The sequence below is a fragment of the Tachysurus vachellii genome, chromosome 12 (genome assembly GCF_030014155.1).
Source record: "Tachysurus vachellii isolate PV-2020 chromosome 12, HZAU_Pvac_v1, whole genome shotgun sequence".
Taxonomy (NCBI): domain Eukaryota; kingdom Metazoa; phylum Chordata; class Actinopteri; order Siluriformes; family Bagridae; genus Tachysurus; species Tachysurus vachellii.
In genome coordinates this window covers 10069159-10126149 of record NC_083471.1, presented here as the reverse complement: position 1 = coordinate 10126149, position 56991 = coordinate 10069159, and the positions used below count along the sequence as shown (strand labels likewise).

The following is a 56991-nucleotide window of genomic DNA, read 5'->3' as shown; positions in this document are numbered from 1 at the left end:
TAAATTAACCAGTAGCTGGATGCAGACCAGCTGTTTCTCTGGACAATGACCATGTAATTATCGTGAAATTATAGATTATTAAAACTCTGAGATCTTAAAACTCATGAACCTTGTGTGGATTTTGTTGAGTAAATTGTGTATATTTTGTGTTTATTACTTAATAATTAATGACAAACAGAAATTCAGTCAGTTCACAGTGTTTACAGCTTTTACTGATGATAATTAAAGTGATATGTTACTAATAAATCTTAATGAAAGTTGGAGCACAACACTGAGGTTGTGGATGAGTTTGTGCAGTAAAATGGAGGTGTCGTGTTGATGGAGACAGAAACAGGAGTCAGTCTGAAGCGTCTCCACTCAGCAGAATCATTTTCAGCTTCTTATCTGAACCTCCAGCCTTCACACACACACACACACACACACACACACACACACACACACACACGGTAACACAAACAAAATTATGTTATTGTGTTTATCTTTATATTTTTACAGTAGATCTATTCATAAAACCTAGGACAATGTAAACAAACTAAATTATTTTTAATAATCATAATAATAGTTATGTATATTGGATGAAAATAATATTTTTTTTTATTTTAAAAAGATTCAAATATAAAAAGTGATCAACTCTTTCCTTCATCTCCTGCTTTTACTTTCAGAATAATCCTGCACTCTTCACATCTCCTCAGAAATTGCTGACGCGACTGAGTCCTGAATTCTGATTGGTCCCGACTCTGAGTTCTGATTGGTCAATGTGGTGGTATAAAAAATTCTCCCCCTGACAGAAGAAACATTCCCTCAATAACAAGAGCAGCAGCGGGATCAGTGAACAGAGTTAAACAATTAAACGGAGTTAAACGGAGTTAAAGTGGTGTTAAAATTTTAAATCCACTCAGTAAATAATAGATTTAGTGTTTTAGTGATCAGACAGTGAGAGATGTCGCTCTGCAGCACAGTGATGAAGACTCTGATCTTCTTCACATTTTCTCTTCATCTTTCATCAGCAGGTGAGTTCTGTAATGTTTACTGTCTTTACTACATTTATTTACTCTCTAATAATAAAGTTTAACGATAAAGCTGTGATAAGGGCAAATCTGACAAAGTTACACATAAATAATACAGTTAATAAATAAATAAATCTCACCAAGTAAAACAGAAATATACACTTTATTATTATTATTATTATTATTATTATTATTATTATTATTATTTCTGTTTCATCTTTACAGTATGTCCAGTGTGTGTTGAGTTAGTGATGTAATGTTAATGTGTGTTTTTACACTTTTACAGTCACACACTCCATGCAGTATTTCTACACTGCAGTTACACCTGGAATAAATTTCCCAGAATTCACCATTGTTGGTCTGGTGGATGGAGGACAGTTTGTGTATTACGACAGTAAGATCGGGAAAATGATCCCAAAGACGGAGTGGATACAGAAGAATGAGGGAGAAGATTACTGGAACAGTCAGACACAGAATCTGCAGGGTCATCAGGAGACCTTCAAAGTCAATGTGGCTACAGCAATGCAGCGCTTTAATCAGACTACAGGTAAACACACACACACACACAGGACAGATGGATAATGTTTTACTGTGTAATTAAAGAACAGTAGAATCTGCTTCTTATAAGTGTGTGTGCAGGACAACTAGTTAAGAATTTGCTAAATTATTTTACTGTGTAATTAAACTAGTAGTTAATTGTACTAAGCAGTTAAACTAGTAGTTAATTGTACTAACCAGTTAAACTAGTAGTTAATTGTATTAAACAGCTAGTTTATTGTGAACTATTGTAGAGCTACAGGACATGTGATGAATAAAAGTCAGTAATAAAAAGAGGAGGCAGTAAATAAGATTGTAATTCAGTAGACGGTTGTGTCTGGTGCTGCTCTGTGCTTCATCACGTCACTGAGACTGAAAACACACTGAAGTGAAGGTGGAGCTGCTTACAGCACAGAGCGCCGCTCTACAGGACGCTTTACTCCATTACACTACACCGTGGACTCGTCACATCACCCGTGTGTTCATGGGAATGATGTTTGGATCGAAATCTTTAGTCTGTGCTCAGGGGGAAAAGTTTCTGCTTCATCCTGCGCTGTTGTTGTTGATCTGCTTCTCCTGCTGTGCTGCACACTGATTGGTCAGATTTACGTATCTCTCCTGTCCAATCAGATGAGCTCGTCTCTGTCGGTCAGAAAGTCAGTAGCTGTACGACGTCTTGTCGGATCTCAGAGGAACGTTTCGTCTGCATGATGGACGTTTCCTCCTTTCAGACCCTGCAGTGTTGAGCAGTGTGCAGTAAAGCTCTCAGAATTCAGCACTGACCAAAGCCACATCTTCAGTGTACACAATAAATATTTGCGTCCATCTTGTGGGTCAGAAAGTCAGAACGTCTCCGTCCCGCTTCAGCGTGGATCCAAAAACAGCTGATTGATGAATCTTCACTCCAGTACAGAAAGCTCCAGTCCAGTCCAAAGCCTGATGGAGTCGATGCCACACGCCGAACATCAGTCGCTTTACGTGTCAGAAAACTGAAGTGAACATCAGACGCTTTATTTATCTGTCTTTATGTTTCATTTGTCTGATCAGAATGAAACACATCAGGGTTTGAAATGTAGATCAGATGCATGAGTGCAGAGAAAAACCTGCAGAACTGCTGGAGAAAATATCTTCTGCTGTGGATCTTCTTCTTCTTCATGGTGTTGTTGTGTGATGTTAGTCATCATGAGCACTTGAGCACGCTGTCATGCTGCGACTGAACATCAGATTAATGTCAGAAATCTGACGCTGCAGTTACTGAGCCCATGTTTCATTAGTTCAGAGTCTGTCACGCTGCAGAGAGAGAGGTTTATACACCACTACTTTTCACATTCATCCATTTTATACATCATCCAACTGATCAGTTAACTAAAAAATGATTGTTAGAAGGATCGATGATCAAAAGAATTGTTGCCGTGAACGATTGTGTAAAACCAAACGGTCCGAATTTGTGAGCATGCGACTGAAACACTGATGGAACTGATGGATGGTGTAAATAAACCCAGCAGCCGAGTCTGTCGCCTGATTGATGAAAATCATCCTGATGATGTCATATGGTGAATTTTTAGGATTGTCTGATGACATGAAGCTCCGCCCCCTCGCTACCACACACACACACACACACACACACATCAGTGACTCTGAGAGACACCGTGTCGGCGTCTGTAATCCTGATGAAGAGGAGGATGGAGTTTCTCTGCAGGATTCTAATGAAGATGAGGTTGATGAAGGTCTCGCTGATGAACTTCACACTTCCACGTGCTGTTGGAGAAACAGCACTCTCCTGATTAGCGTGTGTGAGTGACGTGACGTGACGTCGTCGTACTGAAATAAATGAATCACACAACCGAACACGTTGATCAGTGTTTCAGAACTGAGAAAGTCACAGCGTTTAGATGCAGTGTGTAACTTTAATCAGCGCTACACATGACATTACTGCAGCTACACGTCGTGTTCAGGGTTAAACACTGGATTTATTACTCACTGTAACTTCACATCACTTTACTAACTAGACTTTCTGTCTTTAAAGAGAAACAACAACTAACTGTGTGTGTGTTTGTGTGTGTGTGTTTGTGTGTGTGTGTGTGTATACACTAATGAACTACACTAGTGTGGATACACTAATGAAGCGCTTTAATCAGACTACAGGTAAACACACACACACACACAGTAGAGTCTGCTTCTTATACGTGTGTGTGTGCAGGACAGTTAGTTACGGATTTGCTTAATTATTTTACTGTGTAATTAAACTAGTAGTTAATTGTACTAAGCAGTTAAACTAGTAGTTAATTGTATTAAACAGCTAGTTTATTGTGAACTATTGTAGAGCTACAGGACATGTGATGAATAAAAGTCAGTAATAAAAAGAGGAGGCAGTAAATAAGATTGTAATTCAGTAGACGGTTGTGTCTGGTGCTGCTCTGTGCTTCATCACGTCACTGAGACTGAAAACACACTGAAGTGAAGGTGGAGCTGCTTACAGCACAGAGCGCCGCTCTACAGGACGCTTTACTCCATCACACTACACCGTGGACTCGTCACATCACCCGTGTGTTCATGGGAATGATGTTTGGATCGAAATCTTTAGTCTGTGCTCAGGGGGAAAAGTTTCTGCTTCATCCTGAGCTGTTGTTGTTGATCTGCTTCTCCTGCTGTGCTGCACACTGATTGGTCAGATTTACGTATCTCTCCTGTCCAATCAGATGAGCTCGTCTCTGTCGGTCAGAAAGTCAGTAGCTGTACGACGTCTTGTCGGATCTCAGAGGAACGTTTCGTCTGCATGATGGACGTTTCCTCCTTTCAGACCCTGCAGTGTTGAGCAGTGTGCAGTAAAGCTCTCAGAATTCAGCACTGACCAAAGCCACATCTTCAGTGTACACAATAAATATTTGTGTCCATCTTGTGGGTCAGAAAGTCAGAACGTCTCCGTCCCGCTTCAGCGTGGATCCAAAAACAGCTGATTGATGAATCTTCACTCCAGTACAGAAAGCTCCAGTCCAGTCCAAAGCCTGATGGAGTCGATGCCACACGCCGAACATCAGTCGCTTTACGTGTCAGAAAACTGAAGTGAACATCAGACGCTTTATTTATCTGTCTTTATGTTTCATTTGTCTGATCAGAATGAAACACATCAGGGTTTGAAATGTAGATCAGATGCATGAGTGCAGAGAAAAACCTGCAGAACTGCTGGAGAAAATATCTTCTGCTGTGGATCTTCTTCTTCTTCTTCGTGTTGTTGTGTGAAGTTAGTCATCATGAGCACTTGAGCACGCTGTCATGCTGCGACTGAACATCAGATTAATGTCAGAAATCTGACGCTGCAGTTACTGAGCCCATGTTTTATTAGTTCAGAGTCTGTCACGCTGCAGAGAGAGAGGTTTATACACCACTACTTTTCACATTCATCCATTTTATACATCATCCAACTGATCAGTTAACTAAAAAATGATTGTTAGAAGGATCGATGATCAAAAGAATTGTTGCCGTGAACGATTGTGTAAAACCAAACGGTCCGAATTTGTGAGCATGCGACTGAAACACTGATGGAACTGATGGATGGTGTAAATAAACCCAGCAGCCGAGTCTGTCGCCTGATTGATGAAAATCATCCTGATGATGTCATATGGTGAATTTTTGGGATTGTCTGATGACATGAAGCTCCGCCCCCTCACTACCACACACACACACACACACACACACACACATCAGTGACTCTGAGAGACACCGTGTCGGCGTCTGTAATCCTGATGAAGAGGAGGATGGAGTTTCTCTGCAGGATTCTAATGAAGATGAGGTTGATGAAGGTCTCGCTGATGAACTTCACTCTTCCACGTGCTGTTGGAGAAACTCTGCTCACGTTCACATCAGTAACGAAGCTAGCAGGCGTCAGTTAGCCAGCGTGTCTGTGCTAATCTCTCTCTGAAGGTCAGGACGTGTCCCAGCCAGATGTTGTGAGAGCTTTGAGGAGGTTCTGTGGATTCCTCTGTTCCTCAGCAGTAGTGAAACTCACACTTCAGTCTTCAGCTGATCTTCACAGGAAGCTGCAGGAGAAACAGGAAACCAGGTGGATTCTCCTTCCTGAAGACCGTAGTGTCTTCTACTGTGTGCTGTGTTAGCGTCACTGCGCTCTCCTGATTAGCGTGTGTGAGTGACGTGACGTGACGTCGTCGTACTGAAATAAATGAATCACACAACCGAACACGTTGATCAGTGTTTCAGAACTGAGAAAGTCACAGCGTTTAGATGCAGTGTGTAACTTTAATCAGCGCTACACATGACATTACTGCAGCTACACGTCGTGTTCAGGGTTAAACACTGGATTTATTCCTCACTGTAATACTTTAACTTCACATCACTTCACTAACTACACTTTCTGCCTTTAAAGAGAAACACAACAACTAACTGTGTGTGTGTGTGTGTGTGTGTGTGTGTGCAGGAGTTCACACAGTGCAGATGATGTACGGCTGTGAGCTGGATGATGATGGGACTGTTAGAGGATACACACAGTACAGTTATGATGGAGAAGATTTCATCAGTTTTGATCTGAAAACTCTCACATGGACTGCAGCTAAACCACAAGCTGTGATCACCAAGAACAAGTGGGATAATGATCCTGGTGCCACTGTGGGTGAGAAGAACTACCTGGAGAACATCTGTATCGAGTGGTTAAAGAAGTATGTGTCTTATGGCAGAGAGACTCTGGAGAGGAAAGGTAAAGTGTGTGATCTGTTACTGTAACACACACACACACACACACACACACACACACACACTCTACTGTGGTGTGATTATTTTAAAATCTCTAAATGAAGAATGAGTTTAATCTTTAAAAGCCATACATTAAATGTGTAAATTTTTCTGTCCAACTCTAAACTCTTTCACATCTTTGTAGCCAGAAAATCTTGATCACATGACCAATAACTCTGAACTTCACTGAGGGGGAAAATGAGGTGACGTTCTTCAGATAGTTCAGTGTGTAAAGTGAAAAGACCAAAATCTTTCAGCAGAACAGCGACGTTTTATTTCAGTTAAACAGAGAAAGATTTTTCAGACCAAAGAGAAAAAAGAAGAAGAAAAAGTAACTGAAACTTTAAGGATGTTTTCATTCTAACAGTTTACAAACACTTTAAAGAGTGATGATGATTAGAAAGTGATGAAGATGCTGTTTCTTGTCTCCTGTGCTGCTCACAGCAGATGCTCTTTAACAGTGTGGTGAAGCTTCAACGTTTCTGCTGTAAACTTTCCTCCTTTCCTGCAGAAACCATTCCAGTGTCTCATCTTCACTAAAACACATCAACTGGTGGAAACTTGATGAAAAACGTCCTCAGCAGGAACACAGATTATTCCTCATCAGGGTTCACATGAGGAGTTTAGACATGAAGAACAGAAGAGACTTTTAATATTTCTGTCTCTGTGTCTCTGCAGTTCGTCCTGAGACGTCACTGTTCCAGAAAGAAGCCTCTTCTCCAGAGGTGGTGTGTCACGCTACAGGTTTCTTCCCCAAAGCAGTGATGATCTCCTGGAGGAAGGACGGAGAGGACGTGCATGAGGACGTGGAGCTCAGAGAGACGTTACCCAACCAGGATGGAAGCTTCCAGAAGAGAAGCATTCTGAAAGTCCCAGCTGAGGAGCTGCAGAAACACACCTACACCTGTGTGATTCAGCACAGCAGCTTGGAGAAGGAGTTAGTGCTGAATGTGAGCGAGCGACAGATCCTGAAAGGTCAGAAACACTTTCCTCTAAAACTACAGATTTACAGTGAAATCTGATTTCCTGCTGCAGCAGATAATAAAGACTCTGTGCTGATTTAACAGGTGGAGGATCGATGGCTATCATCATTGGTGTAGTCGTGGCTCTCATTGTTCTCGTTGTTGCTGTTGTTGCTGGAATTATGGTCTGGAAGAAGAAGAACTCTGGTGAGAGGAGGAAGGAGGCAGATGTGAAGTTTTCAGAGAACAGATTTATACTTTCTAATTCTTGAAGGAGATTTGATGAAGATTTTACTTGTTTTTAATCTGAACTGATAAACTGATAAATAAATGTCTGTCCATCATCTGTGTTTCAGGCTTCAAACGTGCTCCAGCCTCTGAAGAGTCTTCCTCCACCAACTCTTAAAGCGTGACTGTGTGTCTTCCTGCTGAAGTGAGAGAGTAAGACATGATGATGTTTACAGTGTCATATGGAAGAAAAATCTGTGTGTGGACTGAAACTCCAGCAGAAAAGACTGAGCTCACATTAAATCTCAGCTCAGAGCTGATCCTGTTTCTTTCTCTCTGTTTTTCTAGGAGACACCAGGAGATGGAGATGAGGACCACACACACACACACACACACATTATTCAGTGGGTATCGGGGTATGGTTTATTTTCTTGTAAATCTCTTGTTCTTGATGTAAAATGGGATTTTTCTGATTGTTATAGTTTTATTTTTATGCTCTGTGTAAATTCTCTGTGTAGTTTTCATTCTTCATCTGTGATTTTACACACACACACACACACACACACACACACACACACACACACTGATCTACTCAGGCTTCAGTCTTTAATAGTGTTTAAAACAGGAGTGTGTATCAGTTTGTGTATCAGTTTGTTTATTCTGTACGTTTCTCAGCTGATTTCCTGTAGAATCAGGTTCAGATCGTCAGCACACGAGAGCTTTGAGTTCCGTCTTTTCCCTCTGACTCCAGTGAGATTTTCCTCAGCAGCTGTTTGTGTAGCTGATGGATTTGTGCGTCTCAGACAGAAACTGGGTTCTTCAGATGTGATGAGTGTTGAACAGATTGGACTAAAGTGTAAAAGAACAGGAGTGAAGACAGCAGAAGCAGGAGGTCATGCTGGAGGATCAGAACTCTGAGATTTTATTTTCAACACAAGAACAAAACACAAAGTCACTAAACCTCACTGAGGACTTTATTTATTACTGAACTCCATTTAAAACTTAAACAATCCATTCAACACCTTTTCACATCTGAACGACCTGTTTAACAAATCTGTGTGTTTTATTAGCTTCAGTCCCATCAGTAATTATAACACATCATACTGTTTTAAACCCTGTTTTAAAGGGTTTAGTCTCTAATAAAGATTATTTTATTTACTAGTTTGTGTTTCTTCTCTGTTTACATGATAACGATAAGAGAATACAAACTGTTATAATAATGCTGAAATAAATAAATAACATTAAAGTTTGTGCTTGTGTGATTTTTTTTTTCTAATAAAGAAAATAGAATGAAGAATTTGATTAGAAAGTTTGAAACCAAACTCTATCAGCTAGTGATAATTTTCCTATCAGTATAGAAATCAGAGTAAAACTAGCACAAACAGTGATAGAACGAAAGAAGACATGAAAGTTTAAATCAGCCATCAGGGTCAAATATTAAGATATTATGTAAAATTGCTTAAATTAATGATAATATGGATGAAGTAGAAACTCTTAATGATAAGATGAGTGAAGCACTGAGGAACACAGCTGATGAAGTTACAGGTAAAAAAGAAGGCAGATAAAGAGACAGTGATGAAAAGAAATAAAGCATTTAAAGAATAAGAAGTTATTGTTATATATAAAAGAGCACAGGTCATGGTAAGGAGAGTAATATGTACAGCTAAGAGGAACTACTGAGAGAGATTTGTAATAATATTGGTGATAAGAAAAATGGAAGGGAACAAAGAAATAGTAACATTGCTGCTACGATGCTAAAGAACCATTAGCTAATGTGTACAGTAATGAAGACATATCAGAAGAAATGAAGAGGTACAGAGATCAGAAACTGAGAGAGAATCCTCAAATACTGGAGGGAAGAGGATCATCTTGTAACAGGTGTGAGGGCAAGTGAACGGCGAAGGAGGTCTGAAAAAGGTAAAACTGCTTGGACTTTATCTGGCATTAGAAGTGATTGAGGACTTGGAGTGTCTGAACAAGTCTGAAAAACAGACTGAAACTGCTGCAGGAATGAGAAGTGCAATGGTGTGTATCAAGTCCACTTTACAAGCCAAGAGAAATGAGGAAGGTTTTCAGGAGGTTTCTAATAAAGCAGCTGCAATGGTTGTCTCCCTTGGGATTGCGTCCATTCAGATTCCTCACCAAAGACAGCCACCAAGGCGATACACTGGTGGGACCAGCCAGCACACTGTCCTGTCACAGGTTCCGTCAACCAGATCTAGATGTTCTGCAGAAGTTAGAGGAAACTCTACTGGCTGGAGAAGTGAGTGACATTGTTGATCAGTATTACAGAACTGAACTAGGACAAAGTTTCGCTCCAAAAACACTTTTAGATCTAGTACTGAAGTGGCCTATGTCCTTAGAGGAATGCCAGTTGAATTGAGAGGCCTGTTTGATCAAGTTGAAACCCTTGTCAGGTTTTTTTAGTCATCACAGTGTCATCTGCTGAGGCTGAGAGAAGTTTTTGTGCTTTCAGAAGACTAAAATCATGGCTCAGTACAGATGACACAAGTGAGACTGAACAGTATTGCTGTTGTAACCCGGATAAAGTCATTGGTGTTTTTTTTTTCGGATTTATGCATAAACAAATTGTTTGAGTTCCATATAAATAGTTTTATAAATTAATGTTGTGAAATTTGAAATTCATTGCCAGCAATGAGTGATATAACGAGGTCATGTGATATCGGTATACGGAAACAGTCATTAAAACAAATTAATTGTTTGTTAAATGCTTTTTTGTATAAATACTATAAATATGCTGGTAAAAATATTTAAAAAGAATTTGTATTTTATTTATAAGTTTGTTTATGTGTCATCTGATGATGCATGCTGGGTGTGTGCATACATGGAGAGAGAAAAGAGGAAGAGTTAAACAACGGAGCGGCTGAAATTTAAATGGTCATTGTACAATCTGTGATTTGATGAGGGGACGCCAGCAGTGAGCAGTTAGCTAGAAGGAAAGTTGGACAGAGTGGAGGTGGAAGAGATTAAGGACTTCTCACCAGGACAAGTGCCTGGGTGGCGGGTTAGTAGCAGCTGTACCGTGGATGCAACTATCATGGGTGAAAGTACTGATGGTGATAGTGAAGGTATGCACTGGCAGGAGGTATCACGGAAGAGGAAAGACAGGAGTAATAGTTCTGGAAGCTCTACATTAGGCTTGGAGACTAGTGAAACAAACCAAAAAACTAAGACTGCAAAGACAAGCGTGAGAAAGGAGGATAAAGAAACGGCATGGAAATTAATGGCTATTGAAAAAGAAATGGGAAAAATGAAGTTTGCTAAGTATCTAAGCAACAGGAGGTTACTTATATTTACAAAAGACAAACAACAAAGAGATAAGTTCCTACATGCAGAAACATTAAACGAGGAAAGAATCAGTGCTCATATGCGAGGAAATGCAGCAAAGTGTAGAGGTGTTATTTATGATGTACCTTTGTCAGTGTCAATGGAAGGCATTGTGCAAGAAGTTAAAGGAGGCAAAGTGATGAAAGCGACTAGACTACACATGGTAAGGAATGGGCTTAAAAGGGATAGCTTAGCAGTTCTCCTTGAATTTGAAATGCTTATGATCAAGAAAATCAAAATGGGGTATTTGAGTTATGATGTTAGAGAGTATATACCAGCCCCAATGTGAGGAAAGATAAGATGTGCTAGATGTGGAGGGGAACATGAATATGGTAAATGTGACAAAGATGCAAAAATCAGATGTTGCAACTGTGGAGGTGAACATAGTGCTGCGTTTGGAGGATGCTCTGTACAAAAACAAGCTAGAGAGGTTCAGAAGTACAAAATAATAAATCAAGTGTCATATGCTGATTCAGTTAAAAAGGTCAAGGAAAATATGTTGCGACGGCAGTTCCAACGATGCTCATGTTGCAAATCATATAAATCAGCCAGCAAGAGGATGTAGAAAACTTGTGTAGAAAACCAGAGACACACAGAAATACACACATGCTGTAGAAAGAAGAATGAGGATGTATGGATTATGGATAAAATTAGCTTTGTAGTTTTCATATGCAAAATTGTGAATGTAGCAATGCAGCAAAAGAGGAAAAGTGATAAAATTAAGACAATTGTAGAGGCTGCAACAGAGGTATTGGGCAGTAAAGATATTAAGGCTGAAATAATTCATGAAATACTTAATCCCTATGATGGTCTGTCTCAGGGTGATTAATGTACTTATGGTGTTTCATGTCCTCCAAAGGAATGCCAGAAGTTTAATTGCAAATGGACAAGAGTTTAAGAAGATCATAACTGATATGGAAGTCACACATGATGTTGTGTTTATTCAAGAGACTTGGTTAAAACCTCATTTGGAATTTACTATGACAGGGTATAGTGATATCAGGTGTGACAGAATTGGATCGCAACGTGAAGGATATATAAAATTCATTAAAGATAACTTGGCATATAGAAGAATAAATGGCTCAAATGAACATGAATGTGTAGTTATAGAAATGTGTAGTGCAAGAGGTAATATTAAATTGGTAAATTTTTATAATCCATGTAAGAACTTAACAACACAAATATTTCAAGACATTTTACCAAATGTTGATAGAAGAGAAATATGGTGCGGAGATTTTAATGCTCATAATAGACTTTGGGGAAGTGATCATACAGATCAGAATGGAGAAGTTGTTGAAGAATTAATGGACCAGAGATTGCTTGTGTGTGTTAATGATGAAAGTGGTACTAGAGTAGATGTTAAAAAGAATTCAGTATTATGTCTAGACCTTACTTTTGTTACTGGAAATATGAGTAATATTTGTGAGATTTGTATCATATACTGTTGTGTACCAACATTAACACATCATTTTCCCAAAGTCACGTTTTATCGGAGATACAAGCTTTATGACTTGGGAGCAGTGAGATACGAGATTATGCTCTCATTGATAAGAACGGTACGGACACAGACGTCGCTGCTGCCAGCAGTGTTCAATAAAGTCTGCGGTCACGTTGAGCCTTTTGACAAGAGACAAGGCTTAAATAGTTAACCAAAGCTAATGACTGTAGTTACATACATCTTCCTAAACTCTATTTTAAAGGTTTAAGAGCTATAAGTGATGCAATACAAAACACGATAAGCTGATTAGGCTGTCTAATAGGTGGAGATTAGTCTAATCTGCTCGCAAACTTACCTTCGTGGCATTAAGAGATTTGCTCTCAAGCTATTTTCAAGACTTTAGATTGGTTAATAACTTGTAAAAATAACAGACCCACGTGGGGACTGACCAATAGCATCGATATGTGAAAAAATAAGAAATTGACAAAATTTGGACATAGGAGGTTTCAGCCCGACAGCGACGATATGCAGGAAGGGTGCAGAATAGAGAGGTGGTGCTTTCATAAAGCAGATTGGGAAAAGTTCAAAGAATGCTGCATGGAATCTATTAAAACTATAACGATGGAGGGAGATGTTGATAGATATACAGAAGCTGTGAAAGCAATTAGTATGAAAGAGGTCATGGCTATAGTGTACTATGATATAGAGAAAGCCTATGATTCAATGTGGAGAGAAGAATTAATGATCAAACTACATAATATGGGGGTTGGAGGAAGGATATATAATTGGATTTTAGACTTCTTGTCAAATCGGACATTTCGTGTTAAAGTTGAAGATGCTGTATCTGATGAGCTGGATATAATAAATTGCATTCCTCAAGGGAGTGTTGTTAGCCCAATTCTGTTCAGTATAATGATGAATGATATCTTTGAGAAGGTTGGCAATGATATTGGATATTCACTTTATGCAGACGATGGGGCCATTTGGAAAAAAAGAAAAAATACTAGACTAAGTGATTAATAAAATCCAGAATGCTATAATAAAAGTAGAAAAATGGACATATGATTGGGGATTTAAAATTTCAGTTAATAAATCATGCTACATGCTCTTTACAAGAAAGAGAAATTTAGGAAATTTACAGATTAAATTATATGGTCATAACATGGAAAGAGTAACAAAGTTTAAATATTTAGGATCATGGTTTGATGAGAAATGTTTATGGAGGTCGCATATTAAACAGTTTGAAACCAAATGTAATAAAGCATTAAATCTTATGAGACTTAAATCTTCTAGAGTTAAAGAGAGAATGGTCTGAAAGTAACACTAATAATATTGGAAAATTGACACTAGAATATGTTAAGAAAATTTTTTAACAGTATTTGTTAATATTTACTGATGGGTCTAAAGACTCAGATAACAATCATGTGGGAGTAGGAGTGTATATACCAGAGTTTGAAATAAATATATGTAAACAAATTACAGTTTTTCTCAATCGATTTGGTACATTTCTCCAAACTCAGGTAACAGCTCTCAAAACAGTTAACACAGCAAACTAAACACACTCTTATGCTGGCGAAACCGTTAAGTATTCACTGCACAATGAAACACAGCATTTTATTCTAGTAAGGCATTTATTAAAATTCAATATTAACATCAAAACTAAAAGTGTGTTCTCTGTTGATTTTATAACAAATTCAGCTGAAGATACACAAAGAAATAAATGAAAATACATGTTTTTCATTAAGTTCTTTAATGAGGAGTTCAGGTGTACAACAATAAGTTGTCACCCCACACACACAAATATATATACAGTCAGGTCCATAAATATTGGGACATCGACACAATTCTAACATTTTTGGCTCTATACACCACCACAATGGATTTGAAATGAAACGAACAAGTTGTGCTTTAACTGCAGACTGTCAGCTTTAATTTGAGGGGATTTACATCCAATCAGGTGAACGGTGTAGGAATTACAACAGTTTGCATATGTGCCTCCCACTTGTTAAGGGACCAAAAGTAATGGGACAGAATAATAATCATAAATCAAACTTTCACTTTTTTAATACTTGGTTGCAAATACTTTACAGTCAATTACAGCCTGAAGTCTGGAACACATAGACATCACCAGAGGTTGAGTTTCATCCCTGGTGATGCTCTGCCAGGCCTCTACTGCAACTGTCTTCAGTTCCTGCTTGTTCTTGGGGCATTTTCCCTTCAGTTTTGTCTTCAGTAAGTGAAATGCATGCTCAATCGGATTCAGGTCAGGTGATTGTCTTGGCCATTGCATAACATTCAACTTTTTTCCCTTAAAAAACTTGTTGGTTGCTTTTGCAGTATGCTTTGGGTCATTGTCCATCTGCACCGGGTTGGCACTCTGTCCAGGGTGTATCCTGCCTTGATGCCCGATGACGCCAAAGAGCACAGGCTCCCTGTGACCCGAGGTAGTTCGGATAAGCGGTAGAAAATGAATGAATAAATGTACTGCATTCATTGAATCAATTATTTTATTGATCATGCCTCTCAATTACATCTGGCCAGAGAATTTCATCAACATCACAGAAAATATTTTTCACGAGTCATGCATCGTGGGAAAAAACGCCTTGAATGCTGTATCCATCCTTGACATGCTTGCGCCCCAATATCTCCACAGGCCTCTTCCATCGCCTGAAGAAGACTTACTTGGTTGTAAGGGTTGCGATCATGTACTTTCCATCTCCAAGAGGAGAAGAATTCCTCAATTGGATTCAGGAAAGGAGAATATGGTTGAAGAAACACCATCCTGAATTGTGGGTGATTCTCAAACCTCTCTCGCACTAGTGCTGAATGGTGGAATTGGACATTGTCCCAAACAACTACAAAATTCTGCACCATTTGCTCCTGATCACCCTGCGGAAAGAGGATTTCATTGAGGAGGTTTTAAAAATATAGGAGCCTTGCTGTGTTGTATGGTCCCAAGACAGCATTGTGTGCCACAGCACCAGTTGTAGAAATTGCTGCACAGAGAATGATGTTGCCTCCTCGTTGTCCAGGGACATTGACTGTAGCACGATGGCCAATCACATTTCTCCCTCTTCTCCTTTTTTTTTGAAGATTGAAGCCTGCTTCATCAATATACAAGTACTCATAATGAGTTGCACTGCTATCCAACCTCAAGATTCTCTAGAGTAAAAAGAACAAGGTAAAATATAGTAAATTTGTGTTTTACAGTAATGGCATTGATTGCAGTCAATACTACTGTGAAATTGTTGCTGAAGATTGAGTTCACACTTTGAAGCAGCAGTATACATAGATATGCCTAAATCTTTTCACATATAGTAGCATGGAATAGTTTATGGACACATACTTAAAATTCAGGAAAAATATATCTTTGAGTTGACAGTAAAATTGCAGTAATTGGGTTGCACATACTTGAACAAACTGGAATCGCAACTCCTTCACTCTAATGGAGTTCCTCTCAAAGGGCACTTTGTATACTGTACTTGCTTCATTCGGATAGCATTTCTTCTTAGAACACGGTCAATTGTGGAGCGACTGCATTGGTGGATATTGTGGAACAGTTGATTGTCCTGTGTTATTCTTTGCTGAATTTCTTTGAGGCGGAGGGTGTTGTTCTGGACCACCATGTCAACAATGGCATGCTCTTGTTCAACTGAAAAAAGTCTTGTTCGTCCGCCTGAATGTTCTCTAACTTCAATTCTGAAAAAGGTTTGGACAAGCAGGAACATTTACTGTAGAGATCTAGACCTATGTCAAACAAGACTACATGGACTCTCATTGTAAAAGTAGAATGATATAGTTACTTACCGGTTTTCCCTCTGAAATGCACGGATAATTGAAGCCACTGTGGATCTGTTTATATTGGGCTGAACTCTCTGGCCAGCTTCTCTCTGTGAGAGACCATGATTTATGACATGGTCAATAAGTGTGGCTCTGATTTCATTTGAAACACGCGTGTACCCTACCCTCATTCTACCTCTCCTCCCTCTTTGCCCTCCTCTTCCTCCCTGTCCACCTCTTCTTATATTTTCTCTTTCCACTATACCATTACCCTCCAATCTATCCATCTCTTCAAACTCTTCTCCTCTTCCTACATGCTCAGCTCTTCTTGCTCTTCCTCCTACATCTTCATCTCCTCTTTCTCTATCTCCTCTTCCTCTTCTCCCTCTCCCTCTACCCTGGCCACCACCTCTCACTCTTAAACCTCTTCTGTTTCCACTGCTCATACTTCCTTTTCTTCTTTGTTCTTCTTCTCTTCCCCTTTTGTAGTTGTTGTAATTACATAAGACAGCTGTGTGAACAATTAGGAAATTGGCTTTTTCTGTGTTGAGTGGATTACTAACTCATCAGATAACAATTTGGCGTTAATTGAAGACACAAGCTGTGCAACTGACTATTTTACAATTCACAGAGTTTTGTTTGTTGTGTTTTGAAAATGGTACAAAAATGCTTGTGATCTTTGTGAGGAACAATGAAAAAGTTACAAATGTTTTTCCTGATATATTAAAGATTTGGTTGGCTGTATGAACTGCTGTGATAAAATTAGGGATTTTTGTGCACAGTGTTTTGAGAAAATTATGCTTTTGATTTGTGATTTGTATGAAATGAAGGAGAATTTACTATCTGTTTAGGACAATTACAAAGTGTACTGATCACTGTGTTAACTGTTTTGACAGCTGTTACCTGAGTTTGGAGAAATGTACCAAATCGATTGAGAAAAACTGTAATGATCTGTGTACACAGCTGAAGTTGTAGCTATAATTCTAGGTTTACAATGGTAGAAGAAGTAAAACCACAAAGAGTAATTATATGTTCTGACTCTATCGCAGCACTTTATAGCTTGGATTCAACTGAAACAGCAAGAGATGACCTATTAAATGAAATATTCACGATAATGTTAAGAATAGAAAGACTTGGAATTGATGTACAATTTTGTTGGATCCCGGCTCATGTTGGTGTAGATGGCAATGAGATAGCAGATCTGACTGCAAAAAACTGGGAAAAAATCATTTGGGAAAGGTGACGCCAAGTCGTTAATAAAAACAGCAATAGAGGAAACATGGCATAAAAAAATGTGATACAGATAATAAAGGGAGACACTACTATAATATACCAAATTCAATCAAGGTCAAGGCAATTAAAGGGAAATGTAAAAGAGAAAAAGTGTTTTTATCAAGATTAAAACTAGGACACACTGGATTAAAATCAACCATATTTTTAATGGAAAAATGCACATCATATAAATGTGATGCATGTAATGTTCCATGTGAAAATATGGAACATGCCATAATGATGTGTAAAAAATATAACTTAGAAAGGGAAATATTTAAAGGAAAGATATATGAGTTGAGAAAGTAATGGAGTTTGAAAGGAATATTAGGGTTGGGTGAAAAAATGTGGGAATGTAATAAAGAATTATTTATTTTTTTAAAAGAATCAAGAATATACCATAGAATATAGATTTTCATTTGTTGTGAGATGGTTAAAGATCACTCAGAGAAATCTATGAAGTTGATTCTGAGTCTCTTTAACAAGGTGTGGGAATCAGGTAAGCTGCCTGCTGGTTATTGTGCCAAGTGGAAAGTTAGGCAAGGATCACTCACAGCTTACTAACTACAGACCTATGATGGAGCTTATGGTCATGAACAGACTGGTACATGTTATAGAGAAAAGAAATTTTTTTTCTGCATTTCAAAGTGGTTTCTGTAAAAAGGTGAAACACTACAGATTCTGTTCTCTGCTTAAAGAATGAACTAAGAATGAAATATGATTCAGATGAACCAGGAAGTGTTAGTTGGAGCATTCTTTGACGTTTAAAAGGCTCACTATATGATGTGGAGGAAAGGACTCTTAATAAAATGGGACAGAATGGGAATAAAGAGAAGGATGTATAACTGGATCATGAATTTCTTGTTTCTTATGGGGTGAGATCACGCATTTGGCTAGCTACCAAGACATTATTTTAATTATTCGGTTCATTTCTATTCTCACTGAGTGAAATCTTTTTACTTGTTTATAGAGGTTATTGTGGCATGCTTTTGGATCAATATTTTTTAAAAGGATCTGACAGAAAGCCCAAATCTAAGAAGAATTCACAGAAAAGTTCCTCTGTTAGCGGTGTCGAGCAGGATGCTAATATGGATGACGCGAGCGTGGTGAGTCATGAGGAGCAGAGTTTCAACCTGAATTTTGCTCAAGCTTTGGACAAATGAATTGAAAACATTACAAAGGTAATAGATGAGCAAGTAAATATTGTCCTAGCCCTGATAAACCAAACAGTCCAGTTAAAGGCCTTGGTCGAGTGTGTAGGCCAGTCGGAGAAACGGATCGCCGGTGTGGAAAATTAAACAGAATCCCTGCGTACTTCAGTGGCTGACTTTCTAAAAAATGTGTACGAAATGTCAGAACCGATCAATGATTTGGAGAATCGCGGACGTAGACACAAGTTTCGTCTAGTCCGGTTGCCAGAAGGAACGGAAGGCAATGATACGATGAACTTTTTTGAAGGATGGCTGCCTGAAAGCAGGGCGGATAAAGTTTGATAATGCTCATTGCTCTTTGGTGCAATTGCCAGGACCTGCGCAACGGCCCAGACCTATCATAAAGTTCCATAACTTTACAGACGGATACCAAAAGGAGTGCTGACACAGGACCGAGGATTTCATTCTTCAGTGGTTATTCTGCAATGGTGATAAAGAAATGCAAAGCCTTCGACAATGCCAAAAAGCAACTGCAGAAGATGAAGACTGAATATGCCATGCTGTATCTGGCAACTCCGAGGCTGACTATCAACTGCACAATGAAGTGCTTTGCCTCACCAGGTGACGTGACAGCGTTCATTGACAACCTGGACTAGCGTGACAAACTTTAGCGGGCACTTATGTGGTACATAAACAAAATAAGTCACTGAGTGAAGGTGTATCAAGGTTCTGGGAGCATCATGGAATTTGTGTTACCCCATGTTAAAGGATATGAGTGTTTTGAGAGGCAGGCAGTTGCCTACAAAAGTAAGAATAATTAGAAGAGTAAGAATAATTCTTCCTGCATGGTTGGCAGGTTTGTTTCCTTGTATATTTTTTCCCTTGTTTTAATGGTATTTTATTTTATTTTTGATTAAAGCTCAGCTTTTCTGTGTACATTTATAGGAACATATTCTTTGATTATCTGCATTACATTTACACTGATTGTCTGTACCGTATTTAATGTCTACAGTGCTTAGTATCTGTACTTGGAATATTTGTGGTATCCATAATTCTATAAAATGTAGGAAGATACTTTTTTGAGAAAAGTAAATATCGAAATTGCTCTTTTACAAGAGACTCGGTTGAGTGATGTACTGTAGAACATCAAGAGGCAGAAGTGCTGTGCTTCTCATTAAACATAATTTCCCATTCAACTCTTCACCCTTCTGATAAGGAATAGACATTCTTTTCTACTTCCTATAATTACTAGGATGTTAATACAGGACCTGTTTTACAAATTAATGGGCCTGTTCCTAATGTTGTAGCCACTGTTTATCACCCACCCAGGAGCTATACTAGTTTTTTAAATGATTTTTCTGTATTCTCAACTTTACTGAGTTCTACATTGTAGCGGCTATCTTACGTTGTTAAAAGCCGCTGAGAGGCTGAAGCAGGAACTCAATGCATTTGCGACGCATATGAAGAATCCGTGAGGCAAACAGTTGTTAATAATCCCCTTTTATTGCACAGACAGATATTTCTTCTTTCAAAAGTTGTGTATGAGATATATATATGTGTATATGTATATGGTCAACAAAGAATACATCGTCCTGACTCACCCCCTCTCTCTCCCACACTAAGTGAACAGGTGACTAATATTCCTATTCCCAGGTAATCCCGTGACCCTCCACCATGATCACGTGACATTAATTTAATTTAACTCTTTCATGTCCCTTTCATACATAAAATGTTATTATATTGCACGATTTTACAGTTTTTTACAATGGCTATGACAGTTTTTTCAATACATTTAACAAGTTTCCTAAACTCTTAACGCACCAACACACCTAAAACACACAATTGGCAAAACGGTTAATTTCATGCTCAAAATCACACATTGTAAACTAAACCCCAAAACTAATTTTCAAAATACAATAATAAACTAACACAATACACTTTGTCTAACAAAACACTGCAAACATGTTTCAAAATCAAATAATTATTCAAAACACTAACACATGTTCTCTTCCAACAGGAACATTTAGTCAATCATAACACAATGACAAAAAAAACACTATCATCAGCTGAAATTACAGAAACTGCATTATTTTATGTGTCAGGTCTGCCCTTATACAATAGACAGTATATTGTATTGATCATCGGTTGTGTTTTGCACTGTAGTTTCTTTTGAAGCCTCTCTACATTTTTGTTTTGTTGGGTTTAGTAAATGCATGCATTTTGTTTCTTTTGCTGCAGAAATTCAATACAAAAAATGAATGACCATCTCAGAGTAGCTTTATAAAATGTACAGTTTATGTAAAAAAAATACAGACACAGAATTGCTGCAGTAAAGACTTTATTTGTAAAAGGACATTACTGCTGTTGTGAAAAAATCCTTTGTTGTGAAAAATCCTTGAACCTTAAGAGTATATATTAAAATATTAATATATTATTATAATATAATGATTATTATATTAATACCAAGGTAATATATAACTAGAGAATAAGATAACCACACTGGAGTCAGAGGGAATGTTTATATGTTTATTATAAATAAACTTAGTAAACGGGAGATCTGGATCTGGAGATCCAGGGCCATAATCAGAGGGAGCAGAAGGAATGTAATCTGGGGGTCCAGGGCCAGAATCAGAGGAAGGAGATGCCAAGACAGGAGTGAGAGGACGAATATAGGCATGAGGAGGCACTGAGGGACGAGGAGGAGAGACGGGAGTTCCGAGCTCAGGGTAGCAAAGGTCAACATGAGGACAGCCATCAGTTTGAGTTCTCTGGTCCACAAGGCTAGCCAGAGGGGTTTGAGAGGAGGAAGTGCTAGTAGGAGGCCCCCTCACAATATGGAACAGCAGATGAGGATGCTCAGGAAGGTCAGAAGAATAGAGCTGTTCCAGACACGTAATGAGCTCATGGGTGATATGAAGCAGCTGGAAGCGGCGATAGCTCGCCATGACGTCAGCAGGCACTGGCCTTGGGTAGGGAGAAGGACGAGGATGGTGAGGCAAGGACCTGATGGTGCGACCAGGATGAATTGGCTGACCTTGAGGCGAAGGATCTGAGGGGAGATAAGGGGAGATAAGGGGAGTTAGAGGAGATAGAGGAACTGAAGCTTGAGATATGCGTAAGCAAGCCCAGCCTGGGCAAAGACAGGCTGAGATCATAATAAATTCAAGCATTTAGCAGGTTAAAGGAGTCATCAAAGAACTCCATTTGTACACAAGCAACATTATAGCAGCAATAGCTTAGCAACAGTGACAACATTATAGCAGCAATAGCTTAGCAATAGTGACAATATAAGATGACAAATAGATAAGAGCTTTCTTTTAACATAACTTTTGACATAAATCAGACTCATAGAGTGACTTATAATCATTAAAAAATCATGTATAGAAGAAAATAGCAAAGGAGAAACTTACTCATTGTAGTTGAATGAAGGATTAATCCTCAGGACGTCTGTCATGAAAAAACTAAGAGGCAAATGTAACATTGACCAGGAAGTAAAGCTCTTTTGAGCATATTTTTAATAACAATAACAAAATTGTTGTTTAGAATGAAGACGGCCTTGGTTCCCAGACCATGACTCAGAATTGTTATGTAGAATGAAGAAGACCCAGGGTCGCAGACCTGGGCTCCCAGCCCTGGGCCCCGGGGAACTAAGGGGAGGAAAATCCATAAATGGGCATATGGGTAAAAGGTGATGGAAAACAAGGGGATTGTGGGGAACAGGACGTTACAAAACATATGAGGTTATTCCGGTAAATAAGGTGATATGATGAAAAACATATTGGGAACGGGCCTGTGAGGAGGGGAACCAAAGAGGAGGCGCCTAGAAGTGCCAGGGTATATATAGAGGAGAATTTTTGGGGCCAAAATGGTACAGTATGTGTAAAAAAAAAAACCGTTACTTTGCAGGACCGTCCTGAGAGTTTTTGTTTTTGTTTTTGCATGCCGATGCTCTTCATGAAGATGCTCTTTTTGGGTTTTTGGGATTTCTTTTGTTACTTTCAACTTGGCAATTTCTCTTAGAGAATTTTGGCTGATTGACCACAATAAAGAAGTTTGCTCATTCTCATCCAGGTCTGAGGAGTTTTCTCAGTGTTTTGCTTGTAGTAATTATAATTTATCATTTAAGTCTAATTAAAACAGTCTTTATTAATAAAAAGTCTAAGTGTGGAGGTCACCCTGCGATGTGTTGACTTGGAGACGGGCTCTAAGTTCCGACACTGCAAGATATACAAACAGAAAAAGCACCGGAATTATAATAAAAAACAAAGTAATCTTCTAATCTGCCCGTTTTTTTGCATTTGGCCACATGTTCTCATCCACATCACACCTGATATCTTCTCTGGCAAGGCATTGTGGGAAGAATCTTTTGGCATGCCTTATCCACCCCTGGCAGTGTTCAGCTGTGATGTCTTGACATGCAGCATCCATTGCATCCAGGAGGGACATTTGGTCCTCTTTTAGAACATATGATCATGCAATTGAAAAAAAACCTCAACACCTGAGTGTGGTTCCTACATGGGAATCAACTGTGATTTATATATTTGCATAACTGCAATAAGCTGTTTCTCATTAGCAATGGAATAAAATACAGGGAATATATTTGTGTTTCAATTCACAATATGAACAGCTGTTGACTTTGACTTTAGTCTATATAAGTTATGTTTAGAACATGATGTTATCTGTTCTGACATACAGTGTGAAAGCATTTGTAAATTTGACTGTAAAATTACATTGTTTTGGTCTTGGTTGAGCTTGTGTGTAAAAGAAGTTCAAGCATTTTAAATTTGTGTTAACTGTATGCATTTTGTATCAAAGCAACAAGAAATGTGTTAATTGTATAGCATACAAAGACGGATGTTGTGCTAACTGTGTTAAGAGTTTAGGAAACTTGTTAAATGTATTGAAAAAACTGTCATAGCGATTGTAAAAAACTGTAATACTATGAATGCATGGAGATCTGTTTGTAGATTTGGAGGTCTAAATTGACTTTTTTTTATCCCCATATTAAACAACCCTGACTTTATCCCAAGAATTTTGGATGGTGGTTTTAAATGATGTTGTAGACAATAGATTAGTCATTTATGGAGTTTTCTCAGAAGTACCAGTTATTCAAACATGATTTCTTTCATTTCCTTCAACTGAGACATTATATTACTGATGATAAAACACTTGTTAGAAACTGTGAGATTGAGAGGTTATAATTTTTATCATCAAGAAAAATATCTTTGAGTAGATTTTATGGTTGTATGCATTCAATAACAGCAGCATCAGCAGGATCAGTGACTCTGTACTATACAGTTAAAGGCACGGTGCACGATGTTTCAAAAATGCTTCAGAAAACTGAGTCAACTAACAAAACAAACGTGTGGCCAATTAGCAGAAAGTGGTGTGTCCTGTCAATACGTTCAGTGCGCATGTCTGACATTAGCCGAAAGTCTTCTGTTTCCAGGTGTTTATCCTCAGCAACACTAGGACCTTTGCCTCTAATGTTACCTCTGCCTCGGGTTCTAGGTGTTGAACGTCGTCTTCCACATGAAACGGAGCTAAACCTTTCACGGTACAACACACAGTACTACAAAAACACATTTGTATTACCATTAGTATTACTCATTGAGTTCATTTATTGATAAAAATATTCCCTCGGCCAGCTGCCCCAGTAGGTTCCGCCATAATAGTTGCCTGGGTTACGTAGGTATGTGTGGGTTTGGGTTAAAGGCGTGTTTGTTTTGGTGATTTTAATGTCAGCATTGGCTTTCAGAGATTGTGAGTCGCACCTTTAAACAGAAGTAAACAGGATTAAAGTGAGTGACAATGGAGTTAAACAGAATTACAAGTCAAGAGTCAAGAAGCTTTTATTGTCATTTCAACCATATATAGCTGTTACAGTACACAGTGAAATGAGACAACATTTCTCCAGGATCAAGGTGCTACATAAAACAAAGACAGGGCAAAGGACTTAGTAAGTTAGTCCTAGCCACATAAAGTGCAACTGTGCAACCTGGTGCAAATAGTGCAGGACAAGACAAACAAGACAGTGCAGAACAAAAGACAGTGCAGACAAAAAGTTACAAGACAATAAACAAAATACAAAAAAGACAATACACAAAAGACAGTAATCAGAAACAGCGCCGACCGACCAGTGTAAATACTGTATGTTCAGACAATATTGTGTACAGTAATACTGTGAGCACAGTTTCTTAGCAGCAGGTCCCTGAGATACTGTAATGTATAGTATTTTGCAAAAACAGCAAATGACTGAAATATTGTACAGTATGTGCAAAACGACTGAAATGTTAGACAGTGTGTGCAAACAACAAAAAAGTAAAAAAAAGTGTGCAAAACAGCATGTAAACAGTTTGATGAATGTAAGCAGCATGTAAACAAGTTGATGGATGTATATTGGAAGTGTGTGTATTTGGTGTAGGTCTTAAACAGTGGTGTTAAAGTTATAAATCCACTCAGTAAATAATAGATTTAGTGTTTTAGTGATCAGACAGTGAGAGATGTCGCTCTGCAGCACAGTGATGAAGACTCTGATCTTCTTCACATTTTCTCTTCATCTTTCATCAGCAGGTGAGTTCTGTAATGTTTACTGTCTTTACTACATTTATTTACTCTCTAATAATAAAGTTTAACGATAAAGCTGTGATAAGGGCAAATCTGACAAAGTTACACATAAATAATACAGTTAATAAATAAATAAATCTCTCACCAAGTAAAACAGAAATATACACATTATTATTATTATTATTATTATGATGTCCGCAGTTCTTCTGTATTTCTACACTGCAGTTACACCTGGAATAAATGTTCCAGAATTCACCACTGTTGGTCAGGTGGATGGAGGACAGATCGACTACTATGACAGTAACATTATGAAAGTGATCCCGAAGACGGAGTGGATACAGAAGGTGATTGCTGATGATCCTGATTACTGGAACAGAGGGACACAGATTTAGCAGGGTAATCAGGAGAGCTTCAAAGTCAGTGTGGAAACACTAAAGAAGCGCTTTAATCAGACTACACACACACACACACACTCACTGTCAGGATCCAGCCCGGACTTTGGCCACGTGCTTTTGTTTATGTTCTGTGTCACGTGTCTGCTCCGCCCTTCTCTCATCCTATTGCAGCGCTGAATCCTCGTTTTACGTAGTCTGATGTTGTCGTATGTCATCGTCCGTGTCCCAGTCCGTGTCCCTGTTTTGTGTTTTTAGTTATTAAACCTGTTTATTTTTCTGCGATCCTGCATTTAGGTCTGTTTAACAGACTCCAACCTCTCCACAATGGCCAAGACCAGAAAGATGTGTAAGGACATCAGGGATAAAATTGTAGCCCTGCACAAGACTGGGATGGGCTACAGGACAATAGGGGAAGGTTCATGAGGAAGGTGAGGGATCAGCCCAGAACTACACGGCAGGACCTGGTCAATAACCTAAAGAGAGCTGGGACCATAGACTCAAAGAAAACCATTAGTAACACACTACGCCGTCATGGATTAAAATCCTGCAGCACACGTAAGGTCCCCCTGCTCAACCCGTCTGAAGTTTGCCAATGAGCATCTGGATGATCCAGAGGAGGAACGGGAGAAGGTCATGTGGTCTGATGAGACAAAAATAGAGCTTTTTGGTCTAAACTCCACTTGTTGTGTTTGGAGGAAAAAGAAGGATGAGTACAACCCCAAGAACCATCCGAACCTTGAAGAATGGAGGTGGAAACATCATTCTTTGGGGATGCTTTTCTGCAAAGGGGACAGGACGACTACACTGTATTAGGGGAGGATGGATGGGGCCATGTATCGCGAGATCTTGGAAAACAACCTCCTTCCCTCAGTAAGAGCACTGAAGATGGGTCATGGCTGGGTCTTCCAGCATGACAACGACCCGAAACACACAGCCAGTGCAACTAAGAAGTGGCTCTGTAAGAAGCATCTCAAGGTCCTGGAGTGGCCGAGCCAGTCTCCAGACCTGAACCCAATAGAAAACCTTTGGAGGGAGCTGAAAGTCCGTATTGCCAGCGACAGCCCCAAAACCTGAAGGATCTGGAGAAGGTCTGTATGGAGGAGTGGGCCAAAGTCCCTGCTGCAGTGTGTGCAAACCTGGTCAAGAACTACAGGAATTGTATGATCTCTGTAATTGTAAACAAAGGTTTCTGTACCAAATATTAAGTTCTGCTTTTCGGATGTCATGCAACAAAATGCAAATTAATTATTTAAAAATCATACAATGTGATTTTCTGGATTTTTGTTTTAGATTCCGTCACTCACAGTTGAAGATTACCTATGATAAAAATTACAGACTTCTACATGCTTTGTAAGTGGGCAAACCTGCAAAATCAGCAGTGTATCAAATACTTGTTTTCCCCACTGTACATCATCATATAATTTGGGGTATAAATGTCAGCTCTCATGTGACAGATACTATGGTCACTATTTGACATGCAGTTGCTAAGGAGAACTATTAAGTGGACCTAAAGTGGTTACCTTGGTGACGAGGTTGGAGTGACGGATGATGGCTCTGACAAAGAAGCGGTAGTCAGTGACCTCAGTGCCCTCCTCGACACGGGCAGCACCCAGGTACAGGTGCATCTTGTGGTTAGCGCAGGGCACGGCCATCACGGCCTCATGCGGTTCAGCTCCAGCTGGAAGGCCAGCGCTGGCTCCAGGTTCCGGTAGATCCGATCCTCCTGGAACTAAAAACACACACAACTTAAAATTCACAGGAGACTCAATACAATATTGCATGTAAAATTTCATCAAGGCTTTTTTTTTTTTTACCTCATCTCTGGCTCGGAATGTGAAGAATTTAGGAAATTCCCTCTATTAAAAAAATAAAGAAATAAAAGTATAAAAACACAAAATACAGCAGGTAAAATAAATATTGAACACTTCACCATTTTTCTCAGTAAATTTATTTCTAAAGGTGCTATTGACATGAAATTGGTAACAATTTCACCAGATGTTGGTAACAACCCATTCAATCCACACATGCAAAGAAATCAAACCATAGCTGTCTGAAAATGAAGTTATGTTTAATAATGTTAAATGACACAGGGAAAAAGTATTGAACACATGAAGAAAGGGAGGTGCAAAAAGGCATGGAAAGCCAAGACAATCAGTAATTAGAAAGCAATCCTGCCCCTGGTCAGTGCAAAATAATATCAGCTGGTTCTGTCCAAACTGATGGCCTATAAAAAGGTCTCATTATGAAGGTATCACACAAGAAACATCTCATGATGGGTAAAAGCAAAGAATTCTCTCAAGACCTTCGCAACCTTATTGCTGCAAAACATTCTGATGGCATTGGTTACAGAAGGATTTCAAAACTTCTGAATGTTCCAGTGAGCACTGTTGGGGCAATAATCCATAAGTGGAAAGAACATCATTTCACCATAAACAGGCCACGACCAGGTGCTCCTCGCAAGATTTCTGACAGAGGAGTGAAAAGAATTATCAGAAGTGTTGTCCAAGAGCCAAGGATCACTTGTGGACAGCTTCAGAAAGACTAACAAGGAATCAGCAGGTACAGTTGTTTCAAAGAAAACAATAAGTAATGCACTCAACCGCCATGGCCTGTATGCACGCTCACCATGCAAGACTCCACTGCTGAAGAAAAGACATGCTGAAGCTCGTCTAAAGTTTGCTGCACAACATTTGGACAAGCCTGTGAAATACTGGGATAATATAGTCTGGTCAGATGAGACCAAAATTGAACTCTTTGGATGCCATAATACACACCATGTTTGGAGGAGAAATGGCACTGCACATCACCCTAAAAACAGCATACCAACAGTAAAGTTTGGAGGTGGGAACATCATGGTGTGGGGCTGTTTTACAGCATACGGTACTGGCAAACTTCATATAATTGAAAGAAGGATGAATGGGAAAATGTACAGAGACATTCTTGATAAAAATCTGCTGCCATCTACCAGGATGATGCCGATGAAACGAGGGTGGACATTTCAGCAAGACAATGATCCCAAACACAAAGCCAAGGAGACTCTCAATTGGTTTCAGAGAAAGAAACCAGCCAATCACCTGACCTGAATCCAATTAAAAATCTATGGAAAGAACTAAAGATCAGAGTTCATAGAAGAGGTCCACGGAACCTTCAAGATTTGAAGACTGTTTGTGTGGAAGAATGGGCCAAAATCACACCTCAGCAATGCATGCAACTCGTTTCTCCATACAGGAGGCGTCTTGAAGCTGTCATTACCAACAAAGGCTTTTGTACAAAGTATTAAATATGTTTCAGTAAGCGTGTTCAATACTTTTTCCCTGTGTCATTTAACATTATTAAACATAACTTAATTTTCGGACAGCTATGGTTTGATTTCTTTGCATGTGTGGATTGAATGGGTTGTTAGTCAAGTCAAGTCAAGTCAAGAAGCTTTTATTGTCATTTCAACCATATATAGCTGTTGCAGTACACAGTGAAATGAGACAACGTTTCTCCAGGATCAAGGTGCTACATAAAACAAAGACAGGGCTAAAGACTTGTAAGTAGTCTTAGCCACATAAAGTGCAACTGTGCAACCTGGTGCAAACAGTGCAGGACAAGACAAACAAGACAGACAAGACAGTGCAGGACAAAAGACAGTGCAGACACAAAGTTACAAGACAATACAAAAAGTACAAAAAAGACAATAAATAGTAAACAGTAACAGAAACAGCGCCGACCGACCAGTGTTAATACTGTATGTGAATACTGAATGTTCAAACAATATTTCGTGCAGTAACATTAGAATGAACACAGTTTCTTAGCAGCAGGTCCTTGGGATAATATATAGAATTGTGCAAAAAACAGCAAATGACTGAAATATTGTATAGTATGTGCGAAATGGCTGAGATTTTGTACAATATGTGCAAAAACAGCTGAAATGTTGGGACAGTTTGTGCAAAAACAGCAGAAAAAGTGTGCAAAACAGCATGTAAACAGTTTGCTGGATTGTAAGCAGCATGTAAACAGTATGATGTGTCAGTGTGTGTGTTTTGTGAGGGTCTATGCAGTCCATATAGATGATGTGTGTGTATGTTGTGCTCAGTACAGTACAGTTCCAGATGTTACCAACATCTGTTGAAAATTCCATGTCAATAGCACCTTTAGAAATAAATATATATATATATATATATATTTGTGTGTCAAACGTCTATATTCAGCAGCATGTAAATAATATATTAACAGTAAATTATTTTCCAAAGGAATCAGACAGGATCATTCGAACTGATTACTTTGTTAATTAATTATATTATTTTGTTTGTCTACATCTATTTTTGATTATATATTTAATTGTCTGTTTAACAAATCAAGCAACACAGATACTTTTTAAACTAAAGCTAAAGTTCGTATTTGAACAGAAACATCATTACTACACATACATGAGTGCGGTGTGAGAGTGTGTGTGTGTGTGTGTGTGTGTGTGTGTGTGTGTGTGTGTGCGCGTGTGTAGAGGTGGGAGGATGTTACCTGTTGGGGTGAGATGAAGGGAGCATGAACTGAAAGTGCACAGCACACGTGCCATCATTCAACTGGTGATGCTGCAGACTGTTTAGCTCATAGGCTATATAACCTCTCCTCACATACACCTACGTACACACACACACACACACTCCAAAGTAAATATAATGCAGCTAATCACATAACTTTATACAATCTGTTAGAAACATATAAACCTGCTATAAAATGATACACTACATGATCTCAGACAACCTTCTGTACAGATACATATGAATAACACACTGACTAGAAGAACAGAGAGAATGAAAATGTGTGTACCTCTAAAGCAGCCATACACACCACACGGTTAACGTGGTAGAAGAAACTGGGTAAAACATCAAAGATTGAAGTCTCAGACAGGATGAGTTTCTGTGGGTGGACACACAGACACACGCACACACGCGCGCACACACGAGCACACACATCAGCTTACACTCAGCGTTGTGTTGGAAATCAATTCTCATGAATTTAAAAGTCCAAAGTTCACCTTGAGGTTCTCGGGGCAGAACTGGTGGCCATACATGTCTATAGCAGACAAGAAGATGGACTCTACCTGGTTGTGTCTTACTTCATAGGAGGGCAAATGGGATGCGATTAAAGCCTGAAATGGAAAACACACTCCTTACACTACAACCACTGTACACACACAGGCAATGTAATATTAGGTCATCTTTCTATCCATCTACAGTGAGATGAAATTCAGTGTCACTAACATTATTGTATACACACAGTGTAGGACATAAATAAATAGACAAACACTGTACAGAATTACACGATGCACGACAAATCTTAATACTATACACTAGGTCTCACTTATCTAGGTAGTGACAGCACATAAATTAATACTGAGTGGTAAATAAGAACAGTTCTGTACTGGAGAACAGATCTAAGGTCAGAGTGTTAGTTTGATATCCGGTCCTTGTGGGGTCGCTAACGGGGTGGTGAGAGCCTCGTGTGGGGAGGTTGGTGATGTTTTTTTTTCCCCCTCGTGGAAAAGCAGTTTTGGTGTGTGTCCTGTGTTGCGGACAATAAAGTGGAAAAGTAAAAGGAACTATTTGTTTGTTGTCATTCGAGTTAACAAGAGGTCCTGACTGGTCTACTTACCTGTCTGGAACACAGGGAAACCTTTGAGTTCTCCATCTTACTGAGTTGTGTGAACTCATTCAGGATCACCACCACGTCATCTGTCAGCGCCGGGTCCCGGCTACAAAGCTGATCCTGCCAATCACAACACACCCAGTGACTCCGCCCTCAACAGCAAGGTCCGTTTTAACATTTTTATAAATTACAAATAAAATGTATTTCTTCAGCTTTAAATCTGATTTCTTTAAGAAGACTCAATCATTCGTCTGTGTAGAAAGTCAGAAAACTGTGTTCTTATTGACAGTAGAGTAAAACATAATGCATTATAACACAACGCAGATTTAATAACTCAGCATCCGGGGTTTAAAAGAGTGTAAATGAAAGACTTCAGTTTTATCTGAGAGGCTCGATGATGTGTGTCATCTTTAAATAAGGTAAAGTATTCTTGTATAAAGGGAATCAACTTGTCTTTAGTATTTGTCTTACTATGAGCATGGAGACCAGGATGTTCTTCTTGGAGACCTGAGCATGGGAGAAGATGTGTTCGAGCACAGGAGTCATATCAGGCTTGTACTGCTCTCGCAGGTTTATCACACACTTATCATACGTGCCTGAGACACAGAGAGGAGATTGTGGGAGAAATGAGTGTGAGTGATTTACATATAAAATACAGAGTAATTCAAGAGTCTTGTGTGTTTGTGTGGGTGTGTGTGTGTGTGTATGTGTGTGTGTGTATGTGTGGGTGTGTATTACCCTGTTGGAACTGCATCTCCACCTGCAGGTAACGGCGCAGCAGGTCCAAAACTACAGCCTTCATATAGCCTCGAATACCACTACGATACCTACACAAACACAAATAAAACAAAAAGGTTTTATTAGTGAACCTAAGAGATATTGCAAGTAGGGTTTTAGTCAATTCTAGGATAAATGAGTTAATTTTATTTCCCCACACTCAGTTCTGTATGGACTATTTCCTAATGTGTGCAATAAACTAGAAAATCTTGATATTTCAACTGCCTCACAATCACCGCATCTCTGATTAAGGGGTGAAATATTACACTGAATACCTCACTACACAGAACAAACCCTGTATTTCTACTGTAACTCTGTTATATAACCTGAAGCCCACAGTACAGAGAGAGAAAAAAGACAAGTCTCACCTCTGCACGAGCTGCACCATGCTCTGAGTGTTCATGAAGAAAACCTCACGGTCTGCCTTCTTCTGTAGCATGGCTGCATGACTGTCCAGGATATTCGCAATCTAAAGCAAAACAAACTTCCATCTAGGTACCAGATACTTTTAAATGATTAACTGGAACCTTCTTAATGTACTTCATATACAGAAGTTATAGACACTGTTTGCAGTAAATACACTGCATTTATTTATTTAAGGTCAGAGTGAACCCAAAGACTACATCCAGACTTCACCATGTGCAAGGGGACAATTCGAGTTCTCGGATAGTGGGAGGAAACTGGTGGAAACCAGTGTGATCAATACATCTGTACTCACCCTCTGGCTGGGGAACTGGCAGAGAACAGAGGTGATGTTGCTGGCGTACTGGGCCATAATCTTGCGGATGACTTTCTCCACTGTGACAGGGATACGACCCGAGATGCTGGTCATGATGTCCTGCAGCTCCAGTAGTGGAAGTGAAGGGTCACGTAGAGTCCGCATCAGAGAGTCCACCCACTTATTCAGCTGAACACATGCAAAGTGAGGAGATATATAATGTGTCAGATCACGATAACACACACAAATCAAGATGTGTACATTTACATGCCACTGTGACTAGATGAGCTAATAAACCTAGTTTATGAATAATTCATGGAGAAAAAAGAAAGGAACTGACTGGAGACGCATCCAAATATCAAAGCTTTTAGAGTCTTGCTGGTGCTATGCTAATATCAGTAAACTGTGTGTGTGTGTCTCACTCTGTTACTGAAATAGGGCTCAGAGAGGCAGTATCCATCCATGACGTTCATCAGGTTCTCCAGCACGCTATGGAAGACCTGGTGCAGTTTCTCCCCCACTATGGGCAGCGGCTCCTGTGCAGGTAACGGCTGAGTGTTCAGCTGCACCTACAGAAATACGTTATATGTAGAACAGATCAGTGCTTTAGAATACAGATATAAATAAATGAAAAAAAGGATCTGTGATTATAGTACAGGCTGAATGGTGCTCGGGTCGTCCAGGTCGATATGAGCCACTACACAGCCGGGCTCTAACACGGCTCCGGGTCTCTTTACAAAGTGAACACAGCCTGATTCCTGCACCGTCAGTGTCATCACCATCTTCATCACCTACACACATCATTATATAATATAAATATACAAATACAACACCATTTATTTATGAGAACATAAAGACAACAAACATAATACATGAGAATAAATGACCTCGATTTCAGCATACGGATATCCTGAGGTCACGTGTCCTCCATCCTCCACAAGGTACTGCAGCAGTTTACCAGCAGAAGGTGAACGCAGCACCGTGGGGTCGCGCTTCTTCTCAAACACACACGTCTTATTGCCCACCGTGATCCGGTATCTGCAGAGAAATTAAAAATATGAAACTCTTATAAATCCTAAACTAGGTTCACGTGTCCTGGGTGTTCGATTATTATACAGATTATCACAGTGAAACAGTGTACAGGAAATTAATGAAATTATTTACTTTAATTAAATTATGAGAAACAGGAAGTGTAAAACCTGTCAACTTCCTCCTTCATGTAGGTGGTGTAGCTGCTGCCACTGTAGGACAGGAGCAGGCCACCATCACTCAGCCTGTGGACATCAATCTCTATGTCTGAGTTGTTCATTATAATCACGTAGGTGGTGGGAGACTGACGGGCCACCTAGAACACACACATATACACATACAGACACACACATAGACAGAAAGATTATTAGAATTTTGATCTGAATGACATATAACACATGAAAGAAACCATTATTAGGTTTTATAATCGCTTACTGAGAGCTGTGGCCTAATCACAAAAAAAGACATGAGTTATTGATACAGCATTCATAGAACATGTTATTAAACAGTGACCTTTCTAATCTCATTACCTTCAGGCAGTATTTGATTCCCTCGTAGATCAGATCCACCTCCACAGTGTTCACCAGGCTAACAGCAGGTAACACCTGACCTCTAAAAACATACAAAATCATAAACATATCAAAAATCTTTAAATTTATTATGTGGAAAAATAAAATGTGTTTTTCTTCATTAAAAACCTGATCTGATGATGGATGTGTTCAGGTCATGAGTTACCAGCTCACCTCTCGAGAGAGTGTAGAAAGTCAGACATGCTTTTCCTGAAACTGGCATCAGCTACATGTAGAGCTCCACACACCACCCCCAGCATGGTGTCTGGCCTCTCTGCCTGTAAAGAACACACACACATGTGTATTTAAGTAGAAATCAGGTGTGTATGCAGGCTGTGTGTGAACCCATTAACCAGACCTCATGCCTGCAGTTACTGGTCCAGTCAGACTTGTACCTGCACTTTCTCAGCGATCAGGTGGTCCAGCCATCCTGTGTCGATGTCATTGTTCCTGAAGCACTCAGTCTCCAGCAGCTTTATCAGATACTCCACTGTGGTCCTGAAATCTCCTCGAATAGACAACTCCTTCATGGCCACCACCATGTTACTGCCCACAGAAATGCATTCCATTATTAACACTTACTCGCTTTGATTCACTCGATACGAATGTAATCAGCCTAAGTTCAGTATAAAACCTGTATAACAATTAGTTTGTTATATTTTATTATTTTACAAAATAGTATTTTCAAAAGAGCATAAAACATAAAAATGCAGTTCTACATGATTGAGTGCAGACATCTGGAAGATTATGCAGATTTACTGGAAACCTACTGCCTAAAAATAACATTTTTTTATTTATAATAAGGTATATTTATTTAAGGATGGCACAAAGAAACTGTATTAAACTTTATCCACAGAGAAGTCCTTAAAGACAGAGTGAACACTGGCTTGGAGTGTAATGATGTGATGTGAGTGATGATACTGACGAGATGGCTTCCTCTCGGTTTTCTCCCCAGGAGAAACAGTGTCCGAACTGCGAGTCAGCGAACTCGTGCAGCCCCCCTGTGGCCCCCACGCTGAAGTATCCCCACACGTTCTTACTGCTGCGGAAATTCAGCTCCTGCACCGTGCCCGAGCTCGGCTTAAAGCCCTGCACGAAACAATCACGCAGACATCATCTCTGAAAATGAAAAACTGTGGGTTTATCAGCTGAATCCCGTCTGTACTCACCTCATCCGGGTTCTCACTGGTGATGCGAGCGGCAATGACGTGGCCTCGAGGACAGGGGACAGACTCCAGATCCTCAAAATTAATGGTGGTGTCATCCCACGGAGTTTCACCATACAGCACACGGATATCCTTAATCCTGTGCAGAGGGATTCCCATCGCTATCTACAGAAATGAATAAAATATATACATGAGCTTTTATAAAGGCAATGAATGAAAACAAATGACAACAAAGATCAGACATCGTGGTGTAATATTAGATTTTCAGTACCAGATAATAGGTCGTGCTTCATTCACTAGTTAACAGCAGCAGTAAAACTGTGTTCATTTTCAACTGTTCTGTTGATCTAAACAAGACCTAAATATGACTTAAGTCAAACGCATAGAAACGATTCCAGGTACGATGCGTAAAGTGATGTGTGGAAGGAGTTCAGTACCTGTAGCTGTGCAGCTGGAAGATTAACATCTGCTATCATTTCTGTGCATGGATGCTCCACCTGCAGTCTGGGGTTCAACTCCAGGAAGTGGAAACTGCCGTCCTCTGAAAGCAGGTACTCTACAGTCCCCGCACTCACATAGCCCACCATCTTAGCCATACGCACCGCATACTGATTTAAAAAAAATAAAACTTTCCAATTTAGGTTTATAAACCTTTCAACTGATGTTCCATCACCTCGACTGCTAGACAATATAAAAACTGACCCTCTCCATCTGCTGGAGGGTGGCGGGTGAGGCGATGGTGGCTGGAGCCTCCTCGATGATCTTCTGGTGGCGCCGCTGGATGGAGCAGTCCCTACCGAACAGAGAGATGGCGTTTCCGTACTCGTCTGCCAGGATCTGCACCTCCTGGTGACGTGCATGCTGAGCCAGCTGCATGATGAAGATGGGCGAGCCGGGCACCTCCACCTGGACCTGATACACAACACACAGTTTACACTTAAACAGAAAACATATGAGGATGTGAAACTATGGCTGTTTGTACAGACACAAACACTTAAAGACTATTAACACACAGTAAGTGAGGCTTACTTTGTTTCGTGCCTACAGTGGTGTGTGTGTGTGTGTTTATTTCAACACGGAATGGCGCAATAACTAGAATCAAGCACGGAGTACGTGTTCCTCTCTAGCGGAGTTTGTGACTGTTAGATGCAGGCCAATTTATTTACCACAGGAATTCAGCACGGTTTTTATTGTCAGAGTTTACATTCCCCCAGCGCTAATGCTAAAGAGCTCTATAGGACTATTATATTATCTATTATCTATGTGAGCTCTGGAGGACTATTAGAATCTGCAGAATGCTCAACACAACAGACTGTTTATTATATAGCCACCTCTGCTCTTTAGGACAGTTTTAAGTGCACTGACTGGAACATCTTCTGAAAGGCTGCAACAAACAGCGATTGGAGGAGCACAAGGCTTCAGTGACCAGCTACATCGGCAAGTGCATTGATGATGTGACCGTCTCCAAGACCATCACCACACACTCCAATCAGAAGCCGTGGATGACTGCTAAGGGGACAGGACGACTCTAACAACAGCAAGGTACACACTGTCCCGAGCCATAAGAGAAGCAAAGCGCACACACGCCCAGACAATCCACAGCTACATCCTGGACTCCATCATGGACATTTACACCACACGCTGCATCCACAAAGCCAACAGCAGTGTGCATGACTCCACACACCCATCACACACACTCTTCACCCTCCTGCCATCTGGAAAAAGGTACCGGGCCCTCACGACCAGACTGTGTAACAGTTTCTTTCCACAAGCCATCAGACTCCTCAGTAACTGAACTGAACTGTACGGTGCACAACACACACACAGTCAGCTGTGTGGACTGCACTGATCTACACCAAATACACATCCATGTCTACAGCACCACCCATATCAAACTGTTCACAGATGCACTTTATGTGTGTGTGTGTGTGTGTGTGTGTGTGTGTGCACCTGTCTGAAAAAGCTGGGGAAATCTTCAGTGTTGTCCACTTTCCTGATTCCTTTCCCTCCTCCGCCTTCTGATGCCTTGATCACTACAGGATAGCCGATCTCCTCTGCACCCTACACACACAAACACACAGCAGAATAACATGAATTATTACTCAAAATGGTGATTATTAGAATTTCTGATTAACGAACACATTCACGTCTGAAATGTGTGTAAAAAGTTAAATAAATAATGAGACTTGAGTGGTGTATTTACAGCAAGACCTTCATCCACATCTCTAACACAGCCTTTGGCATAGAGTTCAGGTGGGACGCTGATCACATGACCCAGTTTCTGTTCTTCATCTCCCCACAATACCTTCAGACCTGAACACAGACAGAAGACTGAGAAATAAATACTGAAAAACAGAAAATGTTCTGGATAAAAAGTGAAATAGAGGAGAAAACCAAATAAAGTCAACATTTCTTGCACACAGACTCAAAAATAAGGAGAAAACCTGTGTGTGAGGCAGCGCTTGTGTGTGTGACAGACGTGGTGTGTGTGTGTGAGAGACAGCGTGTGTGTGCGTGAGGCACCGCACGTGTGAGAGACAGCATGTGTGTGCGTGAGGCACCGCACGTGTGAGAGACAAGCGTGCATGTGTGAGAGACAGCGTGCATGTGTGAGAGACAGCGTGCATGTGTGAGAGACAGCGTGCATGTGTGAGAGACAGCGTGCATGTGTGAGACAGCGTGCGTGCGTGTGTGTCAGACAGCGTGCGTGTGAGAGACAGCGTGCGCGCGTGTGTGAGAGAGAGAGTGTGTGTGTGAGAGAAACAGAGTGTGTGTGTGTGTGTGTGTGTGTGTGTGTGTGTGACAGCATGTGTGTTTATGTATGTCAGTGAGTGTACAGTATGTGTGTGTGAGACAGTGTGTGTGTGTGTGTGTGAGGCAGTGTGTGTGTGTGTGTGAAACAGGTGTGCGTGTCTGTGTCAGCGTGTGTGTGTGTGTCTGTGTCAGCGTGTGTGTGAGTGTGTCTGTGTCAGCGTGTGTGTGTGTCAGCGTGTGTGTGTGTGTGTGTCAGCGTGTGTGTGTGTGTGTGTCAGCGTGTGTGTGTGTGTGTGTCAGCGTGTGTGTGTGTGTGTCAGCGTGTGTGTGTGTGTGTGTGTGTGTGTCTGTGTCAGCGTGTGTGTGTCAGCGTGTGTGTGTGTGTGTGTGTCAGCATGTGTGTGTGTGTGTGTCAGCGTGTGTGTGTGTGTGTCTGTGTCAGCGTGTGTGTGTGTGTGTCTGTGTCAGCGTGTGTGTGTGTGTGTGTGTCTGTGTCAGCGTGTGTGTGTGTGTGTGTGTCTGTGTCAGCGTGTGTGTGTGTGTGTGTGTCTGTGTCAGCGTGTGTGTGTGTGTGTGTGTCTGTGTCAGCGTGTGTGTGTGTGTGTCTGTGTCAGCGTGTGTGTGTGTGTGTCTGTCTGTGTCAGCGTGTGTGTGTGTGTGTCTGTGTCAGCGTGTGTGTGTGTGTGTCTGTGTCAGCGTGTGTGTGTGTGTGTCTGTGTCAGCGTGTGTGTGTGAGACAGCGTGCGTGTTTGAAACAGTGTGTGTGTGTGTGTGTGTGTAGAATCAGTAATAAAGAGGAAGACATTACCAGACCCAGACCAGGGTAAAGTGGGGATTCCTGCAGTCTGAGCTACAATAGAAGAAGCCACTTTATCTCCCAGAGCCCACATGGCTTTACTGGACGGCCCTGGGAGAACACAAACACACACACACACACACACACACACACACACACACACACACACACTCGATTTAAAATGAACAAACTTAAAAAAAAAAAAAACTTAGTAAAATTAATGAGGAGAACATTATCACCTTTTTAAACAGTAAAAATCGTTCAAATGATCAAAGCAATTAAATGTAAAAAAGAAGAAATAAAACCAAAGATACAAGATGCAAGATTATTAAAATACAAGTTTGATGCCTGGGCTGTTAAAATAAAAACAAAGAACACAGCTACAAAGTAAAGAGGCTTTTATTTCCACATTTGTACCTAAAAATGAAATCCCTGCTTTATGGAGCAGCTCCGGCAGCTTGGGGTTTTCTGAAGCATGACCCCAACCAGCCCACACAGCCTAAAGACGGGAAAGCAGCAATAATAAGAGAAGATAAGAGACATTTATTCTGTCCACAATGGGGAAATTTCTCTGTTACAGCAGCAAAAATATATTATAAAAAGAATAAAGACATAATATAATATACAGTATATACAAAAACAAAATGTATAAAAAGAGTAGTGGTTACACTGAAGACATATTGCACATGTTTAAAATAGTTTGTTATTGTTTATTATTGCAGTAAAACAGTAATAACAGTGTGTATTATGGTGACTGGTTCACTGGGAGCAGCTTTGATTGGAAAGTCTTGTAGCATCAGGGAGAAAAGACGTCTGTTTCGCTCCTTCAGGGGGTTTTTACACCTGGTCACTTCATGTGTTTTCTGTGATCCGATAGCTATCCGATGGTAAAAAGACCAGGTGTAAATGCCCTCCGAAACGGTTTCGAGACGAATATAAATCTGATAATTCAAACCACTTCAGGAGGTGGTCTGGGACGCATATCAGATGAAACTGGACAGGTGTAAATGCATGTGGTTCTTCAAGCCACATACGTCAGCGCTATACTCCTCCCAAACGGAAGTACGTCACTCGCAGGTGACTCACGAGTCGTGCATCGTGCCAGAAACAAATATGTTTTCCCACCAGTTCTGGCTCCGATCTTTCACCCAGGTGTCTCGTTTGGTCTTAAAATGCACTTAAAGTGCAGCAAACAGTAAATGCTGTTTTTTGTAGCAACCTCATACACCAAAGCGTGTTCTATTTCAATTACCCCAGAAATGAGGTAAAATATATTTGCATTTTGGGCGGGAGTAGAAAGATTGGTTTGATATCCGATTCGCCAAGACGCATTTATGTGGCCTAATGTAAATGGAACAGTTTTAACAAATCAGTTAGCTATCGGATCAGAGAAAACACATGAAGTGACCAGGTGTAAAAAGGCCCTCAGACACTTAGGATGTAACGGTCTGTCACTGAGGGAGCTGCTCAGGGATGAAACCGTTTCATACAGGGGGTGAGAGTCGTTCTGCAGCAATGATGATAGTTTTGCTACCATCCTCCTTTCTCCCACCTCCTGTACAGTGTCCAGAGGAATCCCCAGGACTAAGCTGGCCTTCCTGATCAGCTTGTCCAGTCTCAATGATCATCTGACCACCATTATCATAAACATCATTGTCATAAAAACACTAAAAATAAAAAATACCAACATTGTTAAATGCAAAAAAACTCAACATTATGCTAATCACGACAAATAGCTACATATCTACCCATCGTCTTCAATAACGTTAAAGTCCATTCATTACTAACATCACAGCTGATTATCACAAAACTCTCCTCTTCTCTGAAGCCTGAATTTCATTCTTATCAGTAACTATAAAAGGTTTTTGAAGCTTAAGTGTCTGTATTTTTGTTACCTGCACTGGAATTCTCTTTGCGATGTCCACAATCATCTCCACATTAGCGTAATTGTTGTTGTTCGTCCCACCAGGAACAGGCACGTAATGATCTGCCATTTTAATGTACTCTAATAAACATGAACAAAACTAAATAAATAAAATGAGCATCATAAATGATATACAGAGTTTAGAAACAACAGATTGTCCTGGACGGAGTCTGACCTGCGTTAGCTTTCAGATCCTCAGGTGTGACCATCACTACGAAGCGGATGGTTCTTTCATTGCGGAACATTTCGTAGGACCAGCGGCGGATCGAGCGCATGCACTTCACTGCTGCAATGCCGTTATTGGCGATCAGAACCTGAACACACACGAACACAAAACATTACCACATAACAGGAAACTTGTCAGGACGGCTGCAGGTAAAGATGTAGAACATTTCCATCTGATATAGTGATGAAATTATACAGTGAAATTATACATTTTAATTATAATAAATATTTGCTCTAGACAAAATCTCTCTCAGATATCTAATATCAGATCTGTAGAAAACACCATACAAGTACACACACACACACACACACACACACACACACACCTTTTCTATTATGCGGGTTCCTCCGAATCGCTTGACGAACTCGGCCGGAGAGGCCACAGTGAAATCTCGAGGTACGTCCATCCTTCTCTGCTCTCGACCTTTCTTCATCAGGTTAAGACCAGACATGCTCGACCTGCAACAAACACACACACACACACACAGGTAATAAACTTCACTGCAGGATATAGTGGTGAAATGTGTGTGTGTGTGTGTGTCAGTGGTATACGAGTTTCTCCTGCACTGCTGCTGGTAAGCCCCATTACATTAAACCCTGTTCTGATAACAAGATAACAAGTTCTGATAATAACCCTGTTCTATCCATCAGACCGTCTATCTATACACATCTTTCCTGATTCTCACTCATCCATGTGTTCATTTATCCTGTGAATGGATGATAAACTTACTCTTACTTCATTTTCCATCTTTCCATCAGAAACTTTTCGAAACTTATTAAACCTACAGTTGATTAACACATGTACTGTACAGTACACACACCAACACAGACACATTCAATCTACCAGAACCTCTTACACAGCGGTTACTTACACACACACACCTGTACGTATCGCGTAAACTGTCCACCACACCAGTCTATCACACACACTCACCTGTATGTACTGCGTAAACTGTCCACCACACCAGTCTATCACACACACACTCACACACACCTGTATGTACTGCGTAAACTGTCCACCACACCAGTCTAACACACACACACACACACAAACAAATGTAAGTTCTTAGTGTTGTACTCTCTCTCCCTCAAACTAAAAGTCACATGACTTTCAGCAGCCAATTACAGCTGAGTATCTAATCAGGGGGTTTAAGCCTGTCTCAGAATCTGGACTTTATAACTCATGGTCTTTACTGTGTTAAAGCTGTAAACTGCAAACATCTTTATAATTACTCACACAAAGAAAACACAGCAGCAGATTATCACCACCACTAACACTGAAACTCTGCATCACAGATAAAGATGCTTTATCAGATTATGAAGAACATTTAGATTATAAATACAGCACTGTAAATCAAACTGTAGAAATACAGCAGTACTGTGTGTGTGCACGAGTGTTCTCAAAAGTGTCAAAACCAGCTTGGAGAAAAAACACGCAGACACACGCAGACACCCACATGACACCCACAAGACACACGCAGACACCCACAAGACACACGCAGACACACGCAGCTGACATACAGTCTCTTGCACGAGTGTGTTTCTTGTTTGCTCGTCTAGTACAAACCTGTCTGCTGCCTCGGTTATTAAACAAAAGAGAGGAGAAAACAAACAAACAATCTCTCTCTCTTTTTCAACAAAACAAAAACAAAAAACAAAAACAAAACAGAGTGTGTGTGTGTGTGTTGTATCTGCTGTTGTATCAAGATATCTACCGAGTCGCACTAACAGTAGAAATCACTGCACTCGAGCCCACACTGAACAGACCTGCTCGACTCATTCCTCACCTTTTAGCCCATACGGGTTGGTCTCCATGGTGATTTTGATAAAGTTGCATACGGAGTGTTTCCTTTCCTGATCACACGTCCTTTATCAGTCAGCGCTGTGTGTGTGCTTTAGGAACAAATGCTTCAAGCTCTCTGCTCTGTTATTAATAAATCCAGCCAGTGCAGGAGAGCTGATCTGAGTTCAGATTCCCCATGTTAACATTCACCCAGCACACACACACACACACACACACACACACACACACACACACACAGCTAAATGCCTGCCCAGATTCTTTGCACAGTTCAGATAAACTAATAAAACTAGCTTCATGTTTTTCTTCCTTGACTGTGTGCTCACTAAGAGACACATATCAGTCTATAACACTGCATAAGGACCTTAAAACACACACACACACACACACACACACACACACACACACACACACACACACACACACACACACACACAGTTTCTGAAACACAGTTTTTGCCATGTTTGTCGGTTTGTGTGAGTGTCAATGTCAGAGAGGAGAGCTTCCATTAATAGCACACAGAGACATGTGGCATGCAGCAAAAACACACACACACACACACACACACACAGTCATGTAACCATAAGTTTACAGCTGTAATTTAGTCCCACTGAGACTCTGGTGTGTTGGACTACGTTCTCTACTGAAACTGAACAAACAGCTCAACAGCTAAAGGCTAAAGGTGTCACGTTTAAACGTCTGCTCGCAATATAAACTTTATAGAAAAGGAGAAATAAAATGTCTCAACATGACTTCTGTCTTGTGAACAACCTGTCGGTATAGAAACCTATCAGACTGATAGCATTAATATAAACCTGCACTCGTGTCAGAGAGAATTACAAAACACCTTCTGACCAATCAGAGCCCAGAACTAGGTAGAAATGACAGTAGACTTCTTGTGGTCCTTCAAACCGCCCCACTGATGTGCTGGTGCTTTTTTATAAAACCCTCAGGGTAACTCATCATCATGAACACACTGTACTTCCAGAAGACGTCTTTCGAGCAACACGTTAAATAATATAAAAGGAGATTTTTCTACTGGGTTACATCATGATATTAAATCATTATAAATACATCCATAAGAATAATACAGTGAGAAGTGTTTTCCTGGAAATAAAGTGAGTGAAATGATTAACTTCTGATTCTGTTCCCTACCTCATGCTTGTAGATTGGGTCACGCCCGTGCGAGGGTGTGTCTCCTGTATGGCGGTCTGACCTGCGTTAAGCTCTTTTCTGATTTGGGATTTGGCCGAAGCTGAAGCTTCATCGTCGGACGAGTTGTCTTCTGATGCACCCAGAATGAACTTCTTCTTCTTCTGACTTTTTATGGCGGTTGGCAAACCAACTGTAGGTGCATTTACCGCCACCAACTGGACTGGAGTGTGAAGCACTAGTAGGCATATGACTTGCGCAGAAAAAAAATAAATAAATAAATAAAAAATAAATTAAATTCTATCAAAAATTCCTATTTCTTTAACAAATTTTATTATAGAACCATAGATGATACTCTGCTTTTCTTGTTTTTTCAACAGGCCTATCACATTGAATGATTCAACACCCAACTTTTTAACTTCATTAGTTTGTTTTAACCTTTCTCTTTCATATTTTTTACATGTTATTAAAACATGTTCTATGGTTTCTGGCTGATTACAATAAGCACATTGGCCCGATTCATGTTTACCTATCTTAAACAGAGAATGATTTAACCCAGCATGACCTATTCGTATACTGTACGTGAAATAAATGTATCTTCTTTTCTGTTCCTGACAACATATCTTCCATTTCCTACTTGCTGTTGAATATTATACATAAACCGACCTTTGCTATCACCATTCCATGCCTCTTGCCATTTGTTATTCATGAATTCTTTCATTTTCCCTTTAACTTCATTTTTGCTTAGAGACACATGAATATCTATCTCTGAGCATTTCAGAGCTTCCTTAGCTAGCTTATCAACCACTTCGTTTGCCTCCACTCCCACATGAGCAGGAACCCACAAAAATGTTATCAAACTTTCTTTGCCGATTCTTAATAAACTTGCAAGTATCTCGTATATAATGTCTTGTCTCGATGATTTTAGTCCACTCGCAAGACTCGATAATGCTGCGTAGGAATCAGAACAGATTACCACCAAGCTTGGTTTTACTTCCTCTATCCACTGGAGGGCTACCACCATAGCAATCAATTCTGTTGCGTAGACAGATACATGATCAGTTATCCTTTTTTTAACACTAGTACGAAATTGTGGAATATATACTGCAGCAGCAGTTCTACCAGAGATAGGGTCTTTAGACCCATCTGTGAATACACGTAACCATGGTGAATAATTCTGGTCTACATACTGTTGCGCAATGATGTTTTTAGGGGTACCCTCCTCATTCTTCAATTTATCTTGTATTCGAAAATCTACATTAGGCATTGGAAAAAACCATGGTGGAATTTCGGATACTATCACAGTTGGACTTATATCGCAGTTAGAAAAACCAACTACTTCTGCTTCTCTATTAGCAATCCATCCAAAGCTTTTAATATGTTCATTACCATGCTCCCAGCATTCTTCAGTCACCCCCTTCACCGGATGAGACTTTTTATGTCCCTTCAAATTCACCCAATAGTTCATTCTCATTTGAAACCTACGAAAGCGTAAAGGAGCTACCCCTACCTCTACCTGCATAGCTGCAATGGGAGATGTTTTAAAAGCCCCACAACATATTCTTAAAGCTTGGTTCTGCATTGTTTCAACCTTTTTCAGAATAGATTCAGATGCGAATCCAAAAATAACACTTCCATAATCTAAACTTGGTCTAATTAAAGTACAGTAAATTCTTTTCAAGGATAATCTACAAGCTCCCCATTCTACCCCGGATAAACATCTTAAAATGTTCACTCCTTTCTTACATTTATCAACCAACTTAGTAACATGAGTTGCAAACGTCAATCTAGTATCCATCCACACACCAAGATATTTAACTACCGGGACTTGCCCCAGTTCCTGATTGTATAACTTTAATTTAAATTCTGGTACATTTTTCCTTTTTGTAAAACATATAACTTGTGTTTTAGCCACTGATAATCTAAAACTCCAATTATTTGCCCATACCTCCACTTCGTCTACAGCTTTTTGTAGTCCTCGGGTCACACATGCAATATTACGTCCTCTCTTCCATATTGCCCCATCATCTGCAAACAATGCCCTTCCAATGTCACTCTTAATATTGCAAAAAATGTCATTAATCATAACATTAAAAAATACTGGGCTGCATACACTTCCTTGGGGAGTTCCATTATCTATTTTGTAGGTCATTGAATACTCTACTCCTATCCTAACTTGAATTGTCCTTCCCATAAGAAAGTCCATAATCCAGTTGTATAACTTTCCTCCAATTCCCATGCATTTAAGTTTGATTAAAAGTCCTTCTTTCCAAAGCATATCATATGCCTTCTCAATATCAAATAAAACCCCTACCAATACTTCTCTATTTGCTTGGGCTTTTCTAATATCTGCTTCTAAACTCAAAACAGCATCCATGGTATTACGACCTGCCCTAAATCCACTCTGATAAGGTGATAGGAGACCTTTTAATTCCAATACATAATTCAGCCTTCGTATAATAATCTTTTCCATCAGCTTGCATAAATTAGAAGTTAAAGCAATAGGCCTATAATTATTTGGATTAGATTTATCCGTACCAGGCTTGCCAACCGGTACTATTATTCCATGCTTCCATGAAGAAGGAATCTTTCCTGCATTCCATACCTTATTGAATAGATTTAAAATAATATTCAAAGATCTATCTGATAGATGTTGAATCATGACATAACACATATCATCCTTTCCAGGAGACGAATGTTTGACTCCCCCTAGTGCCATCTTCAATTCATACATAGTAAAATCCGCATCCATAGCCTCACCAGAAGGACTTCTTTTCATCATCAAATCTGGATATTTATTTTTGTTCTGAACTCTATTCAATTTAACATCCTCCGATAATAATGTATCACTATGAACCTTAACAAAAACTTTAGCTAACATTTCAGCTTTTTCATTATCTGTCACTGCTATACTTCCTTCATCATTTTTTAAAACAGGTAAAGTACGGTTTCTATAAATTCCTCCCATTTTCCTAATTGATCCCCATACTTCACTTACATCAATATCCTCTCCTATTGTTGCACACCAATCTCTCCAGTACTTCTTTTTAGCTCCTCTCACTATTCTTCTTACAACAGCTTGAGCTTTCTTATACTTAATAAAATCTTCAAACAATTTAGACCTTTTAATTTGTCTAAATGCTTTATTCCTACTGTGTATAGCCTCACTACACTGATCTGTCCACCAAGGAACTGCTTTCTTCTTTTTACATGGCCCCTTTTTCCCTATAACATTATCTGCTACTTTATACAATACTCTACATATTTCTCCATTACATTCATCTACATCTCCCATCTTATTCAGGTCTAACGATGATAGTTCTACTTCACTTAGATACTTATATGCTTCCCAATTTGCTTTACCGAATCTCCATCTTGGAGCTAAAAGTACATTACGTACTATTACACTTATCCCTACCTTACATACAACAATAAAGTGATCACTACCCATATTATTATCTTCCCAAACATCCCATACACATTTGCTAGCTATACTTTCAGAAACCAACGTCAAATCTATAGCTGACCCAATACCACGTACCAAATCTATTCTTGTGTTTCTGCCATCATTAAGACAAACTAACCTATTACTATCTAATAATTCTTCAACAACATGTCCATTATAATCATCTTTACTATTTCCCCACAAAGTGCTATGTGCATTAAAATCTCCACACCAAATTACTTTATGATCCCCTGACCCTATAACCTTTCCTAGATCCACACTTAATCTACTACAAGGATTATAATAGTTAATTATTCTAATATTATGTTTCTCTGCAAATATCTCTATAACCACCAATTCAAACTCGTCAGTCTCACTAATAACTCTGTAATCTAATTCATTTATTATAAAAGTTGCCACTCCACCTCCATTACCCTCCTTTCTATCATTCCTAACAATTTGGTACCCTTGCAGAACAAAGTTTAATCTAGGATTCAACCATGTTTCTTGTAGACAAATTATGCTTGGTTTCTCATCTATTTGATCCATAAACTCTTTAAATTCTGATCCATTCGCATTAAGACTTCTGGCATTCCATTGAAGAATTGTTAAAACCATTATTGTTATCAGGTATTCCCACATACCATTTGAGTACTTGATTGAGTCTTTAGCATGTCGTTTATTTTTTCCAATGTAACTCCTGCCACTTCCAAGTATCTCTCAGCTGCCCTTATTATGATTTTAATTCTCTCTGTTCTGCTTTCTGTTTGAGCAGAACAGTTTACCACTTCAGCCATAAACGAAACAAATTCCAATTTCCCAATCACCAAGACATCGTCTTTTGCCTTACTATGATCACAAGTACTTCCAGACCGTTCTTGAACTTTTTCGTCTTTCAGAATTTGCTCCTTTTGTTTTGTTTTTTGTGCTGCTTCAGCATAAGTTAACCCTTCAGATATTCTTACATTTTGAATTTTCACAGCCTGTTTGTGAGCAATACATCCCCCAAAGCCAGCACTATGCTCACCTCCACAATTACAGCATTTTGCCTTTATTCCTTCGCCACATTTACCATATTCATGTTCACCCCCACATCTCGCACAACGTTGACGTCCTCTGCAAACAGCACTAACATGGCCATACTTCTGGCACTTGAAGCACCTAAGCGGAGGAGGCACGTAAGGTCTTACCGGATAACTAACGTATCCTATTTTTACCCTCTCTGGAAGTCGTTCCTCATCAAACTGAAGCATTACTGATAGACTGTCCTGCCGTTCTTTATTTTTCACAAACTGAAGCCGTTTTGCTCCAACTACCTTCCCTCCTTCAACACAACTTTTAATTTTATCTGTACCCACATCAGTAGGAATCCCAGTTATTACTCCTCTAACCCAAGGTATAGATTTCATCAGTGTGCATGACACCGAGAGTCCAAGCATCGACGTTATAGCTAAAGCCTTCTTTTGTTGTTTTTCATCTTTACACATAATAATCAGGTTACCATCTCTCAGAGTCTTTGCACTATGGATTACTCCTAAAGCTTTATCAAGAGATTTTGTCAGTTTAATAGGGTTTATCGTCCTACCCGATTCTGCAAATTTCATCATGACTTTATATACTTCTATGTTCTTCCTACTCACGGAATCCTCCTTTCCACTATCCGTAAATGATCCTTGACTATTAGCTTTCTTCCTTTTCCGATTCACAACTTTCCACCATTGATTCCCTCCTGCACTCCCGCTGCACGATTCATCTTCCATTTCCGGATCGCTACCAGAGCTACCGTCATTTCCTGCCATCAGTGCTCCAGTCACAGTCCAGTGCTGCCCGAAACCGCCCTGACTCCCCCCAACGTCCTTAATGCTGATCTCCGCCGGTCAGAAGCGTATATATTTTTAAAATCAGAATGAACTTCAGCTTCTCTCGAGCTTCTTCAACAGGCCTGAATCTGGGCCTGAACGACTCACAGGAAGTGGTTGGAGTTTCCATGTGATCTGATTGGCTGGACACTCGGTCAGATGGATTGTGGGTAACAGATGGAGGTTTGTCTTTATTCTCACACAAGGGAGACTGAGACCTGTGATCCATCTGTGCAGATCTGACGAGGCATTAAGCAGCTTTTATATTCCAGAAGGAGAAATAAAATAAAAAAACAAGGCATTAAAGTAAAAACCCAGAGTATTGAGATGAAGAGAACTTCAGCTTTGTAGTGTTGGAAATATCAGGATCAGGAAGATTCATTAATCATCTCTGTAACCTGGAAGAGTAAATACACACACAGATGTAGGATTATTGCTGAATTCATCGACACTAACGTTTGCTGGATGAATTCAAGAACCTGTGAGGTGCTTCTTTTCTCCAAAAGTGGATCAAATGTAAAAGCTTCCAAAATAGTGTAGTGAATAAGTGTAGTTTAGGGCCTATAGGTGTTTGCATGCTGTCAAGAGAGTGTGTGTGAGAGAGAGAGAGAGAGAGAGAGAGAGAGAGAGAGAGAGAGAGAGAGAGAGAGAGAGAGAGTGTGTGTGTATATGATAGTGTGTGTACAGTATGTGCGAATTTGTGTGTATGTATGTATTTGTGTGTGTATGTATATGTATGTGTGTGTGAGTGTGTGTATGTGTATGTATGTGTGTGCATGATTATGTATGTGTGTGTATGTGTGAGAGTGTGTGTGTACGTGTGTGCACGTCCCTGTGCCATCTGGGTAAAGGGTCGCTCTGCTATCTTTAGGAAACCCTGAAGTTCACCACCTCACCTCACTGTACACATAAAACTGAACACTGAGTTTATTTTCACACTTATTACAAAACACGGTTTCATGTTATTTTATTTTAGATGCATTAATTTACACCACAGTTTACATTATTTACTGTTTAATGTAAAAGCATCAGTAACTCAGTGAATCACCTCAGAGCTTCTGAACACCAGCTAACTCCTTTAGCCTGAGTGCTAACAGTACAACATAAACAGCGCTCAAGCTTAAACTTCATTAAAGTTAACATTCGTATAAAGTCATATTATAATACAACAAAAATAAATAAATAAAGTTAAACCCTTCTGAGTGAGAAACGAGTGCTGGTTATTCAGTCAAATTAAATAACAAACAGTTTATTTTAGCGACTACAAAATCCTAATATGAACATTATATTATTATTATAGCACAGATCAGTAACAAACATTCACCTGCTGCTCTGCGTGAAAAGGAGAAACTCAGTGTTTTACTCCTACAGGAGAGAAAACAGTTTAAACCCCCTGCATCCTGTGAGGAACTACAGCTACATGGCCGCGTCCCAATTCACTTACTCTTACTTCTCCTTCAGCGTCCCAATTCACTTACACTTTACTTCACCTGCCGCGTCCCAATTCACTTACCGTTACTTCACCGGCCGCGTCCCAATTCATTTACTCTTACTTCTCCTTCAGCGTCCCAATTCACTTACACTTTACTTCACCTGCCGCGTCCCAATTCACTTACCGTTACTTCACCGGCCGCGTCCCAATTCATTTACTCTTACTTCTCCTTCAGCGTCCCAATTCAGTTACAGTTACTTTACAGGCGCTTCCAATTCACGTACTTATTCGCAAAACCAGAGGCTGTGTTCTATTCCAGTAATACTCACTAATAGTTGGCTGTGTTGTATTCCAGTTATCATCACTAAAAGTTGGCTGTGTTCTATTTCAGTATCCTCCCTAAAAGTGCTCAACAGGGCTGTGTTTTATTTAAAGAACAGGGGCCTGTAAATCAAAAACACCCTCAAACACTCATTCTGTATACATCCATGTCTACAGTACCACTATATAAAACTGTTTACATGCTGGTTCTGCACACTGTTTTTCTATCTTTGCACATGTTGTCCTGTACATTCAGTCAGTTGCTGTTTTTACACACCACATTTCAATACTCATCAACCTATTACTAATATTACTATTACACAAGTGTATATATGTTTACTAGAACCCTCTTTTTTTTAGAATCCTTTATTTTTGCACAATGTACTGTATAATATACAGTATGTACACTGGGTGGCGCTGTTTTGTGTATTTGTCCTGTAGTGTTTTGTATTGTCTGTTTGTACTGTCTTTTGTCTCACAATGTTTTCACTATGTTGCACACTTTAAGCTGTTAGCTGTGTTTTTTTATGTAGCACCGGGTTCCTGGAGATACGTTGTCTCATTTCACTGTGTACAGCATCAGTTATATATGGTTGAAATGAAAATAAAATCCTCTTGACCTGACTGTATGTAATTTATTTAACTCAACACCAGCTCCATCACCAAGAAAGCCCAGCAGCGTCTCTACTTCTTATGAAGGCTGAGAAAGGCACATCTCCCTCCCCCCATCCTGACCATGTTCTACAGAAGGACCATTGAGAGTTTCCTGAGCAGCTGCATCACTGTCTGATTTGGGAACTGCACCATCTCGGATTGTAAGACCTCTATCATGGACACTTACACCACACGCTGCATCCGCAAAGCCAACAGCATTGTAGATGAACCCACACACACCTCAAACACATTCTTCACCCTACTGCCGTCTGGAAAAAGGTACCGAAGCATTCGGGCCCTCACGACCAGACTGTGTAACAGTTTCTTTCCTCAAGCCATCAGACTCCTCAATTACTGAACACAACACACACACACACACACACACACACTCAGCTTATGGACTGCACAGATCTACACTAAATACACGCTCTTCCAATATACATCCATGTACACAGCACCAACCATATCAAACTGTTTACATGTTGTTATTACACACTTTATATAACTGCTGCTACTATATTAAGTGTTCATTCCAGTATTTCTGCACATGCACTATAGAACATACAGTATGTACACTGGGCGGCGCTGTTGTTGTGTATTGTCTTTTATGTAATGTCTTGTATTTTTTGTTTGCACTGTCTTTTTTCTTGCACTGTTTGCACCAGGTTGCACAGATGCACTTTACTGTATGTATCTAGGACTAACTAAAGTCCTTAGCTCTATCTTTGTTTTATGTAGCACCATGGTCCTGGAGAAATGTCTTATTTTACTGTGTACTGCATCAGCTATACTGTATATGGTTGAAATAACAATAAAAGCTTCTTGGCCCTTGACTTGACTTGTGTGTGTGTGTGTGTGTGTGTGTGTGTGTGTTTGTGTGTATGCGTGTATGCGTGCAGTAACTCAGTGTACTAGCAGAGGGAGCTCTTTATCATCTTAAGTGTATCGAAAGTATTAGCAGTTTCTGGAATTTAAGGGATTTTCCAAGCTGCGCTGACTCACTGGTTTACCAAACGTGTGTGTGTGTGTGTGTGTGTGTTTGTGTGTGTATCAGAAGCGTCGGTTTGAAGCGTTGAAATTCAGCACAATCTCCATGTCCTCCTTTGATTTCATACACTTTCATTTTCAAAGTGTATTATATATGTAGTGGTACATTATATGTGTAGTTGTGTAGTTGTGTAATGTTTTAGATGTGTATAGTGGTGTATTACATGTCTGTAGTTGTGTAGTGGAGTGTAATTGTTTAGGAGATGTGTGTTGTGATGTATTGTGTGTGTGTAGGGGTGTATAAGATGTGTGTATTAGCACATTATGTGTGTATGAGTAGATCTCATGACTCACTAACCTGCTCTTGTCATTTCTCCCTGGTTACTGATGATACAGAACATTTTGGTGTCTGACTCTGTGCTGCTATTGGAGAAGAAACGCAGCCATAACAACAGACATGTGACCCAACCTCCACACCAAGCAGGCTTTTACTGTGAGGAGAGTGTTTTTATGGTGTACAGCACACACACACACACACACACACACACGCACACATGCACACACACACACACACACACACACACACACACTGTTTTTTGGCCTGTACCTCAGATCTTTTCTGATTTACAGTAAATGCTCAGTTATAGTTTTTGTAAATGCTCATGTCCAATAGATAAACACACCAATAAAACGCACCATGTGCTAAATAAAGTTGTATTAAAGTTGTGAACTAATCAGATATTTTATAAGGAATATATATAATGTAGAAGAAATGAAGGGTTTTCTTAGATCTTTAGACTCTGTTCATTACTGTGTGTGTGATTATTCAGATCCTCACACATCCCTCTATAGTCTGTTACATTAAAACAGAATAAAGTGTATTTTAACTCAACACTGTCTGTCTGTCTGTCTGTTTGTACGGTGCTCTGAGTTATGATGGAGTGTCTTTCTGTTTAAAGGAGATGAATAAATGACTTTCCTTTAGCTCCAGCACATTGTCCTTACATCACCTCACTCATCATACAGTAATCTGTTTATTTCTTTCACTGCTCATTGTGTTTAAAATGAAATGTTTAAACATTAACACCTCGTGTTTATTAGCTTTATAACCTCTACACCATGATAAAGTATAAGATATTTGTTCTCGTGTCCTCGTCTGACTCTCTGCTACTTTCACTTTATCACCAACAATACAGTGTCCCAACACTTCCTGCACTACAGGTTCCTCCTGCTGCTCTACATTTAATCTAAATTAAGAATCTTATCATATTTTATTAGCAGAAATTCCCCTCGTCATTATTCAGGCTGTTTCTTTTATTTCATTATTATAAACAGAACTGAAAATGAAATTGTGCATTGAACTTCACAGATATCTGTTTGCTGTTAGAGCGTAAAGATTATTTTAGTAAATATTGGTGCTTTCCTGAAGCTCTGCTGGATGTAACAACTACCACCATATTTCCAGTGTCTCTTTATTTAGTGCAAAACTGTTCAGATAAAAGATGATAAAAGCATGACATTGTGCATGTGGTTCATCTTTAGGCTGCTTATTAAGACATTTACATTAGACAAACAAATCCAATAAGACAATTTATAAGATTAGTCCAGTTGATCCTAGTGCACTGATCTTAATATAAACAAGGCAAATTGTCTGAAATGATGTTTTCACAGCATCTTGTTTTATTGGATTAATTTATTCCACATTTGTAGAAGGTGTAAGACATTTTTGTGTGACAGTTTGTGTAATATTTTACTTGAATATTCATGGTGAGAAGGCATGTAGATGTATCATGTTGTATTTATTGAACCTTAGGACCAGAGACAGAGTGCAGTACAGCTCAGGTCAAATAGCATGTGTGTTTCCTCAGCTGATGGGCTGAAGAGACATCCAGCAAACCATCTGTACCTTATCATGGTTTGTTTGACCCCCAGTCAATAGGATTCAGGTACACACAGACACTGGGCTCCATGTACATCCTGTCTGGAGGTTTTATATTGAAATAGAACATCTTGATGTAGAGGAGTTATACAGTATGTCTACAGTATATGTCTTGTTACCTCCTTCAGCAGAACCAGACCTGTCTTGTACATGTTGACTTCTCTATCGTCTCTAAAGTGTGTATCTGTGTCATCAGTGTCATCAGTAAAAATAGGGTTCCTCTTGTGTGCTTAATCCCAAGTACAGCAGATCTCATTATCCATCTCAGGCTTCACCATTAAACAGTCCTGAGTCTTTCAGGATCCAGCTCTTTACAGGGACAGAACACAATACTGCTGTTCCGAACACATCCGTATCATGTGCTTTACTCATGAATAACTCTTCACTATTTCACCGTGAATCTTTCTCTCACACTCTCTTCAGTTTCTTCAGTGTCTTCATGACTACAGGGACACGCTGTTCAGTGTACAGAAACATCACTTGATTAGACCGTGCTTGTCCCCTCTGGTCACAACACTTGTATAGATGTTTGGACATCAGCGATTATGTCTGATAGAAAGAGAAAGAGCTAATGTCGTTGGTGTTGTCTTAAAGGAAGTTGTTCCAGTTCCTGAGTGTTTTGCTGAAGTCTGTCACCCTCCATCTCAATTCCTGCCCCTGTCATTCAGACAGGATTGAACATAACCATTATAAACTATATCTGAGCATTTGTAATAAGATCTTAGATGGGGAACATTTTGATGCTTCAGCTTCAGATGACGTCAGACTGTTTAGTGACCTGAATGATATCTGAATGACATTGAAATACCCAGTACAGTCTGTACACCATCCAGGTGACTAAACCCCAACATCCTTGGCTCAGCTCTGTCACTCTGACAGATCCTGTGTGTTCAGGTGTGGATATCTGACTGACATGGAGCTTAATTAGAGCTCATTTGGACGCAACTGTATTTTTATACAGAAAAAACACTGCGGTGATGTTCTCATTGTGCCCTGGAAGTGCATCACATTCACTCACATAATAACAGGTTCATTTTCAAGAGATTTCATGTAATTTTTACATCAACTAACTCTTGATGAATCCCTGTGTAAAATAAAGTAAAGAGTTCTGACAGTATCTGTACCTATAAAGCAGCTTTATACTGAGTTATGTGACTGAATCCCAGTCTCCATTATAAACTCTGCCCTTTGTCTACACTTAAAAGTGATGTAAACTTAAACAGTTCCTCTGTTTCATCTGCAGCAAAGAAGCAGAACTCAGACTGCTGAAGGATCCTGAATGTGTGATGAAGACGTGAATAAGCAGTAAAATAAAAAACAAATAAGAGAACATTTGAACGAGGACAAGATTTCATCATTATTTGTATTCTTTTGTAACACCTGATGCAGTGTGTTATTCTGTACTGCTATAGGTCCAGAGAGAGAGAGAGAGAGAGAGAGAGAGAGAGAGAGAGAGAGAGAGAGAGAACACGCCCTCTAAACACACTGAGTTCAGATCTCTATAAATGTGTTGGGTGAATTTATTAAACAACTTCATTAATCTGTAAAGTATAAATTATATTCCACACTGATTTAATAAAAACTAGTGTTAATGACACAGTTTGGCCCATTTGTTATAGATAAATATTTTTTTTTATCTCACCATCACTGATTCACTGATTCACCAAGTTCTGAGAGACTAAAACTTGACTTGAGTTTGATCTTTTTGTAGCTTGTGGAGTTCTGGGTATCACAGGGATGTTATCGGATCTCCAACTAGATCAGACTGACTCTGTGTCTAAACCACAGTCGCACAGTTTGGGTATTAATATGTTGCTCTGAATTCGTTGGGTCCGTTGGGTCTGTACTGATGTAGGAAATGTGTGTTTGTTGTATTATTTATTTATTTATTTATTGAGTAAATATAACAACTTAATAATTTTCTTGTATTTACTGTCTTCAGTGGTTTAAGGTTTTCCTTGAGAGTTTAAATCCTCTCCCCAACAGTCTGGTGCTCACTTTTAATAAAAACGACTTCTTCTGAATAAATAAATATAAACGTGTAAATTGTTAACAGTGTCCTTTATGTCAGATCATATTGTGTCTAGTCGACAAAGAACAAGTCTGAACTCTACACCCAACATCTAATAATGAACAGATGACTTCAGTGGAGAACTGAGAGAACTTCACCTTCTGTTTCTCACAATCATGCTTTAACATCAGTTTTATTAAAAGACATTTTAAAAAGCCTACTATAAAAAAAGTCTTCTTTAAACTTGTATTTATTGGTCTGATTTAGTAGAAAAATGGCAGTTTTTCTTCCTTCATGCAGAAAGACTCTGCAGCATTTTACAGTATACACGTCATTTATGAACCAAAATAAATCTTGACTGCAGAAGAAAAGTTTT

At 39.6% G+C, this 56991-nt stretch overlaps 4 protein-coding genes across 7 annotated transcripts; 1 reads left to right on the top strand and 3 right to left on the bottom strand.

The window, feature by feature from the left end:
• The first annotated feature begins 791 nt into the window (after positions 1-791).
• LOC132854392 (H-2 class I histocompatibility antigen, Q9 alpha chain-like) lies at positions 792-8726 on the top strand. 3 transcript variants are annotated; one of them, XM_060882752.1, is made up of 7 exons: positions 793-1010; positions 1294-1554; positions 5977-6252; positions 6966-7262; positions 7355-7456; positions 7606-7682; positions 7826-8726. In XM_060882752.1, the coding sequence occupies exons 1-6, from the start codon at positions 941-943 to the stop codon at positions 7653-7655; spliced, it is 1056 nt and encodes a 351-aa protein (XP_060738735.1). In that variant the 5' UTR covers positions 793-940; the 3' UTR covers positions 7656-7682; positions 7826-8726. The 3 variants fall into 3 exon arrangements, with proteins under 3 accessions (XP_060738732.1, XP_060738735.1, XP_060738734.1); XM_060882751.1 differs by having other exon boundaries at positions 795-1010; positions 7606-7690; XM_060882749.1 differs by lacking the exon at positions 7826-8726 and having other exon boundaries at positions 792-1010; positions 7355-7688.
• A 15676-nt stretch (positions 8727-24402) lies between these two features.
• On the bottom strand, positions 24403-27438 carry acacb (acetyl-CoA carboxylase beta). Its single transcript, XM_060883741.1, is given in 6 exon segments — positions 24403-25397; positions 25508-25663; positions 26946-27082; positions 27085-27154; positions 27240-27281; positions 27418-27438. Coding segments are annotated over 5 exon segments (297 nt in total). The 3' UTR covers positions 24403-25397; positions 25508-25636.
• Positions 27439-29857: 2419 nt separating this feature from the next.
• On the bottom strand, positions 29858-45973 carry LOC132855405 (acetyl-CoA carboxylase). Of its 2 annotated transcripts, XM_060884332.1 has the most exons (28): positions 45916-45973; positions 43971-44220; positions 41341-41473; positions 40965-41103; positions 40761-40870; positions 39283-39364; positions 38878-38976; positions 37519-37628; positions 37266-37376; positions 36018-36227; positions 35753-35923; positions 35319-35480; positions 35075-35238; positions 34545-34695; positions 34324-34427; positions 34111-34192; positions 33751-33896; positions 33439-33589; positions 33208-33342; positions 32974-33120; positions 32552-32740; positions 32202-32302; positions 31795-31883; positions 31528-31652; positions 31063-31176; positions 30446-30559; positions 30238-30327; positions 29858-30047 (listed from the first exon to the last, which is right to left on the bottom strand). In XM_060884332.1, the coding sequence occupies exons 1-28, from the start codon at positions 45956-45958 to the stop codon at positions 29925-29927; spliced, it is 3645 nt and encodes a 1214-aa protein (XP_060740315.1). In that variant the 5' UTR covers positions 45959-45973; the 3' UTR covers positions 29858-29924. The 2 variants fall into 2 exon arrangements, 1 of the variants encoding a protein (XP_060740315.1); XR_009649318.1 differs by lacking the exons at positions 29858-30047; positions 30238-30327; positions 30446-30559 and having other exon boundaries at positions 31817-31883.
• On the bottom strand, positions 44329-50699 carry LOC132855406 (uncharacterized). The gene is made up of 2 exons (XM_060884333.1): positions 50596-50699; positions 44329-49669 (listed from the first exon to the last, which is right to left on the bottom strand). The coding sequence occupies exon 2, from the start codon at positions 49209-49211 to the stop codon at positions 48039-48041; it is 1173 nt and encodes a 390-aa protein (XP_060740316.1). The 5' UTR covers positions 49212-49669; positions 50596-50699; the 3' UTR covers positions 44329-48038.
• Positions 50700-56991: the final 6292 nt, after the last annotated feature.

Coding starts and splice junctions, on each gene's coding strand:
- LOC132854392 (XM_060882749.1), top strand. CDS start 941: ATGTCGCTCTGCAGCACAGTGATGAAGACTCTGATCTTCTTCACATTT. Junction 1,555..5,976: donor GCGCTTTAATCAGACTACAG/GTAAACACACAC, acceptor GTGTGTGTGCAG/GAGTTCACACAGTGCAGATG. Junction 7,263..7,354: donor CGAGCGACAGATCCTGAAAG/GTCAGAAACACT, acceptor CTGATTTAACAG/GTGGAGGATCGATGGCTATC.
- LOC132855405 (XM_060884332.1), bottom strand. CDS start 45,958: ATGTGTGACCCGAGGACTACAAAAAGCTGTAGACGAAGTGGAG. Junction 35,481..35,752: donor TTCCAGCTGCACAGCTACAG/GTACTGAACTCC, acceptor TCATTTCTGTAG/ATAGCGATGGGAATCCCTCT. Junction 32,303..32,551: donor GCCAGTTCCCCAGCCAGAGG/GTGAGTACAGAT, acceptor GTTTTGCTTTAG/ATTGCGAATATCCTGGACAG.
- LOC132855406 (XM_060884333.1), bottom strand. CDS start 49,211: ATGGCAGGAAATGACGGTAGCTCTGGTAGCGATCCGGAAATGGAAGAT.